The sequence below is a fragment of the Beta vulgaris genome, chromosome 8 (assembly GCF_026745355.1).
Source record: "Beta vulgaris subsp. vulgaris cultivar EL10 chromosome 8, EL10.2, whole genome shotgun sequence".
Lineage (NCBI taxonomy): Eukaryota > Viridiplantae > Streptophyta > Magnoliopsida > Caryophyllales > Amaranthaceae > Beta > Beta vulgaris.
This window is the reverse complement of record NC_079209.1, coordinates 5,458,153-5,530,241: the sequence shown is the minus strand read 5'-3', so window position 1 is coordinate 5,530,241 and position 72,089 is coordinate 5,458,153. Positions and strand designations below refer to the sequence as shown.

At 34.5% G+C, this 72,089-nt stretch overlaps 2 protein-coding genes, 1 long non-coding RNA gene and 2 other non-coding genes across 6 annotated transcripts in view; 4 read left to right on the top strand and 1 right to left on the bottom strand.

Annotated features, from left to right (window-relative positions):
• Positions 1–16,448: 16,448 nt before the first annotated feature.
• On the top strand, positions 16,449–38,530 carry LOC104900772 (helicase-like transcription factor CHR28). Of its 2 annotated transcripts, XM_010688277.4 has the most exons (11): positions 16,449–17,082; positions 25,074–25,164; positions 26,476–27,653; positions 28,237–28,308; positions 29,536–29,613; positions 29,686–30,514; positions 32,246–32,376; positions 33,749–33,970; positions 35,639–36,247; positions 36,530–36,739; positions 38,002–38,530. In XM_010688277.4, the coding sequence occupies exons 1-11, from the start codon at positions 16,864–16,866 to the stop codon at positions 38,104–38,106; spliced, it is 3,744 nt and encodes a 1,247-aa protein (XP_010686579.2). In that variant the 5' UTR covers positions 16,449–16,863; the 3' UTR covers positions 38,107–38,530. The 2 variants fall into 2 exon arrangements, with proteins under 2 accessions (XP_010686579.2, XP_048491130.1); XM_048635173.1 differs by lacking the exon at positions 16,449–17,082 and having other exon boundaries at positions 26,462–27,653.
• Positions 38,531–39,621: 1,091 nt separating this feature from the next.
• Positions 39,622–39,693, top strand: TRNAQ-CUG (transfer RNA glutamine (anticodon CUG)). Its single transcript has one exon. It is a non-coding gene; the product is annotated as a tRNA-Gln (tRNA).
• A 1,756-nt stretch (positions 39,694–41,449) lies between these two features.
• On the top strand, positions 41,450–41,521 carry TRNAQ-CUG (transfer RNA glutamine (anticodon CUG)). Its single transcript has one exon. It is a non-coding gene; the product is annotated as a tRNA-Gln (tRNA).
• Positions 41,522–42,172: 651 nt separating this feature from the next.
• On the bottom strand, positions 42,173–43,555 carry LOC104900771 (caffeoylshikimate esterase). The gene has a single exon (XM_010688276.4). The coding sequence runs from the start codon at positions 43,295–43,297 to the stop codon at positions 42,359–42,361; it is 939 nt and encodes a 312-aa protein (XP_010686578.2). The 5' UTR covers positions 43,298–43,555; the 3' UTR covers positions 42,173–42,358.
• Positions 43,556–69,847: 26,292 nt separating this feature from the next.
• LOC125492547 (uncharacterized) overlaps positions 69,848–72,089 on the top strand; it is a 2,310-nt gene continuing 68 nt past the window's right edge. The window contains exons 1-3 of the long non-coding RNA XR_008967414.1: positions 69,848–70,469; positions 71,123–71,179; positions 71,961–72,089. The exon at positions 71,961–72,089 is cut by the window's right edge and continues 68 nt beyond it. This is a non-coding gene — a long non-coding RNA (uncharacterized LOC125492547). The remainder of the gene's footprint in view (positions 70,470–71,122; positions 71,180–71,960) is intronic.

Here is a 72,089-nt window from a genome sequence, read left to right as displayed (position 1 = left end):
AGAAATTAACGATGTGACGCTCTCAATTTTATAAGTTGTAGACCTATATTGTAAATAGATCTTATTTCAGAGCATATTTTAGCACTATCCAATGGAATGAAAATTTAAATATTTTGAATTACGTAGAAAAAGTTATACACAATTTACATAATATAATAATTTAGGTTGTTCGTGCAAAATCAAACTCTAATTTTATCTTATCTAGAACTTCTTATATATTTAAATCTATGTAAAACTCTTTTTTTGTAAAACAGTTCTCGTTATCCAAAACTCCTTTTATGTATTTTAATATATGTAGGACTCTCTTTTTTAAAATATTTAAATTAACAATTAATGACATGACAATCCTATGTGCCGCTCTCTATTTCATATGTTGGAGATCTATATTGTAAATGTATCTTATTTCGGAGCATATTTTGAGCATTACCTAATGGAACAAAAATTATAACATACAATTTTACCTTGTAGAATTTTATTAAAACTCTAGATGATCCAGACTCGTAACACTGAGATTTCATGTTTAATCATGTAAGTTGAACCTATGATAAATGACTCTAGTCACATACAATACACTATAGTTATAACTATTATTATATATATATCTAAAAGAAAGACTAAATAATGTCTTACTATTCATCTAGTTAAATATATGTTTTGAGTTGTAAAACTATAATGTAAATGGGTCTTATTTTAAAGTATATTTCAAGCACTATCAAATGGTGAAAAATTATAATAATGTTTTGAATAAGGTAGCAAAAATTTTATTCAATTTATATGATATAATAATTTGGGTTGTTTATTCAAAACAAAACTCTAATTTCTCGTTACCACAACTCCATTTATCTATTTAAATATATGTATAACTCTATTTTCTAAAATTTTTAAAATAAAAATTAATGACATATATTCCAAATTACGTAGCAAAAGTTATACACAATTTACATAATATAATAATTGGATTGTTCATGCAAAATAAAACTCTAATTTTAGTTTGTCTAAAACTTCTTATGTGTATTCAAATCTATGTAGAACTCTATTTTCAAAGAAATTTAAAATAAAAATTAATTGCATGACAATCCTACGTGGCGCTCTCAATTTCATAGGTTGTAGAACTATATTGCAAATGAATCTTATTTGAGAGCATATTTTGAGCACTATCCAATTGAACATAAATTTTAATATTTCGAATTACATAGCAAAAGTTATACACAATTTGCATAATATAATAATTTAGGTTGTTCATGCAAAATCCAACTCTGATTTTAGCTTATCTAGAACTTCTTATATTAGAACTCTGTTTTTGTAAAAGAGTTACCGGTGTCCAAAAGTCCTTTTCTCTATTTAAATATATGTAGGACTCTGTTTTTTAAAGTATTTAAAATTAAAATTAATGACATGACAATCCTACATGGCGCTCTCTATTTCATAAGTTGTAGAACTATATTGGAAATGGATCTTATTTCAGAGCATATTTCAAGCATTATCCAATGGAAAAAATTATAATATACAACTCTACCTTGTAGAATTTCATTAAAACTCTAGAGAATCCGGACTCGTAAGTCTGAGGTTTTGAAAGGTAATATATTTAATCATTTAAGTTGAACCTATGTTAAAATACTATAATCACATATAGTATACTATTGTTATAAACTATTATTGTAGATATCTAAAAGAAAGACTAAATAATGCCTTATCATTCATCTAGTTAAATATATTTTTATGAGTTATAAAACTATATTGTAAATGGGTCTTATTTTGAATTATATTTCAAGCACTATCAAACAGTAAAAAATTATAATGATTTTATAGGTAGCAAAAAATATATTAAATATGATATAATGATTTGGGTTGCTTATTCAAAATGAAATTCTAATTTCTCCTTATCTACAACTCATTTTATGTATTTAAATATATGTAAAACTCTATTTTCTAAAATATTTAAAATAAAAATTAATGACATATATTCCAAATTACGTAGCAAAAGTTACACAATTTACATATATAATAATTTAGGTTGTTCATGCAAAATCAAACTGTAATTTTAGCTTAACTAAAACTTCTTATGTGCATTTAGATCCATGTAGAACTCTAATTTTAAAAATATTTAAATAAAAATTAATGATGTGACGCTATCAATTTCATAAGTTGTAGTATTATATTGTAAATGAATCTTATGTTTCGAGCATTATCAAATGGAACAAAAATTATAGTAAACAACTCAACCTTGTAGAATTTTATTAAAACTCTAGAGGATCCCGACTTGTAAGTCTGAGGTTTTTAAAGATAATGTATTTAATCATTGAAGTTGAATCTATGATAAAATGATATAGTCACATACACTACACTATAGTTATAACTATTATTATATATATATCTAAAAGAAAGACTAAATAATGCCTTACCATTCATCTAGTTAAATATCTTTTTATGAGATGTAAAACTATATTGTAAATGGGGTCTAATTTTGAAGTATATATATCCAGCACTATCAAATGATGAAAAATTATAATAATGTTTTGAATTAGATACCAAAATTATATTCAATTTATATGATATAATAATTTGGATCGTTTATTCAAAACGAAACTCTAACTTCTTGTTATCGCAACTCCTTTTATATTTTTAAATATATGTAGAACTCTATGTTCTAAAAAATTTAAAATAAAAATTAATAACATATATTCAAAATTACGTGGCAAAAGTTATACACAATTCACATAATATAATAATTAGGTTGTTCATGCAACCTAATTATTAACTTTTGCTACGTGTCAAATAAAGAATAAAGTAAAAGAGGGAAGATATTTTGAAAACGCACTTAAACGGAAAGAGAGAATGTCTTTAGAAAACGTAGGGAGTATATATCTAAAAGAAAAACTAAATAATGTCTTACTATTCATCTAATTAAATATTTTTTTTGAGTTGTAAAATTATATTGTAAATGGGTCTTATTTTGAAGTATATTTCAAGCATTATTAAATGGTGAAAAATTGTAATGTTTTGAATAAGGTAGCAAAAATTTTATTCAATTTATATGATATAATAATTTGGGTTGTTTATTCAAAATGAAACTCTAGTTCTCGTTACCACAACTCCATTTATCTATTTAAATATATGTAGAACATTATTTTCTAAAATATTTAAAATAACTTTTAAGTAATGAGAATTAATTTATACGGATTGGAACTGATAATTAGTGGTAAAAGCTTATTGTTATTAACCAAAATTGATTGTTGTTGAACACATTTATTTAGTGCAGAAGTTGTAGAACTATATTGTAAATGGATCTTATTCCAGAGCATATTTTAAGCATTATGGAACAAAAATTATAATATACAATTCTACCTTGTAGTATTTTATAAAAACTCTAGAGGATCCAAACTCGTAACACTGAGATTTTATGTTTAATCATGTAAGTTGAACCTATGATAAAAGACTCTAGTCACATACAACACACTACAGTTTTAACTATTATTATATAGTACCTCCGTTTCCTAAAGATCTTCGTTGTTACCATTCTTACAGATACCAAGGAGGATTCATTTGTGTCGAAATATGCTCTCAAATAAGATCCATTTACAATATAGTTCTACAACCTATGAAATTGAGAGCGCCACGTAGGATTGTCATGCAATTAATTTTTTATTTTATATTTATTTAAAAATAGTTATACATAGATTTGAATACACATAAGAAGTTTTAGATAAGCTAAAATTAGAGTATTATTTTGCATGAACAAGCTAATTATTATATTATATATGTAAAATTTGTATAACTTTCGCTACGTAATTTAGAATATATGTCATTAATTTTATTTTAAATATTTTAGAAAATAGATTTCTACATATATTTAAATACATAAAAGGAGTTGTAGATAAGGAGAAATTAGAGTTTCGCTTTAAATAAGCAACCCAAATTATTATATTGTATAAATTTATATATTTTTTGCTACCTATTCAAAAAGACCCATTCACAATATAGTTTTATAACTCATAAAAATATATTTAACTAGATGAATGGTAAGGCATTATTTAGTCTTTCTTTTATATATCTATAATAATAGTTTATAACTATAGTATACTGTATGTGGCTATAGCATTTTATCCTAGGTTCAACTTGCATGATTAAATATATTACCTTTCAAAACCTCAGACTTACGAGTCCGGATCCTCTAGAGTTTTGATAAAATTGTACAAGGTAGAGTTGTCTATTATAATTTTTGTTCCATTGGATAATGCGCGAAATATGCTCCGAAATAAGATTCATTTACAATATAGTTCTACAACTTATGAAATAGAGAGCGCCACGTAGGATGGTCATGTCATTAATTGTTATTTTAAATACTTTAAATAGAGAGTCCTACATATATTTAAATAGATAAAATGACTTCTAGATACCGATAACTCTTTTACAAAGACAGAGTTCTACATAGATTTAAATATATAAGGAGTTCAGATAAGCTAAAATTAGAGTTTGATTTTGCATGAACAACCTAATAATAAGGTATAATCCATTTTGACAGCCCAAAACGTAGTCCATAGTACTCAGCCCAAAATCAACATAAAAACTGACTGTAGCCTTCTACTAACTTATTATTCAAGTTTCCACTATTACTAATCAACCATAGTTAATAAAATTGGCGCTTTTTTTTTATAACCATCCTTCTTCTTACAATAATTACTGACTCTCATTTTGCAAATTCAAATATTTTTAGCTCAACTTTGAAATGGTGAGTTAAAGTATCTCTTCTCAAGTTTCTAGAGTAGTCAGTAAGAGCTCAGAGTATATATAAAAGGAGGGATAATCGGTAACAATGTAACGAGTACATACATTACACAATAATTTCTTTCTTTTGGAGTAAGTCAGTAAGAGTTGAGTTGCGGAGTAAGAGCTAATCGAGGTGCTGATGGAGATGGAGGCTAAGGCTAACCTTGAGGTAAATTCAACTTGTTTATTATGAAATTGCAATTATTATTGTGTAATCTGATGAAAATTTTAGTATGATATGATGAAATTTGATGAAAATTTCAAAGTGTTTAATATGAAATTGCAATTATATATGTGTGATAGAAATTTTAAGTGTTACTTTGATGACGATATTTGTTGCAAATTCAAAGTGTTTAATATGAAATTGCAATTATACATATCAGTGATGAAAACTTTTAGTGTTATTTGGTGCAAAATTCAAAGTGTTTATGAAATTATAGATCGATGATTGCATAGATCGTGAGTTTCTAATATAAGCATAACAATTCCTCCATAAACGAACTCCATTTTGAGGAAGAGAGAGATCTAACTATTGCAAATGAGCAAATTAAGCAACAATCAATGAGAATGAGAATGTAAGTTGGTTGTGTTGAAATTAATTTGATAAATTTGCTCGTGTATGTTACTACAATGCATGAGATTAATTTGAACTTAACAATAAAGATCGATGTTCATGTGGAGCCTGGGAATTGAATGCCCCTTGCATTGCTAAGTGTGATCTTTGTTGTTCAAACGATGGAGATTGTTCCTCATATGCTTATATAGTAATCATCTCATCTGATGTATGTATGTTGTATGTACTGTATGTATGTATACTCGGTCATTCATGAATAATATTATAATCCTCAGGAGAAATTTGAGGAAATAGAGAGCATGGCGAAGGACATCTCAGACTGGAATGTCTATATTTCCGGTAGAAGAGCCTACTTTGAACAGGAGACTCATGGTCATTGAGAGGCTAAGAGCGAGTCGCTGGAATCTTTGACTGTCCCCAAGTACGTGCGCCGTGAGCACAAGGCTGAGGAAGAGTTCAAGAGGGGTTGCATCGGTCCGCTACAGAATGCTTTGGAGGAAAAGCTGAGAAGGCTGAAAGCAATTTTGGTTGGAGACCCATTCTTTGCGTTCAGTGTCCGCAGTAGGGGTGCTTATCGAGCGAGCCGAGCCCGAATAGTACTGAGCTCGGCTCGAGCACGTTTAACTTTTCATGAGCTCGGCTCGTGAGTTCACCAAGCTTGGGGGAGACAAGCTCCGCTCGAGCACGTGATTAGAATTTGCGGCTCGAGCTCAGCTCGTGAGCTCGTTTATGCTCGACTCTTGAGCTTATTTAGGCTCAGGTAGGGGTGTTAATTAGCCGAACTGAGACCGAAACTTAATTTGTAAAATTTAGACTTCGGCCCAACTGTGTAGGCCCACGTCAATACTAAAGCAATACTTAGGCAGTAGGCCCAATTGTATAGGTCAAGTATAAAGTAGGTGAACTTGTTCTCTCACCCATCATATGCTTTTATAACTTGGTTTCCCGCTTAGCGTTGCTAAGATTTCAATGTGGGACTCCATGTTTTGTTTGAGATAAACAAACATATTCTACATATGCTTTTAACTTGGAATCTCTCTTAACATTGCTAAAATTTCAATGTGGAACTCCATATTTTGTTAAAGACAAAAATCATTATACCCATGCTTTTATAACATGGTTTCCCTAGCTAATATTTCAATATAAGACTCCATATTTTGTTTATGAAAACAAACTCATCCTACATATGTTTATATACTTTGGAATCCCTCCTAGCATTGTTAAAATTTCAATGTGGGACTCCATATTTTGTTAAAGAAAAAAGCTCACTTTACATATGCTTTTATAACTTGGTTTTCCTCTTAACTTCACTAAAATTTCAATGTGGGACTTTATGTTTGATAAAAAATAAATTCATATTTGTACTAATAACACTCTAAGTGCATTTAAATAAATAATTATCTAATTGTTTTTCGCAAAAACGCCGTTATAGCACTGTGCCTAACATAGTGTTTTTCACACGTAAATTCTCCGATTGATGTTTTTGAGAAAACTAACTTGTATCAAAATACGAAAGCAATAAAATCAAATAATAAGACATAATAATTTAACGTGGTTCAATCTCACCTCTGAGATCTACGTCCACACAAACTACTCTTTTATTATTTGAATCTTAAAATACCAAACTCTTGATACAATATGATTCCCCCACTACTAACTCTAGTAGTGCTCCCGAACACTTAACTCTAAGTGTTGTTACTCTCTATGATAATGTTGAAAATTATAGAAAGAATAATGACTCCTCAAAGCGTGCTTCTTATTCAAGCAAATAGAGGATCGTTACAATCACTATTTTAGAAACCTACACTGACTAGTACTCTGAGCCACACTCTGTGCTTTGGGAATCAGTTTTCAGCTCTCGAAATCTCCGATATTAAATCTGAAAACGTGAGTTATAAAACTGAGTTTCAATCTCTTTCATAGCTTATATTCTGATCAAAAATCCTTCTCTAAGTTATGATTATCTTTTATTCCTAAGATTAAGGGATAAAACTTTTCCTTTTAAAAATAAACTTTATCGTTTATAAAAGATGGTTTTTCTTTGCAATCCTTATAAGATAAGAATTCTCCAAAGTCAATTAGTAATCACCTTTCATCTAAAAAACATTTTATCAAAAATTAGTTTTCCTTTTGTCTTTTTCTTTATTAAAAATCCTTTTGTTTTCGAAATTCTTTTATAAAATATTTTTCTTTAAATCGGTTTTTACAATGTCCTTTTCAAATTGGTTTTTACTAAATCATTTTTTAAATCGGTTTTTTTTTATAAACTCAATTTTGAAACTAAAATTCCTTTTTTATATCGATACATGAAATTAATATACTTACCTATTTCTTAACTCTAAGAAATAGATAACCATCCTAATTTCACATTTCTAATTTAGCATAAGGTTTACACAAGGTTCCAAGTTTCAATAAGTTAATTACATTGCATAAACATGACTAAGAATATAACTAGACCTAAGCTTCCATATCTTCAAGTTCTTGAGCTTTCACGAACATCGAATCTTGATAGCTTTCTTAGATCACTATTGCAAACATACATGTTATAGCACAAAGTGCTCATCATCATCAAAATAACATTGACTTAGAGTCACAACATATACAGAAGCAACTGATCCCCCTGCCAAGTCGAAATCAGAAGACAGAGCAATTACTTTGCGTTCTCAGGACTTCAATGAAGGAGATTTCGTCGTCTTCAAATCTCGCGAAATCCTCCCTCGTCGTTTCTCCATCATTGTCACATCTCTCGCTGCCTCCCTCGCCTCATCCTCCCCGCTCCTTGTTGCCTCTCTTGCCGCATGCTTGTGTTTATTCTCGATTTTCAAATTTTATGAATTTTTTGGGTTTTTTTTCTTCTAGGTTTTCAAAATTTATGGGTTTTCTAGGTTTTTTTTCTTCTTCTAGGTTTTGAAATTTTATGGGTTTTCATTTGTTGTTTTATGATCATGCTTGTTTTATGATATTTTAAGGAAAACAAGTTTTCTAGTTTTTGAAATTTTATGGGTTCAAAAAATACATGGGTTTTGTTGTTTTATGTTCCTCACTTTTTCTCTCTCCTCCATTTTTTATTTGCTTTTTTTTTCAAGCTTTGGACTGAATCATGGAACTGAATTGAGGTGATTCCTCTTGCGGTTAATTTTGAATTTTTTAAAAAAAATTAGTTGCTCCTATTGTCAGTCTTATTACTATCACTAGGGGGAAAAAAAGAAAGGGCTGCGCAGGAAGGGCTGCGCTTTTAAAAAAAGCGCAACCCTACATAGCAGAAGGGCTGCGCTTTTGAAGAAAAGCGCAGCCCTTCACTTAGTAGGGCTGCGCTTTTAGGAAAAGCGCAGCCCTTCTGTAGGTAAGAAGGGCTGCGCTTTTCCTAAAAGCGCAGCCCTACTAAGTGAAGGACTGTGCTTTTTAAAAAAGCGCAGCCGTTCTGCTATGTAGGGCTGCGCTTTTGAAGAAAAGTGCAGCCCTTCTTAAAAAAAATTGAAATAAAAAAAGTCGCGGGCTTCAAATATTAAGCGGGATTCGTCAAAATATATTATCCCTCATTCTCTCTCCTCTCTCACGTCCCTCCTCACTTTTCCTCCTTCTCTCACGTCCTCCTCCCTTTCCTCCTCCTCTCGTCTCTTCCTTTCTCTCAAAAACTCCCAGAAAAGTTGCGGCAAAAAGCCTGAAATGATTTGCACTAATCATGCCGACGGAGTCCGATTGCCTATTCTGATAGCTTTTCGGAAGCGGAACGGGCCAACGAGTCAAACTCACTGCTATGCTATGATGTTTAGGCTTTTTAAGCCATCCGAGTTCGTTTAACGCTCCAGATAGCCATTTTAAGTTTTTCCGAAATTTTTTTCCTTAATTATGTATTAGGGTTTTGTTTTATGTATTTAATCATTATTAGGTTAATGTTTGGAGGTAGTTCTTGTATTTTCAGATCTATAAATCTTGTATACTTCTCTTTGTTTTGATTAATGTTCCTGTATACTTCTCTTTGTTTTGATTAATGTTCTTGTATTTTCATCTTCGTTTTGTTTAATGTTCTTGTATTTTCATCTTTGTTTTGATTAATGTTCTTGTATTTTCAAATCTATAATTTCTTCTCTTCTGTATATTAGTTTTTGTTCTTTTTTTCATTTTTGTTTCGTTCTTTTTATTGTTTTGGGTTTAGTATTTTCATTTTCGTTTCTCTTCTCTTTTGTATAATTTCAGAAAATGTGAGATTATGAGTAAAAAATGTCAAAAAAAAAAATTATTTTTTTTTGGTAGGAAGGGCTGCGCTTTTTAGGTAAAAGCGCAGCCCTTCTAGCTTAGAAGGTGAAGGGCTGCGCGCAGCCCTACTTAAAAAGTGAAGGGTTGCTATTGAAAGGGCTGCTGTCAAAAAGCGCATCCCTACATGCCTTTTTCAGCGCAACCTTTCTTCATTTTTCCACTAGTGTATGTGGTTTGATTCGTCTGGAATATTAAAAATAATGTGAATTCGGTTTTCGGTTCAACCTTGATGCATATGCACCTTTATGAGGAGGTTCTTCGCTGCAATCGTGATGCCTTTGAGCATGCACTTCCAGGTAAACTTGGTTTGATGGAGCTTATTTCGGTTTTAGGAACATAAAGAATTAACACAAGACAAATGGAGCTTAACTTTTTGATTTATAGATTTGGCGAAGGAGTTGTAGCTGTTTGATTTTCAGTTTCTTTATTTTTTTTAGGATCTCTTTTTTCATTTATTTTCTTAATATATTTTTTTGTTTTATTATATCTTTTGTAACTGTTGTTTCTTTTTTTTTTTGCCTTTTCATTTCAACTTTTCATTTCTTTTTTGATTTTTTTTTATTTTCTTAATAATACTTTTACGCAAATCTCATTTCAAACCTCAAAGAGAGTTACTGACTTGTGTCCCTTAATCCCCTTTGCTCAACTCTTCTTTCTTCCTCCAAAATGCAGAATTTTCGACCTTCATATAATTTCAAGTGTTCATATGAGTTAATTCAACTTACCTCAAGATGTTAAAAACAAAACTTCCTCTTTTCGAAGAAAAATTTAGTTTACCTTCACCTTTGTAGACTAGAGTTTGAGGGTGTTTTTCTACTCCTTGAAAATTTTCTTTGGCTATACACGTCAAGGAAAACAAAAGTGAGTTTGCATATAAGATTGGGTAGAAAAATAAGTGATAAATTGAAGAGAGAATGAATTGTTCAACCTTAATTCTTCCTCTCTCTTTTTTTCTCTTTCCTTCTTTGGCCCTGTTTGGTGATTAGAGTTTAGAGTTTAAAGGTTAGAGTTTAGAGTTTGTGGTTAGATGATTACTTTTTTGTTTAGAGGATTTGACTACTGATTTAAATAATTGTTGTGTAAAGGTGTTTGGTAACACTTAGCTGATTGTTTAGAGTTTTGTACCTTTTAGAGCATGTAAAATGATATTTATGGACATATGTTTTTTTTAAAACAAATTTTAGTATTAATTATATGGACAAAATAGTCATTTGTTTTTTCTCTCTCCAAAACTCTCATGAAAAAGCTCCTCTACCCAACTTTTTCAAAAGAGAGTTTTGATCAGAGTTTTCGGTACAAAACTCTCTTTAATCCTCTCTCTCACCAAACACCCAAATTAGAGTTTTTACTGGTCAAAACTCTAAACTCTCTCCAAACCCTAAACTCTCTCTAAATCTCTCTCCCCCAAACACCCCCTTTCTCTTTCCTTTCTTCTCTTATTTCTTCCTTCTTCTCTCACTTTCTCTCTCCTATTTTTCTGAATTTTGGAGCTTGAGTTTGACGGGGAGTAGGGGTTGAAAGTTGAAGTTTTGTGAGTATTTAAGTTGGGTGAAAGGAGATGTAATTGTAACACCCCGATAATTCTCTCTTTTCAGAAATACCTTTATAATATAAAAGTAGAGAATTACCGAAGTATTATTGCCAGTGTGATAAGGTATCGGCTTATTCAGAATTTTGCAGCGGAAAACATATAACTAAATTTTAAACTCTTATTATAAATAAATAAATAAATAAACAACTATTTAGAAATCAACAATCTAAATGGGTCTTATTCAAACCAACTTAATAATGTATATTCCTACTAATGCAGAAAAAAATAACATATACTAGTTACACCTTCTCTCCATTTCAGATTCCCAATGATGCACATCTGCGGACCTGTAATGTCAATGCTATACAGAGTCTGCTAATCAAAATGGATCATCACAGGATCAATAAGGCAAAGCCATGATCACAAACACAAACAAAGCGCGTAATCAGCAAAGTTGAGTACTACATACTAAAACATAAGCATTCCTAACATGTACTAATAAATAACATGCAGGGATAAATAATAATATAATCATACAATAATCTGCAGACAACTTTTACTGAACTAAACTCTAAACATCTTTTTATTACTTTAATGGAATAGTTACTTGGACCCGAGCTGTCTTATCTACTAATGCCTTCACCTACGAATACGAAATACGGAAGCCACACCGTATTCCAAAATGACCTACGATATCGAGGAACCTTTTTACTAAAATAGGAATGGTGATCAATCCATCCAGAAAAGCCATAACACGCTCACCATGAACCCCAACTCCTAATGTCCAAACTTTAGATGTGCATCAGTCTAAAGTCTATAACTATCCTTGTTACATTTTACGTTATTTACTTGCTATCATTTTTTATGACACACATACAAGCAATCACAGGCATATAAATCAATCATTCACAACTGAACTTCTTTTATCTTAGGATTAAATTGATCACAATTTACAATCCAAGACTACTTTCTTTTAATCTCAAACTTCTTCTTTTGTTGAACCCAGCCAACAATAATCTTACCTTTAAAAAGGCATAACTTATCAACCTACCAAATAAGGCCCATAGTCCTCATAGGATAGTGAAAATAATACTTGTAGGGAATACATGATTAACATGATTCAATCTCTATAACATATATTAATTCTCCCATGTGAATTAATAATAAAATTCCCTTTCACATGCTTGCATCAACAATTCCATACATACATTCAATCTATTACTCATAATAAATCTAAAATCACATGCTTGCACACAGGCATAAAAAATGTAAAAATCCATCATACTTGAAATTACATATGAGCTTAATAAGTTCCTATACATGATACTAAAATTCTTTCTCCTTAAATCACAGTACTAATCACATAGCACACAGGTATGTACGTACCTTGTGTAGTCAAATTGAGAGGCCACTTTTCTACTCTAAAAGTTGCCTAGGGAAAAAAATCTCCGCCTATACTTTTGACACCAAATATACCAATAAATTTACAGCAATAAAACTTCACTTAAAAACGTGTCAAAATCTTTTCTAAATTCTTTTGACACCAAATATTATATATTTCAAACCCTCAATATGGTACTATTAAAATAGGCTTTTAAAACCTCAAAAATCAAGACTTTAATATTTACATCTCATCTTGAACAAAAAATATTAAATCTGAAATTCTTTTGCTTAATAATATGAAACATATAATTTAAAATAATTAAAGATACAATCTTTGAACAATAATTTATCAAAATAATACTTATAAATATTAAATCAATATATATATATATGAAATCAATATATATGAAAACGAGGAAAAGAATCAAAACAAAAAGGAAGAAAAAGATTGAAATACCGAAATCGCGAGTGAAATGTGACAGCAAAATTGCGAAACTTGCAGAAGCATAACTGATAGAATAATAATCGGAATCAAGTGATTCTTGAGCCTAAGTTCAACAACTTTTTGAGATCTACAATTTCTAAGAAGGAAGTTTTGTATAAAAATAAACATAACTATGAGTAATCTGGACAATCAGATTCGGGTGAGAGAGAAAAAACGGGTGAAGGGATGGAAAGAAAACCGTGAGGAGAGAGAGAATAGAGAGGGCCGAAATTCTTGAGTGTGAGGAGATAGAAAATAATGAATAAAATAATTGGGTATTAAAATATTTATACGGAGGCTTCCTTTTGGGCTTAGGAAAAAGGAGATTGGGTTCACTTAAAATTAATGATGAAATAGGATAAACAAATTAGAACTTTTATCATTAACTTGACTCCCTTTTCCTCATCCATTTAGGATTTTGGGTTCCTCAAGTCCATTAGACTTCTTTTCCAATATAAATTAGTATTTAAAACTTTTATCAAAGCATGCTTAATAAAAATATTTTTAACTTTATTATATCCTTAAAATAATTTCATTTGAATTTTAAAATAGTCAACCTTTTTAAATAGTCAGATCATTTAAAAACTAAATTAGGTTTAAATATAAATACTAAAATATATTTTTAAAATTCGTTAAAATTATGGGGGATTACAGTAATTAAGGGTGTTAGTGGGTGTTAACTTGGGTAACTGTTTTTTCTCTTTTATAATATATCATTTAAAAACTAGCCTCTTATGCACATGATGTGTGCAATGATGTTTTAAGATCAATACTGACATTAAAAGGCGCTAGAGGCACTAATATTATTTTATTGTAGTCTAATTTGATCATTCGTAACTTTTTTTTCAACGTGATGAACAAATATGTATCATAATTTACTATAGGTTGATATTATTGGACGATATATGCTATTCTCTTGAATATACACTAGTAGAATAAATGCTACTTGCTGCGGTTAAAAAGTGCCCTATTGCTGCGGATTGGGGCGCGCAGCAATTAAGGGCGCAGCAATAGGTATTAATTATATTGCTGCGGTTTTTTAGGCCAAACCGCAGCAATAGATATTTTTTTAATAATAAAAATACAGGTATATTGCTGCGGTTTCTTCCCCGAAACCGCAGCAATATATGCATGACAGGTAAAAAAATTTTTTTTTTTTCATTACTCAAGGCCCATAAAGATCTTACCCACAAAGATCTGTTAACTCATAGGTAAAAACAGAAGTTTTATCAGCTTATATGAGAGGAAAATACAGAGATATTCAAGAGAAAGTTTATGAATATTTTAACTCACGCAAAATTTTACAATTACTGAATTACAGATCTAAAAACAAATACAATTATTGAATTACAGATAATTAAAAAAAAAAAAAACAAAAAGAAAAGTGTGAACGACTTTGATGCAAACCAAGCTTCTCAACCCAAGCCATCTGATAAAACTGAACAGCATGAACTTTGCTTCTCATCCATGGTGGTGGCGCGCTTCACGAGCGACAAAGGCCGGCGAAATCCAGCGAGCCACGAACGACGAAGGCCGACGACCACGAGCCACGAACGACGCTCGCTCGCCCAGCACTCGAACACGATGCTCGCCTTCACACCCTCGCTCGCACGCACCACCTTCGTCGGTCTGCTTCGAACGACCACGCACATATAGAGAGGAGAGAAGACGGTTTAAGCGACGAGAGAGAAGACACGCACCTTCGTCGGTCTGCTTCGAACGAACACGATGCTTCGAACCCAGAACTCGGGGAAGAATTATACAGCAAAAACAAGAATGGACCGATAGTTGCTTCGAAGGCGACGAGAGAGAACGATAGAGAGGAGAGAAGACGGTTTAAGGAGTCAGAGGGCGAAAGCAGCGCCGAAGAGGAGAGAGAGGGCGACCGAAGAGAGAGAGGAGAGAGGGCGAAAACCCTAGTGAGGAGAAAGAGGGGGAGAATGAGGAGAAACGGCTGAGGACAGGTAATGAGAGGGAGAGAGGGAAACAAACCCTAACTGGGCCGAAATATGTTTAAAACAACATATACAGCTAATAATGCTGCGGTTGCCACGTTGGAACCGCAACAATATATTAAAAAAATAGTTTTTTAATATATTGCTGCGGTCTTACGTGGAAACCGCAGCAATATTAGCTGTTATGGGCCCCACATGTTTTTCAAAATTTATCCGTTGAACAATATTGCTACGGTTTTTGGCGGGAACCGCAACAATATTGTCATTTTCTATTTTTTATTATTTTTTACGTGTTATATTGCTGCGTATAGGTAAAACCGCAGCAATATCAGTGCAGCAAATAGCATTTATTCTACTAGTGATATGTGTAACTTATTGCGTAATATTACATTGAGAAATTGGATGGTATAAGCCTATTTTCTTTAATATATTTGAATTACGAACATATTTTTATATAATATATATTTAATAATCATAACATATTTCTAACATAAAAATAAAATGATGAGATGGATTATCCCAACTGACACAAACGATTAGTACGATCCTTTAAATAAATAAAATGCTAAATTATCCTAATCGACACATAAGATAATTATAAAAGCCAAAACATAAAAAGGTGAGATTATCCTAGGTTTATGGATTGTTAGTGTATGTTCTTTGAAATTGTGTGCAATTAAAATTTATGTAGAAAGAAACTTTCTAAGTTCTTCTTTTGTAATTGTTTTGAATTGCTTTAGCTATATCAGTTTAATTTTCAATCGAAAATTAATCTTTTTAAGCTTAATTTTTTTGGGAAAGGTTTCATGCGTACATTACATCTTACTATAAGTTAGACAATCTTAACTTTTCCTTATTACACATAATTGTGGATCAAAAAGGAATTGAATATTTAAAATAAGCATTTTTTTGATAAGTGAAGGGCATAAAATTAATTTTACAAAGGGATACCATTAAAATAAGAATAAAACTTTACTCTATCTCTTCAAAATTAGCACTCTCTCATTAGGTGCAAGTTCAAACTTAATCTCTATTATATAAGGCAACACATGAGGGACATCAAAAAATAGAAAAAGGAAAAAAAAGAAAAAGAAATAGAGAATAACTAACTGTTTCATTTGAATGAAAAAAAGGAGAAGTAGGACATTTAAACTGAATATAAATTTTTGAGAAAATAAAATATAAAGACAGTTTCTATCCAATTAATTTTATTTTCTACTTCATTTGTCATCACACATTATCGCACACATTGCGTGCATGTAATACTAGTATTCTCTAGAAGCATGGGCAAATGGGCTTTTCAAACACTTTAAAACTCTTCTAAACCGACACCCACTTGGTTTACACACGGGTCAAACACTCATACATACCTTCCCCCACACACTACCCAAATTACAATAAAAATAAAAACACCGAAGAAAAGTTCACGTGAAATCTTTATCCTTTTTCCAATATAGTGTGTGTATGTACATGACAAAACAATGCCAAAATCTAAAAAAAGACGACTATTGACTGGCAATCACTTCACATCACTTGCAGTCAGAGACAGTACATAATTTCTCCGATTAAACGTAGAAAAAACTCCTGCCAAAACCAAACAGTCCTCTTATTCGCCTTCTAATTCCTTAACTTACGCTCCTTTTTCTCTCTCCTCACATTTTTAAATCTCTTTTCTTCTTTTTTTCCCACTTACCGCAAATAAAAAAAAAGTTAAAGCAAAGAAAAAGTCTATCTTTCTCTCTCTCTCTCATCTCTTCAAATTTCTCGAAACCCCTACGAAATTTCCCCCTTTTTTCCCCTAATTTTCTCTATCCTACCATAAGGATCTTTCACTACGCGTCATATTTTATGGAGGAAAATCTTAATTTGTGGTTTTTCGATTACAATTGATTTTGAATTTGAATATGTGTGTATGTGTGTTTTTTCTCCGATGATGATGGCGGCGGAGCAGGAGGGTTTTAATTTTGGTATGATGATGAATAATCATGATGATGTTGATGGTGGTGGTGGTATGTTTCGTGATGGTTATGATGATGCTGTTGTTGATTATGATGATGATGGATTTGGGATTGATGCTGATGATTTCTACAGTATTCTTAATGAAGATGTTACCGATCAACCTGAATTGCCGGTATGATTGTGTTTTTTTTGTAATTCAATTGTAGTGTTTAGTAGTGTAGAGAACTTAAAGCTTGTAAAATGTTTGAGTCTTTTTGGTTGAAATTGAGAAAATTGTTTGTTTTTTTGATTTATTATTGTTGAACAACTTGTAATTTGACTATTTACTGCTGTTTGGGGTTTAGTTATGAGTTTGTTGGTTGGAGTATTTGCAATTTGGGGATGGGGGTTAAGGCTGTACTCGTCTGTGTTGCTCTGACTCGTCATTTAATGGCAACAACGATGTCGATTTTGGCTGAGAATGCTTTAGAAGCAGAGTTGTTGCATACTTGCATTGGCTTCATTACATGTGAATTTGAGTTGATCGAATTGGCGCGGTAGGAATTTAATCAATTGCCTACGGAGACTGGTTGTGTGATGAGTAATTGTGAGTTGTTGGGAATGTGATTGGTGGAAATGCAAATTTTTTGGAGTGGTTTTGAAGTATTTGGGATTGCAAGTTCTTTTTCTTTATATTAAGGGTTTATATGATTTAGAGAGGAGAAATAAAGCTACACAAGGGTATAATAGCTGCTAGAGTTTCGAGTGGAAAGCCCATGGTTATACTTTTTTAGTAGATCAATTGAAATGACTTGGTGGTCTTATACCAGTTAGGGTTTAGTCTTAAGAGAAGATTTTCTAGTTCGTCAGTGTATCTGACATTCCAAAAAAAGAAAAAAGATTAAGTTGTCAAGGTGGCCTGTTGGGAATCTTGTAAAGAGCTGACTGAATGCATTAATTCACAGTTATATTAATAGGTTCAGGGGTTAGCTTTAACTGATATTGTGATGTTATATGCGTGATTGAATCACTCAGTGCAAATTTGTGGTATATGTACCTCTTCATAGCTGGAATTGATTTCAAGTAAAGCAGGTTTTGCACCTTGGCTGCTGTTAAGAATCAGGGACCCTTCACTTCTGAAATTAGATTAGAGATGGTATGCAGAGTTTGGGAGAATGTTACTGAAAATATTGCCGAGATATATGGAATATTATAGCCTAGGATGTACCATTTCTGAAGGATGATGAAGACAATATATATTCTAGATTCAATAATTTAGGCATTTGGTAACCATTTGTTCTTTGGGATTATTATTACTAATATTATTATTTTTGATGTTGGAGATCAGCTCATTTGCAAGCGTTGATAATATAAGTGCATTGGAGGGAGTGAAATAGTGAAACATGATTTATGGAGTTGAACCCCCGGTCTTGTGTTTCCTTAACAATGTTGGTTGATAGAGTTAGCTAATGAGAATACAAAATAGGTAAAACAGCGGGGAAAACTTATTATTGGAATGAAACCCTTTTTTTTACAACTTAAAAGATAATTAAGCATGCCATGGTGTTGTTAAGATCTCATATATGTCCAATAAACGGGCCTTTATGAGCTCCTAAAATATCTTTTAGACCATGGCAAATGCCTTAGTTCGTTCTACACATGTGACCAGCTATCAGGGCAAGGTTCGCAAAAATTGAAAATTAATTACTCTGATTCCGAAGTAATTGCCATATTTTCCCCATATCCTTGTTGGCAATCTTTTGCTTTCTGTGTTTTCTCTGTAGTTGGCCCTACATTTATCCACATCTTCTTTTGCTCTACCTTTATACTTTTCTAATATAATTGTGCCAAAAGTGGTTCGTAGCAAATAGCAATTAATTTAGACAGAGTGATAGCAGCGGTAGAGGGGTGACCATTTTGTGGCCTTAAACGAGCTTGCTGATTTGGTGATATCAAGTAGGTTTTGGCTATTTCTGGCTTCACCACAAGGTGTGCTTCAAACGTATTATAATTAATGTTATGTCCCTTTTCTTTGGTGTGTTGTATATGGTATAAAAATCTCTTATTCATATTATACATTACTTTTTTTTTTGTTCAGGATTCTTCTGGTTTTGAGTATATTCCTCGTCTTTTCCTACTAAATATATATCCACCTTTGCTTTAGTCTTATTTTAATTTATCACATCAGTGATACCATGTAGATAAGGGTTAGAAGGTAGGTTGAAAACTATGTTCTTTAGACTTGATTATTACTAGGATCGGACATTGGGAATTTGTCCAAGTGTCAGATTTGGCAATTTTAGACATTTTGCATATTTTTTTTGCCTTATAATGAAGTGTTTAATGTATGTATCCATCTCTGGGGTATCGAGTATCTGATTTGGGTACTATATCATTCATCCCTATGCAAACGTCTTAAATTTGTGACTTGGTACATGATAAATGGTACTCTTTTGGACTAATTTTTTACCATATTTGGTAGTGAATTGCGTTTCCATACCAGGGTTACCTAATTCGCGGATCGCCTTGGATCGCGGAACGGGAACGGGAACGCGATTCGCTAGTCGAAAGAATTTGGATCGCGATGGGATTTTTTTTCGGAACAGATTTTAGGAACATAATTCGATGGAACATAATACGCACTAATAATGATAAAAAATAGGCACTCATTTTGACTATAGTTTTTTTTATAATATTCAGTCGTTAAAAAAAAAGAAGTTTGAGAATCAATTACAATGCCACAATAAACAAATGATAATTAACCCAAAACCTGGCTCTTTAATTATGGGGAAAGGAAGAAAGGTTGAAACTTGAAATAGTAAGTTATTGTTCTTATTTTTCCCATGTACCCTAATTCTCTAAAAAAAAATCTTAATACAGTGAATGGTGAGAAAAATGAATGGTGAGTATATAGTAACATTCTCTAGACTAATCCTCACCCTTCATTTTCCTCACTCATTCATTTCCACTTTCTCTAATATCAAGAACCACCAAGTCTCTATCAACCAAAACACTCATTGCATTGCCTAATAAAAGTTCATGAAGATGAACATCCATCTTTAACCTCTTGCCTACCCGTAAAAAAAAAACAAAAACACCTCAAGGCGCCCACAACCACCGCAGCCACCAGATGAGGAGAAGACAGCCGGAGGAAAATAGGTAACCCTAAACACTTCAATCAACTCGATTTTAAATTCCTATCAAAAGCCCCATAATTAAAGCACAAATTTTGTTATGTTTCCCCTTCAATTAACAAAATTAGGGTTTATTCAAACCCTAAATCTCGAAATCTCTACCCACCATTTGGAACGCCAATTTTAACGATCTAAGTCGCGTTCCCTACCGATTTGGTGCGCGAACGAATGGCGTTTCGGAACGGACGAATCGAAACATGATTCGCGGGGGGTAGGGGCGAATTAGGTAACCCTGTTCCATACCCATTTCCATATTGAAGCACTAGTTTTATATGCACGCTATGTGTGTGAAAGTTAAATTGCATAATCACATCTATTTTAAAGGATTTTCTTAAATTTAGTGAAAATGGATTTGATTGTTTTTCGAGGCGGCTTATATTTTTTAAAAAGCACCGGCTAAAGTAATAGGTTTTAAGGAAAGTGAAGGGAGTACATAGCTATAACTTAGTGCCATTTGAGATGTTTTTGTGTTGGGCTGAGTTTGAGAGCTGAGATATATAGAGTGTGTTGGTACTCTGTATTAAGAAGAGGCTGTTTTTTTATGTCTAATAGAGTGCTATATAGAGGCTGTTTTTTTATGTCTAATACAGTCCTCTGTATTCAAAAATTGTTTATGATCTAATCCGCTGGAATCAATAGAAAAGGCAAATCCCTTATGATACACCACATCCGGCTCGGTTATTGATAGAGTGAATAGTTCCGCCATTTCTTGAAATTTCTCTTCGGATTCAAAATCGTGGTGTAATGTGTATCCCCCCCGTTTCGATCATGGAATAGATGAAATAAGTAAAAAAATTCAAGAATTGCAAACCCTTAAGGCTGTGTTTGGGAAAATAAGCTGGAATAGAGCTGAAACTGATAGGTAGCTGAAAGGAGTTGAAGTGATAAGGTAGTTGAGAATTTCAGCACCTTAAATTGAGATGCTATATTTGATAGCAACTCAATTTCAGTTAATTTTTGAGCTTAAATTTTATTTAAGCTCTTATCCCGAACACGACTATTTATTTTAGGTGACTTAAACTTTTAGCACCTACTCATTTAAGGTGACTTAAATGTGTTGCCAAACAGAGCCTTAGGCTGCGTCTGGCAACACATTTTTGGCACCTTAAAACAAAATTTCTAGTTATGTTTTGCAAGCAGCAGCGGTATTATTATTTAAGGTGATTAACGTGACTTAAGTTGAGATGTAAAAATAGAAGCATTTGAATCTAAATCGACTAATTTTTAATTTTGTCTTATCCCCAACTTCTAACCCAACTCTACTCGTCATATCACTATGCTTTATATAGTTTTTGTTTCCCTAATCAAAGTTTATTTGTTATGTTTATTGTTGCATGTGCTGCCATTCTTCTTACCAACACAATACTTCAACTACTAATATTGCTAATTCTCTACATATAAAAATTATAAAAAGTTGACATGTGGAAAGTATATATCGAGACAAATCTAACAAGATCTCACATGACTATATTTTTCCATATGAAAAAATCACAAAACATGGTGAAATGAAAGTGCGTGAATAGCGGAAAAGTCAAGAAGTGTAATGCATTTTGAAACGGAGGAAGTACTCTACAAAACAAATGCCCTCTTTTCTTAGGTATTCAGCGGGAAAAATTGTCTAAGATGGGTGTTTGCACACAATTAAAGTACTCTTTTATTCATAGAAATCTTTAAATGAGGAAATATATAGATTATTAACTGCAATTGAAAAAGTCTGGCTACCTTATCTGGTTCAGCTAAATTATCAGTTTTAACTCCATTTATGGCTTTTCAGCTAGTGTTGCCAAACATAGCTTGTAGTAAGTTTCTGGTCTCATATAGTTATTGCAGGAGAGTCACATGACTAGGCTGTATGAGGTTACTTTGACGTTACTTTTGAGATTTGGGCATTTTTTATATGAGCCCATTTCAGATATGGCAATCTGCCATCGAGATTTTTTTCCAATTGGGGACGTGCTCTGGTAACGTATCCTATGTAAAGACCAACTTTAGCCTAGAGGGTGGTTCCCATCAAATAACTTAGTACACAAATTTATAGGTGGAAGTTGTTTTTCCTTTCTCTGTCACCCTCACTTGGTCAATTGGTGCATCTGGCTGATGAAGGTGAGGATTTGATAAAGTTTAGTATGTATTATGAAATTAGTTATGTGGTTGTCTGTTTTGGGATGATTGAAACACAGGTTTATAGTCCCTTCAGACTTGTGGTATTTAGATTTTGTGTCATGCCATTTTTGTGCATATTGTGCATAAATGTTTGTTGTAAATGTGATTTGAACTTAACGAGCTATACTAGAATATCTAATTTGCACATATACGCTGCCTTGATTTTTTCTTTGTTGTGGTTAGGTAATTGGTATGAAATAGATAGAGAAGAAAATGATTTTGTTTTTTTTGGCTTATTTAACCTTCGATTAATCCGGATACTTTAGATCTGCATATGAAATTTTGTGGGGCTTCCTTTCAGATGGAAACGACAGATCTATCCTAGATTAACCGTCTATTAATAGTTTTCTTTGATGCTTGTTTTAATGCTTTATGGTCTGATAATGATGTCTTAATGTTGCTTTAACTTTTGTGAATGCATGGATGAATATTTTAATGGATTGACTATATGGGGTTTTTTTTTTGTGAGAATATCTATAGCCATTAAATTTGTAACAAAAAAGACACCAGTGTCTCTTTATGTTTGTTATCATAATTACTTTTGTAAAATAATGTTTCCGTTTTTTGTTGTTGTTTCCTTTACTTGAGCCACCAAATGAAAACATAACTCCACTAGGGGTATTAAAATCGAATCGCAAAGGATTCAGAAGGCAGAACCACCATAGTCCATAGCAACCACCTCTGCAAAAACCCCAGCTAAACCACCACTCAGAAAAATTGCTTTCTTAAACTAGATCAAGTGAGCTCAGTAGAAGTAAGGGGGGGGGGGGGAGAGTCATCTGAATCCTGAAGGAACGTTAATTCTTAAGTTATGTTCTGGAGTTATCTGGTAAGTAGATTGGCCACATCAAGGAACTGCACTGACACAACTGTGTTTGATCTGGCCACTAGTGCTCAACCTGTCCACCCATGGCTATGTCATCTGGAATAATCTGATACCTATGCGGCAGTGTGTGTTGTTTTGTGGCGAAGGAAAAGGCATGTTAATGTTTGGATGGGGGGAGGGAAGGGAAAGAATGATGATGGTATTAGAATGGGGTGAGAGGTGTGATGGTTAAAAAGTTTAGTGAGTCAAATATGTTAATAAAATAAACGCAATTTGTAAAATTAATTCCATTCTTCTATCTAATTCTGTTCCATTTGATTTTCCTTTTCACGACGAACCAGACATACCTTCAAACTTTCACTTTCGGTCACATATGTCCTGTTTTAGCTGAAAGTAAATGAGTGAAGGAAGTTTCATCATGTTTAGCTTGCCTTTGCCTTTGATAGAACTGCTGATAAGAACTGTAGTTGTATTCTCCTGCTCTAGTGAGCAGATTAATTTCCCTGTTTTTAATTATACTTGATTACAGCTTCGATGAATTGTGGTGGCATGTATATATAGTAGGTATTTCAGGCACTTAGCTTATTTACCCATCTGTAGGGCTAATATTGAGATATCCTTCCAAAAGAAAAAAGAATTAGAGCGTAAGGGAACTTTAGCTTGGCTACACTAGAAATAGCCCATAGCTGAGCTTGAGCGGTTGTTGCGCTTGGGAATTATGGGTTGAGTATGGGTTATAACTCAACTCAAGCTTGAGTATGTCCAGCCAAGCAATACTTTATTAAGGTTACGTCATTGATCATTATAATTGCTAACTTTTGTTGATACATAGATATGCTTATAAGTCTGAGATTTATGCTATTGCTCATTAGTTGTGACTGATTTATTCTTTTCATATCATTAACGCATCACAAATTGCAACAGTTTATTAGAAAATTGTCATGTTGAATTATCAATTAATAATGATATTCGAGGGGCTCACAACTTCACATGCTTTGCAACCCAATCTCAAGCTGGCTCAGCTTGACTTGTCAATGTTTTGAATTGAGCTTGAGCTCACTGTATTGTGGTTTGTCTGAGCCTGTGAGCCAAGCTTGAGTACCTAGTGAGCAGATTCGGTTTGCTATACTGATGAAGTTGATGTAATATTTTAGTTCTGTCGCCTGTCGGTTTTGAATTCTTTATCTGGGTTTGTACTATTTTCTGTTAGTGCCTCTTTTTGTTGGTAGTTTTTTTGGTGAAAGTTAATCGGTTTTGCTACCTTTGAAGTTAGAACCTTTTGAACAGGATCTTTACTTTGTCCCTATAATTGAAAGGACATTTGGTTCTTTATGCTGACACTTATTCTGTCTTATCAAGTTTCGTTTTTAATTGAGTGAAATCCCTCTGCATCAAGCGAACTTTTACTCAAATGATTTTATGAAATGACCTTGTAATTAGTCCTATTAGATTTACTTGAGTAAGAGTTGTAAATTTTAGATTCAAGTTTCTTCAAGTGAACTAACAATTAAAAGCTTAATGTAGTCATAAATAGCTCTGATGTGGCGTTGCTATCTAACAACTTCCTCTATTCAGATTTGTGTTCATTATTTCAATTTGTTATGGTTCTCAAGGACACACTTTGACTGTTAATAATTCTTATAGTATAGTTAAGAATTATAACGACACTATTTGTTGAAATAACTTTTCATGAGGTATTCAGGAAGTACATTTGCATGTTTGACATTCAAATTTGATTTGAATTATCAAGGTTCAAACTCTTAATTTTTTTCTTCTGGAGAATCGAAAGATTAAAAGCAAATCAATTGGAAAACTTCCAAGAACCTAATTAGTTTTTGCTGAAGTTTTCGTAAATATCTTTTTCCAAGTTATCTTGTTTGACATTGTTATCAAGGTTAAGTGGCAGTTATTATTCTCCTATCCTCTTGAGCATCCACTTCTCCGTTTTATTATGATTTTTATAATGATAGTTCCTTAATTAAATCTTGAGCTGCTATGCAGGTCAATTCATTTTATCCACCAAGTGACAATACCCAGGAGAGCAGGTCAGCAATACATATTGACAATCATATGGATGCACACTTTCTAACAGGTAAGCTGCTCAACTTGTAAGCTCCAAAATATGATCAAGATGAGTGCACGTGTAATTCAAATTTGGTGCAAATTAGTTTGTAAGTGAGACAACTTTTCGATGTGTTTGAGTGTGCTTTTAAGCATTCTGTGGTTTATGAGCTTTTCAATTGAGAAGAAGCTAGGCAGTGGCCACTTTTATATAAGCAACACCTGGTCAGTATAGCAATTTGTGCAAATGTCAGCTGGTGGAAGTTCTGATGAGCTTTGAAACAAAATTTTACTTGGTGTTTGTTTGAGCATTGATGTTTTTGTTGTTTGCCTTATTCTACTAAACCAATATTTCATGAATTTTTGTAAAAGCATCCTTAATTATGATTTTTTTTGGATCTTCTTCATGCTCTCGTGAACAACATAAAAGATCATTGGATGATAGAGATTTTTTCTTTTTCTTCTCATTATTTCTGTGCTTCATGACCTGCCTTTTTTCTTTTCAAGAAAAATGGAGGAGATCATGATTGGTTATTACGGGCTTGGCCTGTTTTTTTTGAATGCAGAACTTGTCATTCAGGGGTGATGTTGTATAAAGATTTGCAAACTCTAGTATTGTTTTACATCTTTATTTTGTTTCAGATTGATACTCAGGTTGCTTTACCTTTGTTATGGTAATTGGTGGGGAAGTAAGTGTGATATAGTTTACCAAAAAAGTTATATGTGATATTAGCTGCTTTTTGTCACAGTTGTCCCTCTGTTTCTTTTTAGTTTACTTACTTCACTTTCGGGGAGGATCAAGGAGAAAGTACAAAAGTATGAGAGAAACTGAAAAGGTGGAGAGAAACTGAAAATCGAGAGAGAGAGAAATTGATAACTGGGTTAAAATATCAAAAAGTGGATGACATGGGTGGAACGAGAGGACGGAGTAGATGGGGCATGTTACCATGAATAGAAAAATAACAGTGTGTAGATTGAAAAAAAACATACGAAAAAGGTAAGTGCATAGATTAAAAAAACTAGAGGGAGTATATAGTGAGCCCCATAGTAGTCTTAGTAAAATTTGGGAGAAAACTACATTACTCATATTGCAAAGAGCCATCTGGTGTATGCGTGTGAGTGTGTGTGTATCCATATTCCATTCATGTATAGACATGCACACACCCGTGCTTATGCTGACAGACATCCGTTTATGCCGTTCTTAACACTTCTTAACCTTTTTTCGGTGAATATTTGTTTAAATTGCTTAAAATACCAACTGGTTCTATGTCTTTTACCCCTTTCATAGTTGTGGATTTCTCGTTGACAAATTATATCAATATATCAAGTTCGAATTCTGTAGATTATGGGGCTGCAAGTGAAAATAGTGCTGAGACAGTGGAGGCTCGGGTGCAGAATCCTAATATGTCTCCTCCAGATATGACTCTAAGTGGAGCTGAAGACACATCATTTAGAATGAGTAATGGTGCAGCTAATATATGTCCATTGCCCAACTTTTCTGAGACAGAATGCTTTCCATTAACACAGGATTGGATGAGCATATATAAATTGTCTTCGAGACCTGATCAAAATTTCCTTGATGGTGTAAACTGTGACATGGTGTCAACAAATGAAGGAATGAGGGGTAACATGAAGAGTGATATAGATAATTATCAATCGTCTCAGCAATATTTGGATACCAAGAGAGCTTCAGAAGCTCAAGTACGAGCAGCTGATGTCCCAGCTTCAGAAGTTCGTATGTATGATTTTTTTGATGGCAAGGGGACTGAATCAATTTTCTACAGTAATCATCTTGTTCAACACGCTGACACCATAAATACTTTCGACAATAGTAGTAGTAGTACGACGACAGATGAGACTTCAGCTGAGCCATATTATTGGAGACCGAAGAGCGAGTCATGTCTGAAGCAAACACTTGATCCCAATGATATAGAGAAGAACAGAATGCTTTTACTTAATGGCTTTGAGTACAAGTCTTCTGAAGCAAACAAAGAAGGTTGTTTAGGTGGATTTTCTTTTGGTTCTGGTGCTGGGAAGTTCCTCAGTTCTGCTGAAGTTCAGTATGCTGGCCGTGTAGCTGGTGGTCCTGCTTTATATTGCCATAGTCCTGCTAGTGACAGAAAATATTCAAATGAGCAGCTCTTGGATGATCAACTATCTCCTGCAGATCTATTTGTCAAATTTGACAGCTCATATTACAATTCTGAAGAAGAATATGCCAAGTCTCAACCTGCCACTGTAAAGCCTAATTTACTGGAAGGTACTCTAGAGGCAAGCCAGACTTGTCTGTCAGATGGCCGGAGTGATATTGATGACAGCAATGATTTGTGCATAATTGAAACTATGAGTGGACCTGCACGAATTTGCCCTTTCCCTGCTCATGGAAAGCCTGTTACCCTACAGCGCACACCATTTATTCCAGAGTGTTCGACCTCCATCAAACCTCTTCATCTAATGGGCGCTAATGGAGCAAAATCGAAAGCAACTGATGAACGTTTAATTTTTCAATCTCTAGTGCAGGTAATATTTGCCTGTTTGAGACTTGCTTTTGTTTTGTATGAGACTAATTTATAGCCATTGCCTATTAGAATTTGATATCACTATTGATGCATTGTGGATAGAAAGATGTGCCCTTTTTTGTTGTTGATATTTGGACTCCCCTTTGGGCCTCTTGATGATTATTTGCTTTAGGTTACCTTATGCTGTTGATTTTGCTTGTTGATACTTGAATTTGGAAGTTGGAATCATTATCTTAATTGTCTCGGTTTGTGTAAACTCTTTTTGTTCTTGTAATCCTTTATTTATCTAAGGATTGATATGCATGTTGCTTTGACCACAAAAAAAATTACTGCCTATAAGATTTTTATGTTTTATACATAATTTCTTCTGCAGGTGCTGATAAGATCTGTTTGCTTGTGCACACTTACACAGCAAATGAAATAAAATTGATCACTAAAATATGGATTCTCTTTGTTTTTTTAATTGTCCACATTAAAATTCAGTTAATGTGTTTGGTATGTCGATAGTTTTACAGTTCCTTGATAGGGCAATCTAAAAGACTTGGTCTTTCTCTTCTACCTTTTCTAATTTATGCTTATCACAGGATCTCTCACAACCAAAGTCAGAGGCTACTCCACCAGATGGCACCTTAGCAGTTCCTCTTTTGAGACACCAGGTTAGCGTTTATACCGTGTGTTATTTTTGAAGATTGAGTACTGATGAAAGGGGTTTGTCTGAATACCTGAGAGACGCGTACTCACGTTTGTCTTCCAGTGCCCACTTTCCAGTTCAGTGTGCTCTAAAGCAATTTTTCCAATCAATTCAAATTGTTTTTCTCAATCACATAAACCCGTTTCCATCTCTCCGTTCCAACATTTTCATTTGACATTGATAACACTAAGAGTGAAGATCTTGTAACTTGTGAGTTGCAGTTTTTATATGTATCAAGCCTGATGACTGCAATATGTTGTTTCTATCTCAGTTGCATTTTTATTTGAAAAGGTTACCAAGCCTACTTACTGTCTACTCCATGCGCTTGCCTCTATGTTGACTTTTGATTGTTAATTCCGTTAATTCATTTTTACTTTCCTTGTGTTCTCCTATAGGCAATAGAATTGAAACCACTTTAGGTGAGGGTTAACATGATGGCTCAAATTGAGTTTGGAAGAGGTAGCATACATTTTTGCATTCCAATTATGTTAGTATCATATAGTTGGTGCTACATTGAACTAAATATTATACTTCCATCTTTTTTATGCTTGCATCATCTACGACTGGTAGAATAATTAAGTAAAAGCTTGGAAAGAGATTTCTGGTCCCAACAACTAATCTCTTTATTCTTTAATAATATAGAGGAGAGAGAAGGTGGCCTTAGGTGGGATGGCTATTATTTCCTTAGAATATAAGAATGTTCCACTTAGGGGAATATTGGGAAGTTGAAAGTGTAGAATTTACAATAGTAGGAAATGATGCAAGTAATATGACTTTTCCAATTTAGGAAAATGATGCAAAGTAAAAAAATTCGAGGAAGTGTATTAAATTTGTAGTCAAGTGAATTTTTTCTCTTAACTTATGGTCTTCATTGCTTGTTTTTTAATTTGTATTTTGCAGGCTAAATTTATTGTCTATTTTCATACCCAACATACTTGATTTACTTTTTCTCTCCTTGCATTCTTGCTCGTCTTTTTGTTCTCTTTGGGGAACTAAATCTATTTTTTTGAACTATATTTGGTGGCAGCTAGCAGAGTGTTATAATGGAGTTTCAGAGAAATAGAGATGTTTGTAGTCTCTCTTACGTTAGATTTATCTGCTAGCTGAATAATTTGATTTTGGTCATCCCTTCCTTGTCTAGTATCCTTCCTTTTTCAGTATGGTTGTGATTTTTTGATTGTATACCCTGCAGCGAATCGCTTTGTCCTGGATGGTGCAAAAAGAAACAAACAGCTTGCATTGCTCCGGAGGAATTTTGGCAGATGATCAGGTACTGTTTCTTCGGATGGAAGTTAAAGAAAGTGTATGAGCTGGTTTACTGAAAATTATTTGTTTTAAACAGGGGCTTGGGAAAACAGTGTCGACAATTGCATTGATTTTGACAGAAAGGCGTACTGCTGGAACTTTGATGGAAAAGGAACAAGGGGAGCCTGAAACACTGGATTTGGAAGAGGAGGATGACAAGCAGATAGGAAATAGAGTAACACCTTTTTCAGTAAGGGGTCGGCCTTCTGCTGGGACCCTTGTAGTGTGTCCTACTAGTGTGCTTAGGCAGTGGGCGGAAGAGCTCTGTAATAAGGTCGCTAGTGAGGCTAATCTTTCTGTATGTGTTTATCATGGGAGTAATCGGATAAAGGATCCCTATGAACTGGCCAAATATGATGTGGTGCTTACAACATATTCAATTGTAAGCATGGAGGTCCCAAAGCAGCCTGTGGTTCTTAAAGGTGGTAATGATGGACGAAAATCAGAGGTTGAAGATGTACCGATTCAGTCCACCAAGAAAAGAAAGCACTCTTCAACATCTGATAAAAGACGTTCTAAAAGAGGAATGGACAATATGTTGGTTGATTCTGTTGTTCACCCTCTTGCAAGGGTGGGGTGGTTTAGAGTTGTACTTGATGAGGCCCAGAGCATCAAGAATCACAGGACTCGAGTAGCCCAGGCCTGCTGGGGTCTTCGTGCTAAACGTCGGTGGTGCTTGTCGGGGACGCCTATACAAAATGCAGTAGATGATCTGTATAGTTATTTCCGATTTCTCAAATATGATCCTTATTCTATCTACAATTCTTTCTGTTCCATGGTTAAGAATCAAATCAGTAAAAATCCGTCTAGAGGATACCAGAAGCTACAAGCTGTTTTGAAGAATATCATGTTACGTCGCACGAAAGGTTAGCCGTCATGTGATCATTTCAACTAATTTTCTCCTTTACTTGTATATTGTTTTTTCGCATCAAATTTATTAGAACATAAAAGTCATAATTAACATATTATCAAATCTAGCTTCACATTATTAGAAGGTTTAGATGTCATGTACCTTGTTTACTTAGGCTTTGTCATTTCTTGTAATTTCTCTTCTGTAACATCAATTAATTTCTCATCAAGCAACATATATGTACCAATTTTGCATATTATATTTTGGATTAATATTATCCTCCTTGCTTAGCATCTGTTTACATTTGGCCTTAGGACTAAAATCATTATGCTGGCTCGTATATGCAACTAATAAGACCTTGTGGACTGTATGATAAATTGAATTGACAGTTCCAATCTACAGCTGAGAAATTGCTTGCTATTGTCTATTGCGAAAAGCCACTGTATTAATATGTTTAAGAAAACTATTTTGGGTAGTTATTTACGGATTATATAGAAAGGACAGTAAGACAGCAAAGGGTCTTTACCTGTATACAAGGAGGGCTGGCCAGCTGGGTGTCAAAAAATATGATGCCTCGAATATTTTTACTGCTCTCTTTAATCGTATGACGGATGACCTATAAACAACAAGGAAAGCCTTTGATATATCTAGCTATAAATGGTCTTATTTACAAAGTAACGGGAAGATAACTGATACTCATGCTGAAGTGCTTAATTCCAATCATGCAAGATCTTTAAAAGTTGAACTAAATGCTTGTTGTTACAGGGATTTCTTTTTTGGTGTTCACCACCAATTAAGCTTGAGTAACATGTTTAATACTCTGCAATTTACTTATATTGTAACCTCATCTCTGGAACTATCCCAATTCCCAACATCTGATAAACTCGAGTTCCATAAAAAAAGGCCCTGAAAAGGGCACCAAGGTCTAAAACATAGGAGGTTACTGACTGGCTTGTCATCAAGTTTGCAATGACTATTACTCCAGGCCTAAAATCCTTTTTAGCTTTTTTCTCTAGGGAGTAGGGATGTTCTCCTTTGTGGCTGCTCAAGCAAATATACTTTGCTTTAGGAGTTTTTGACTTCCAAATGATCTAGAAGGGAGGTCAAAGTTGTCAACCCATGCATGTTGCAGAATATTTTTTCTATAGGAATTTACTTCTCATTTCTCTAGTACCACATGCAAGAAATAGGGAATAGGTGTTACGATAAAACAGTAAATAACATGTCAAAATTTTCAAGAGGTTTTTACGGTGCAAATAAAAATGGTGGGAGATAACAGGGTATTATCTTTTCAATGTTCAATTTAGAGATTCGATGGTGATTGTGTGGCAACTCGTTTTGGCTGTATTTATCCTTTCTGCCAGTTTTATATGGACTCTAGACTATAGTTTGTCTTCTATTAGCAGTTATGGCCATTTTCAGCTGATCTTCTGTCAAAATTTCAAGAGGTCTTTACAGCCTGCAAATAAAATAGGTGGGATATAGCAGGGTATTATCTTTTCAAAGTTCAATTTAGAGATTCGATGGTGATTGTGTGGCAATCCGTTTTGGCTGTATCGATCCTTTCTGCCAGCTTTATGTGGACTACTGTAGTTTGTCTTCTATTTGCAGTAATGGCCATTTTCAGCTGATCTTCTGTCAGCTGATGGTGTAAATTTTTTTGGTTGAATTCTGTTATGTATTCATAATATTGCATGCTCCTTTCCCCCCTATTCTCAGCAATTTGAATGTCTTTTATTTCCTCTAGGTACACTTCTGGATGGGAAACCAATCATAAACTTACCACCTAAATCCGTAAAGCTGAAGAAAGTGGATTTTTCAGAGGATGAAAGGGATTTCTACAACAAGCTGGAGACTGATTCTCGTGCACAATTTCAAGTAGGTCTACTTTCAGAGATCTACTTCACTTGTCTGTAACATGTCTTGCTATATGAACATATGCTATATGAACATTCCTTGCACTCCATGTATTTTTGAATCACAACAGTCTCTCCTTCAAAAAGACTTGCCACCAAATGTTTGCATGCTTCTAAGATTGGTTAACGTGACAGTAATTACTTGAGTAAACGCATGGCTACAGCAAATAAAGCTCAAAGTTGCTATTAAATTGCTAGCTGATGCTTTAACTGAGAAGAACTTAATAAGAGATAAGAGGGGTTAGGGTGCACTCCCTTCACATTTAAGATATAAGTTTCAGGAAAATAGCGCAGATAAGTTCCAATATGCTCAGATTAGTTATAATAATTCATAAATAAACTTCAATAAATTCACGTAAGAGAAGTTTAGCAAACTTCAGGTGAAGAGAACACACCTTTAATGAGAAGACAAATTGGTATTACTTCTATTGAAGTTTCTGCTACAAAACGAGCTTTATGAAGAGGCTTGCCTATTCTTTTAAAGTCTAAACTGAATTCCAAACTAAGGTGACAATGTGGCATGACATGGCGGAATGTATTGAGATGACTGGTTCGCAGTTGTTGCTACATTAATTAGTTATCATCATTAAGGTGTTTCGTTTATGTTGTTATTCGTTGAATAACAGCGATGACAGTTTGCTTATGCATTGTAAGATTGTGAGGATTGAATGTCTAGCTATGAGCTCTATTCTGAAGTGCCAGCAAACTTTTACGTTATTTTGATGAACGAGGGATGTATAATCTTGAAGCATTCCTTCTTGTGTACTGTTGTGGTGAGCATGTGCAGAAAATATCTCTTCATCGTGTCAGTGTCATACGTTTTGTGTTAGGCCTCTTCATGTTCTCGATCACATGCTTCGAGGTGTTTCTTGGAACAATATTCATTGTGTTAGTGGCACATGTGTTTGGAAAAGATTTCTTGGACTCCTGGTCCTCCAATGTCACCAGGTTACTTCTTGCAATGATTGTTCTTTTATTTTTTTTACAAAAAAAAAAATCATTTTAAAACAATGTTTCAACATTAATATGCTGATTTTATTCATAGCTCTGTGTAAGGAAATAGGCCTAGAATGCAAGTATTGAAGGATTTTCTTGCCTGGAAGTGTAATACTTCCTCTGTATGAAATAAATGAAACGCCTTCCCTCTTTTATGTGAGAGCTTTTTGAGAGTAGCATTTCATTTATTTTAGAATGGAGGAAGTACAATTGTTAGCGTGTCATTATTAGAAATTGAAGTTGCATCTGATTTAGCCTTTTCATCATGTTTCATGTGTTTTTTTTTTTTTTTATCATATTTCTGATGGTGTATTTTTGTTTTCTTTCCCTCTACCCAGGCTTATGCAGACTCTGGAACTGTTAAACAAAATTATGTTAACATATTATTGATGCTCTTACGACTTCGGCAAGCATGCGATCATCCCTTTCTTGTTCAAGGCTATGATTCTAGTGCTGTTTTCAAGTCTTCCATTCATACAGCAAAGAAGCTACCCCGGGAACAGCTGATCTCTCTTTTGAGTTGTCTGGAAGCTTGTCTGGCAATTTGTGGCATATGCAAGGTAAGTTGTGGAATTTCGTTGCAATTTTTTTATACAATAGTTTACTATGACCATTATTAGATGTTATATTGTGAGGTCATTTGTCTGAAAGAAACAAGTAGGTTTTGTCGCGACTTAAAAGTGTTGATCATTTGCTATATCTCTGTACCCATGTCCAATGTCCTTTTTTGTCCGTAAATTGTTGGCCATGGATCGTCAGACCAGGGAATTAAAACTCTCCCGTTCCGTTACAGAACGGCCGTTCTGTAACGGATTTTGGATTTGCCGTTCCGCGAAATCCCGTTACGGAACGCCATAATAAAATTTACATACTTCTCGCCGCGTTGTCCGTTCCGTTACACGAACTCGCCGCGTTAGAACACTTTTATCTCCATTACATCCGTTCTTTTTGAACATTGGCCAAATTTTTGTAGGATTTAATTATATAGTTGAGGAAACATGATATTATTAGATTTGATTATTTATGTTGTAATAATGCTTTATAAACTAAAAAAATGCAAATAAGGTTAAAACATGTTAATGTGATTTTTTTTAAAAAATTCACCCCCCGTCGGCCGCGAAACGTTCATTTCCCCGTTAAAAGCCGTTCCCGCGACGACGCGACCGTTTCCGCAAACGCGACCGCGACCGTGTTTTTTTTAATTGAGTCAGACACTTCGACAGATATCCGTGCTTGACACTTATGCTCTAGTTCAGGTATCTTAAGGAACCTCTGGTGACCTATATAGCTTTCTCTTCTGGTGTAGATGTGTATTGTTTAGTCTAGGGCATTTTTCATGTTCTTTGCTGGGATGGCTGATGACATGTTTGGTAAGCAGCTTTCCTTGATTCTGTTTTTTAATTTTGAGAGACAATAATCACCTCGGTTTCCTACAGCTCATCATATAGGGGAAGACGCCCAGTTGCTAGAAGCTAAAGATGAAAAAGCTAGAAAGTGAAAATACTATCCGTTTTTACTAAAGTTTCAGGGATTACTTTTCTAGCTGCATAGCTTCATATTGATTTTGTAAAGCTACCATATAATTTCCTTCGAATTGCACTTAGTGTCAGCAGAATATCCTGTCTCGTGATATTTATCCTCCATATGCTAGTTGAACGGGTTATTGTTGACTGTCTGATTACTTACCTTAAAAGATCCAATGTACTGAAATTTTCCATCAATGGCTAATCAAAAAGATAATGATGGGGCGATCTTCTAAGAAATACCTCTTTGAACTCACAGATAATAGCTGGTTAATGCTCCAGAAGCTTAAGGTAGTCTTCCTCTTCTGTTTTACCTTTGCACTCACTATCCGCTGACTGAACATATGGGTCCTGTGCTGTATATTTTTGAATATTGGTCGGAAGTTGGTATAATATGATTATTCATATTCTGAGAGTCAAAGCTTTTTGTTAATGCTATAATGGTATAAATGAATTATTATTTTATTGCTTGATTTATGTGGTTATTAACCAAATTCCTGGTTATTACAATAGTTTAGATATTTAACTATTGCATCTTTTATAAGGTCTATCTTTGTTGCAGGTCCTATGAATGTTTTTCTTGGATAATTCTTTCGACTCTTGATTATAACGAACTAAGTCAATATGGTTTATTTTTAATAGTTGGATCAAGCGTCTAGCATGGATGTTAGTTGTTGATGTCACTAATTACTCATACCTCTGCAGGATCCTCCTGAGGATGCTGTTGTTAGCATCTGTGGTCATGTATTCTGCAATCAGTGCATTTCTGAGCGTCTTACAGGTGATGACAACGTGTGTCCTGCTACAAACTGCAAATCAGAGCTCAATGCATCCTCTGTCTTCTCCAAAGGCACACTGAACAGCTGCATGTCTGATCAGGTTTGTCATGACACCTCTCAATGCTCTGCTGCTGCATCCTCTGACCAAAGAGAGTTGATCGAACCTCGGCCGCCTAGTCGATTTGAGTCGTCTAAAATTAAGGCAGCTCTTGAAGTCCTCCGTTCACTGTCAAAACCTCATATTTCTCTTCCTAATAATGTTTCAATGCTACCGACTGTTACTGATGCCATCTTGGACAAATCTGATCCTTCCCCTTGTGAAGCTGATACTGAAAGCTCTAGTGCCACCAATGGTTTGGGTAATGGAATGTCTGACATTAAGGAGAAAGCAATTGTCTTCTCTCAGTGGACACGGATGTTGGATCTGCTTGAAGATTGTCTGAAGGAGTCTTCTATTCAGTACAGGCGGCTGGATGGTACTATGTCTGTTGCTGCCCGAGATAAAGCAGTGCGAGATTTTAACACTCTTCCAGAGGTTTGCAACTATTTGCATCTTTTTATAATCATATCCCCCCCCCCCCCTCCCCCGCGTTCTATTTTTGAAAATTTGCATACCATTTAACTCTAAAATTGACGATAATCTTCTTTTAGAACTTTCCAGTGAAAAGCAGAGCTTTTCCTCATGATTACATGTGGACTTATCATAACCCATGACTTTTTGTTGTCAATAGGACTGCATTCTTTTCGACTCTTTAGAATCGGGTTTAGTAATCTATCAGGCCAATACTTAATTTATCTATTTGTCCAATCCTTACAGGTAACTGTTATGATAATGTCATTAAAGGCGGCAAGTCTTGGGCTAAATATGGTGGCAGCTTGTCATGTTCTTCTTTTGGATCTTTGGTGGAACCCTACCACTGAGGACCAAGCAATTGACAGGGCACATCGTATTGGACAGACTCGTCCTGTTACTGTAGTGAGACTGACTGTGAAAGATACAGTTGAAGATCGGATCTTAGCTCTTCAGGTATTTAGTTTATTTGATATTCAGCGTCTTTTTGGCGTGGACGCATTTTACAAAGCAACACTTTAGAACTCTTTCCACGAATCAGATTCATTTTTCTGTATTTGCTTCTTATTTGTGTGTTTGACGTTGTTTTCTTGTGTATATCTCTCCCTCCCGTCTTCTCCGTTTCATGTCTGGCATTCCGGTGCTTTTTTTTGGATCTTTTTTTGTTTTTCGCATAAAATGTTATAGTTACCTGCTGGTTATGTTGCTTATATGGAAATTTAGTGTTGTGTAAAACGAGCCTTGTGATGTTTAGGGTGTACATCTTCTTTCATATTTTCTGGAAGATGGATACTGACCTTCGAAATTGGTTTGCTGTTTGTAAGCTGTGTTCTTCAGTAAATCAAGTCACTCATGGCAAATCAATGTATCTGACATAGATCTGCTAACTGGTTTTTCCGCCTAGCCAACTTGCTTTCTCCTGGAATCTTTACTTGCCAGGCTTTTGTTATTGCTTGTGGAGGATCTCTTAAGAGTTGTTTTTATTATCCCCTTTCCTTGCTTCTCTGAGAGCGATGTGTTGGTTATGGTGAGGATACTTGCATGTCCTCCCTATAGGTGAAACTTGAAAAACTAACCTTTATCTATTACATGGTGAATACTGAATAGGAATCATCCTGATCCCTTGTCCATAAAGATGTGTCTTGGTCGTACCCTATAGGAAGAATAGTGCTTACTAAAGAGGCACCTCTGTGCATTGATTGACTAAAGCAGGATGACCTTCTGATGAACGAACTGAAGCTTTACCGTTGTTCAGATCGTTCCTGCAGGCATTTACTTATACTTAGAGAGGCTCTTCTCTTCTTGCTCTTTAACTAATCCACTCCCAATGGTTCTATATAATTTTGTGAAGAGGCTCTAGATCTTTTGCCTTTTTAATATTGGGGGGGGGGGGGGGGGGTTGGTGGGTTGGGTGTGAAGATCTAAGATAATGGCGGTTTAGGGATTGTGACAGAATTCCTAGATTGAACATTAATCTAGTTATCGAAGGCTTAGCGATTGTGATAGAATTCCTAGATTCAACATTGATTGAAATCTATGGTTTGGCTTGTATGTTTTTTTTTGTTTCCCCTCTTTTTCAAGGTAATCTACTATATTGTGAGATTATTTCAGCTTTATAAATTCATGATTTGTGCAAACAATAGTTATATGAAATATTAGACACGCTTAGTGAACAAAAATCAATCTTCTATTAATGCCGTTAACTCTTTGTTGTGCAGCAAAAGAAGAGAGAGCTTGTGGCGTCTGCCTTTGGTGAAGACGAAAAGGGCAGTCGTCAGAGTCGTCTTACAGTGCAGGATTTGACATACCTATTTATGGCATGAGTTCAGTAGTGTCACTTGAATATGATATATTTGTCAACTAACATCAGTGCTTTCTTTCCTTAGTATCAAGAAGAATCCCTGACAATAGATGACATCAATGGACAGAGTAGATAAATTGGCTCCTTGAAGAATATAGGATATAGAGTATAGGATAGAATTGATTCATTTTTCAGTTATTGGTCAAATGACCATGCTTTTGTGAGCATGCGATACTGCCTTGTATAGTTTAGCATGTTTAGTGTCAGACCACAGAAATTTTTTGGAGTTACAATTGAATGAAATTTTTTGGAGTTCAGTCGGTATATATAATATTTCTCTTTTCTGTCAACGTGTATGTAGTGTTTGTTCCGAGTTGTTACATTTGATAGCCAAGGCTTTTTATATTAACTTCTAATTTATGTATTTGCAGACGATTTGTAATGTGCGTAGGAACATTGTTTGTACTGAGAAATTGATCATTTTTTCTTGGGGTAACTTTGGGTTTGATGGAAGTTTGTAATATGTACTCTCCTTTTTTAGAGTTTCAATTCCTTTTTGTTTTAGAAATATCTTCACTTGTCTTATAATCTCAAATTGGGTATGTAACTGAAATATTTACCTTTAGTCGTTGCCGTAACGTAAAACAAAATTATATCAGACCCATTTTCCTAGTTCTAACAACAAATTTAACAAATTGAATTAGCTTGAAACGTTTACAATGTGTAAATCATCCCTCTAACGGATTTTTAAAATCACAAAACAATGGTGGAGAGACTGAAGAAGATGAAAGTATATAATTTTTTCAACATATAACCGAGACATGCCATAGATATTCAAATTTATTTTCTACTTCATTTTATTGGTGCTTATTTATAAGCAAAAGAAAACAACCAATTAATATTTACTTTGTATCAATAAGATAAGACAAGGTAGCCAAAAAAGGTCTCCAATGATACATCATCGTGGAGTACCAGTGTACCACTACAATATGAAATCCAAAGTCCTCTATATTTTCTTTTTTGAAAAATTTGATATCAACAATTCAGCTTTAAAAATTATTGATAGAGACAGGCTAATTTTAATATAAAAGTATACCTAGTTACTAAATGAATTAAAGTAGTCACTGAAAGAAATTATCCTAGTTACTATTGGGCTAATTTTCTTTTTAATATTGGACTAACCATTGCCTAATTTTAATTTAAAAGTAAGCGGTCTCTTACTAGACAAACTCTTCAGCTTTTGCTTATCTTCTCAAGAAGTATCCAACTTTCAATCAGCTAAGTATAATATAAATTTTTAGAAGACATGCAAAAGTTAAGCAAATGTCTCATATATATGAAAAATATCATTCTATTTTTTTTTTAAATTACTCATCGATAATTGAGAAAATTTAAATTTGATATCATTTTTATTTATTAATAAATAAGTAGAATGTGGGTATATTGCTTCATTTACTTGGTGAGGAGATAAATAAGTCTTGTTGCACTGCCCTGTCAGAAGACAAAATAAAAATCGCGTTCATATTAACAACAAGTTGGTCCTATGGTCTAGCGGTTAGGACATTGGACTCTGAATCCAGTAACCCGAGTTCAAATCTCGGTAGGACCTTTTTTTTTTTTTTTTGACAATTTCTGCGTCCTCGATTGATTTGCTTCAAAACCAAACGCCAAGCTTCTCCCCTCGCCAATCAACTTTAAATTATTTAAGCTCAAAGAAACATATGTAAATGTTGAATAATAATAATAATAATAATAATAATAATAAGAAAGAGGGTGGGAAAAGTACATGAGTGTAGAGAAGCAAAGTGGAAGAAAATATATGCCAACGACCAATAATGTTCTATATGTTGTCCTTTTAGTCGAATTATAGTGATAAAATTATCCCCTCAAAAAAATACTGGAGATAAAATTATCACACATAAACTAAGTAGAAAAATCCAGACAAAAGAAAATTGCTTATGTATCACTAGTCTATAGCACATAAGTCATTTTTTAACAAAAAGAATGAGAAGTCATTTTTTAACAAAAAGAAAGAGAAGTCTTTTCCTGTTAAATTTTTATTTGGGGTATCTATAAGGCAAAAGCTAACGGACGCCTCGAAGGCACTAGATAATAAAAATAATTTTCTATTTATTTACTTATATTTATATAAAATAATATAATTGCTTAAGTAGAAAAATACAGACAAAAGAAAATTGCTTATGTATCATTATAGCCTATAGGACAGAAGTCATTTTTTAACAAACAGAAAGAGAAGTCATTTTCTAACAAAAAGAAAGAGAAGTCATTTTTTAACAAAAAGAAAGAGAAGTCTTTTCCTGTTAAGTTTTTATTTGGGGTATAAACTATCGCAAATAAGTACACGCACTCAAGTGTATGTAGAGCGTGGTGCACCCTTTTCTAAACTACGTCGTTTTATAATTTATAAAGTTTAAATTTTAAAAATTATTGTTATTTGCTTCCTTAAATTTTGCAACTAAAGATTCCTTTTTTCAAATTTAAATTTAAAAAGTGTATGTTATTTTACTTAGGTGTAGATGTTCATTTACTATATGTTCTTTTACTTATAACCTTTGTTCTTTTATAAATATAAATTTACACGTTCTTCAATTTAAAGTAGAAAAGTTGTTGAAAAAAGTTCGTGTTCTTTTATACAAATGGTATGTTCTTTTTGGGTGCACAATGAGCATTGTGCACCCTAGTGCATAATCCACGCTTTGATAAACTATAAGGCAAAAGCTAACGGACACCTCGAGGGCTCGAAGGCGCTAGATAATAAATATATTGTTCTATTTATTTACTCATATTTATATAAAATAATATAATTGCTTAAGTAGAAAAATCTAGACAAAAGAAAATTGCTTATGTATCACTATAGCCTATAGGACAAGTGATTTTTTAACAAACAGAAAAAGAAGTCATTTTCTAACAAAAAGAAAGAGAAGTCATTTTTTAACAAAAAGAAAGAGAAGTCTTTTCCTGTTAAGTTTTTATTTGGGGTATAAACTATAAGACAAAAGCTAAGGACGCCTCGGGGACGCTAGATAATAAATATATTGTTCTATTTATTTTCTTATATTTTTATAAAATAATATAATAATGTGTAATTCCAATGCAATGCATTTAAATGCTTTGCATTGGAATTAAAGATTTTTCCCTTTGCTTTTGAAAAACATTTAATGTTTTGCATTGAAATTATATATTACTCTATTATTTTGTATAAATAGAGTAATTAAGTAGAACATGGTATATTTCTTACTTAGCGCCTCGGAGCATCCGTGAGCAGGATCGTATAAGGCAAAAGATGATTACTGATTAATTATGAACTAACACACTTAGATACCGAGCGAACCATTCAACAATCTGGTCCTATGGTCTAGTGGTTAGGACATTGGACTCTGAATCCAGTAACCCGAGTTCAAATCTCGGTAGGACCTTTTTCAACCCTTTTTTTTTTTTGGACATTTCCTGTCATTTATACTTCATTTACAAGATTAGAGCAGCACACTAGCGCTAACAGTTAGGAACTTAGGACTACTTACTAGTTACTGGAGGAGTGAAGGTCTAACCAAAATTGTTATCTACATTCCCCTTATTTTTCCTAAAAAAATTTGGCAGCAGGCAAAACAGAATAATTCATACAAATAACACTATCGAATGGTTTAAAGGACAAAAACAAGCTGTAATGATATATTGATATCAATTGTTACCCTTACCCATCTACCTAAACTAAACATGTGGTTAGCTCTAATACATTAATGACACCAACTGATCTTTTGGATATGTCTACATGATAGCAGTTACAGATGTACATGGAAGAACTTATGAATCACGCCGATTTCTGGATGTACTTGATCTAACTACAATGGCAATGGAGGCTCTCGCGGAAGCTAGAGCTCCAAAAAATTAAAATCAGTTAGCAATGTTGAGAGTTGAGACTAATAGGACTACTTTATATGGTTGGTTTCATGAGGTTAAACTTTGCATATTGTAACTTGTCATAAATCATAATATGATTTAACATACCAAAGCTAATAAGGAACCATGCCAATCACAAAAAAAACTTGCACAAATCAAACATCAATTCCAAATTCTCTTTTTCTTTTCCTTCACATCACAACATTACACAAATCTTTCTTCACCAAGATTAACACATTCTAAATTTCACATTGTTGATTTGATCCCAATGTGACTATAATCGAGTTTCGCTACATAGAACAAACAACAATCCACACACCAACCAAACAAACCATAATCTTTCCAAAATTTCAACCTCATTGAGCTTCTTCTTTGCATCTATCACTCAACCAAGCCAATATATCATTCCTCACTAACTTAATGTTCTCATCCGTCTCGCCAAACAACAAAGAATGCAACATCCCTTCATAAATTTTGATAGTTTTATCCTTGCTCTTAGCCTCCTCATAAAGAGCAATACTCACATTAGGATCAGTAACAACATCAGAACTTCCATGAAGAACAACAAATGGTATAGTAACATCATTAAGTTTACTACTCAAGTAATCAGTTACTCTTAAAAGTTCAATAACAGTCCCTAATCTTGGTTTTCCATTATATCTCAAAGGATTCATAACAGCAATAGCTTTCTTCTCAGCAACTTTAACAGACTTATCCAACAAATCAGGGGAAGGTACAATTGGTAAAGTTGGCATGAATTTTCCAACAAGAGTAAGAATTTCAGGAATTGGCCAACTGGGTTTTACCTTATCAGAGATTTTACACATGGGTGCAATCAAGATTGCACCTTTGAAAAAATTAGGGTTTTTTAAGCTAATCAACAAACAAATTGCTCCACCCATTGATTCACCAAACAAAAAAGTGGGTAATGAATGAAATGGTATGGAATTGAAGAAGGAAATACAAGAATCAACAACTTCATCAACATTTGGAACAAATGCTTTTAGACCATCAGATTGACCATGACCTGGAAGATCAAGGGCAAAACAGGAAAACCCATTTTGGGCAAGAAATATTGGGGTTGATTGGAAGGTCCAACTGATGTCATTGCCATAGCCATGGACCATACAGATGTTGCCACGTGGAGGAGAGAGAGGGATCCATGATCTTGTGAAGAGGGTTTGACCACTGGGTGAAGTGTAGTAGGATTTGGTGGATTTGATGCCTTGTTGAGTGTAGTATTCTTCTTCTGGAGTTGTGCCCCAGAAATGGGTTTCAATCTGTTCTTCTTTCATTGATGTTATTAAAGATGATAGATTACTAGATAAAAAAGAGAGTAAGATTAGGTTTTTTTTTTTTTGGTAAAATTGGGGTGTGATTTGTGAAACTATTGATTTGTGGTATATTTTTTTGGGTTTGATTGGTTGGTTGAATTTGAGATAGGAGAAACAGGGGAGGAAAAATTGATAGAGGGGTTTTGTTTAGGTTTTTTAATGTTTGTGTGTTGTGAGTTTGTGACGTAGAAGAAAGTTGGCCTTTCATTCACGACAACTGTAAACGTAGATTTCTTTTAGAAATTTGTATTTCGACCTACTAGATTGGTCTTGTGCTAATCTAAAAATATGTATTTTCTCCGTATGTCTTCTTTGTTCCACCATTTTAACGTTCGAAACTATTCCCCTTCAAAAAAAAGAATTTTTTTTTTTGACACTATCGGCAAATTCTACTCTAATTATTTTGTATTATTTATACAAATGAAAAATCATAGTCACTTGGGATTTTGTTGGTTTCTTTTATATATACTATTTTTTTATTTTCAATTTTTTATAATTTTAACATATAATTAATTGAAGATAAAATTATTACAGTTGTGCATTGACAAACGTGTCAAAAAAATTGGTAAAATTAAAAAAAAAGTGAGTATTATGTTAGGACAAGTGTAGAAAACTTTTGTTATAGATGAAATTCTAGTATAATAACATTGATTTACTTTGTCCAATATAATATGTATATATACATGACAAATTTTGTTTTATTACCGTTTCAACCTAATGTTAATGGACACAATTTTTTTCTTTTGTTCTTAGTTATATGGATATTCATATAAAAGTTTGTTAATCTAATTATACAAATAAAATTTATAGTATTCTCGTAAACAAAAATATAAAATAAAATCCTAGTCAAGTAGAGAATATGTTATTTTTTTTTAAATAGGTAAGTTAAAATTTCTTGCAATGAGGGAACAAATTAAAAATGCTTCTTATTTACAAGGGGTGAGATTCAATCCCATAAAAAATACATTTGACCACATATATAAGGACACACGTGCACAACATCTCATATTGCAACATATATCTTCATAGGTTAGAGGTTGATCCTCTTTCATTACCCGTCAATGTCGGTTCTCTTTACATCACTTAACCCCGCAACAATTTGGATTTCAACTTCTTCCCTTCTCATTAATCTTTCGAATTCCCCAAGTTCCTTAATCATTATAGGCTTTCGTATTGATAGTTTCTTAACTCAATCTCAAATTACTAATTAACTCAATTGTACTTTCAAGATCAAGAAATGTTATGTTAATTTGGTCCTTTGTTTTTTCCCTTCACGGTAGACATTTTGCAATGGATGCATTCTCATCTTAATTAGAGTATGCTTCCTTCTTTTCCATTGCTAGATGATGTGATTGACAATCTTATTGCTACTAAGGAAAATTCTAATCCTTTAGATATGGTTCATGTTGGAAATTTTAGACAGAAGTAGTTAGTGAGCTTGATGTATGAGTAATAATATTGATCAAGAGATGATATTGCTTATGGATGTATGGATTGAGGGAGAGTAGTTTTTGTGAAATGGTTGACTTTTATTACTAGCTTGGTAAGGCTTTTGTATGTGTTACATTGCTCAAGGAGAATACATCATGCATATATATAGGTTGTTAATGTCGGTGAATATGTTAACCGACTTTGTGGCTTCAAGCACTAGAATTTTCTAGGTAGTTTAGTAAAGTTAGTAGCCTAGATTTTTCTAGGATATTTTTTACTAGATCTTTCTTAAGCTAATTCTAGATGCATAGATATTTACATGGCTTAGATTTTTCTAGAAAAAATTTCACTACATAATTTCAATTATTGTCTAGATTAATATCTAATACTAAATTCTTGAGCACCAAGTTGTCTTCTAAGTTGTATGAAATTTTCTGTTGGAATTGCCTTTGTGAATATATCTGCAAGTTGCTCTCATGTTTTGCACGAATAAAGTGGTGTCGTATCTCGATATGCTTTGATCTGCTGTGGAAGACCGGATTTTTTGTCATTGCTATAACGGACATGTTATCACAGAATATGGTTGTTGAATCTTCTTGTGTTTATTGTAGATCGACCAATATCCTTCTAAGCCATACTGCTTCACATGTTGAACTTGTTGCTGCAATATACCCTGCTTCGGCGGATGATAGGCTATTGTCGATTGTTTCTTTAATGACCATGAGATCACCTTCGATTCTAGTTGAAATACATACCCGCTTGTGCTCTTCCTATCATCCACACTTCCGGCCCAATCGCTGTCTGTGTATCCTGTAAGCCTGTAGTCTTCTTCTTTTTCATATAGGATTCCACAGCTCTTTGTTCCCTTTATGTACCTGAGAATCCTTTTTGCTGCTGCTAACTGAGCTTTACTTGGCGCACTCTTGAATCTGGATACTACGCTAACAGCATGTACTATGTCGGGCGTAGTATGTGTGAGATAGATGAGGGAGCCGACTAAACTTCTATATATTGATGCATCGACCTTATCTTAGCCATCATTCTTTGATAGTTTCTCGCTTAGGGCCATTGGTGTAGCTAATGGCTTGCATTCAATCATGTTAAACTTCTTGAGTAGGTCTTCTACATACATCTCTTGTGATAGAAATATCCTTCCCGGGCTTGGCTTGACTTGTATGCCTAGGAAGTATTTCATTGCTCCAATGTCGGTCATTTCATACTCCTTCGTCATTGTCTTCTTGAAGTTTTCGATAATCTTTGAATCTGTGCCCATATAGATTAGATCATCTACATAGAGGCATAAGATGAGAAAATCTTTCCCTTGAGTCTTGATATAGAGTGATGGCTCACTTGGGATTTTTGTAAACCCATTTTGAAGCAGGTAGCCATCTATTTTGCTATTTCAGGCCCTGGGGGCTTGCTTTAGCCCATAAAGGGCTTTACGAAGGCGATATACTTTATCTTCTTTGCCTTCGATGAGATATCCTTGCGGTTGCTCAACGTATACTTCTTCTTCGAGCTCCCCATTTAGAAATGCTGACTTAACATCTAATTGAAAGACTGGTAATTTAAGTTGAGTAGCAAGAGCAAGGACTAACCTGATAGTCTCCATGCGGACAACGGGGACATATGTCTCGTTGAAGTCAATCCCTGGTTGTTGGGAGTAACCTTTTGCGACGAGACAAGCCTTGTATTTCTGGATGGAGCCATCTTCGTTATGTTTGACTTTGTAGACCCCTTTGAGACCAATGACTTCTTTGTCTTCAGGTTTCTCCACAAGCTCCCATGTGTTGTTTTTCTCAATCATCTTTATTTCTTCATTCATAGCCTCGATCCATTTGTCTTCTCAAGCGGCTTCTTAAAAACTTTGTGGTTCGCTTGTAAAGAGAGCCATCATTGTATGATTGCATTCATAGTCTTGTAAGTAGATTGGTGCATGCCGGTCTCGATATGATCGACGAACTTCCTGAGTTGGTCTTCATTTTCGTGTTAAACTTATGCTTGAGCTTGATATTGATCTTGGGCTCCTTGACGATGATGGACTTGGGGATGATTCTGTTGATGGCTGATGTGGGCCTTCTCCTTGATCTGGTCTTGGTGGAGGAATATCCCCTTCTAGGGGTTGAGATTCATCCTCCATCCATATCCACTGTGCTCCTTTATCAAAGATGACGTCTCTTGATATGATTAATTTCATAGGTTCGGGCTTGTATAGGTGATATCCTTTGGACTCACACTATATCCAATAAAGATACATTTCTCGCCTTTGCCGTCGAGCTTTTCCCGGTTTTCCTTTGGCACGTGGGCATATGCAATGCACCCGAAAACTTTGAGGTGCTATACTCTTGGCTTTCTCTTATGCCAAGCTTCATAGGGCGTCGTACTCTTGACGAATTTCGTGGGAGATCGATTGAGAATGTAGATAGCTGTATGTACGGCTTCGACCCAAAAACATTTGGGCAAGTTTTTGCCTTGCATCATACTTCGGGCCATCTCAGCAATGGTTCGATTTTTTCTCTCTGCGACACCATTTTGCTGAGGTGTGCGTCTGACAGTTAATTCTCTTTTGATCTCATGCTCCTTACAGAAGCTGTTGAATTCTTTACTTGTAAATTCTCCCCCACGATCTGTTCTTAGAATTTTTATTGAATGCCCACTTTGTTTTTCTGTGAGGGCTTTAAATTGCATGAAGTGGGAAAATGCTTTGATTTTTGCTCCAAGATATAAACCCACATCATGCGAGTGAAATCATCGACAAATAATAGAAAATATCTTTTTCCGCCAAGAGACGGATTTCTGGTAGGGCCCATATATCTGCATGAACAAGCTCTAATGGAGCTCTGGCCCTCCAGGATGAAGTAGGGAATGGCAATCTATGCATTTTGCCATATATACAACCCTCACATATTTTCTTTCATTAGTTATAGGTGGAAGCCCAATCACCATTTCTTTTTGTTTTAACAGTTTTAAACTGTTAAAATTTAGATGCCCGAATCTAAATGCCACAATGTGGACTCATCCACCATAGAACTTAGGGCAACATTATGCTCCAATTGCATTCAATGGAAATATTTTATTAGGAGCCATTTGAGTAGTAGTAATTAATTCCCTTTTTTCTTATCAAATATAGGCATTTATTAGCATCAAATTTCACCATATAGCCTCTTTGAATTAGTTGGCCTCACTTAATAAATTTTGTGCAAGCCCGGGGACATAGAAAACATCATAAATAAATTTAGAGAGCCGTTTTTTTTCTAAGGCTATTGTCCCCTTGCCAGCAACCTCTTGGTTGCTTCCATCACCAAGAGTAATTTGTGTTTTTATTTTTCGTAGACTAACAAATGAATTTTTATTGCCAGTCATGTGGTTAGAACAACCACTATCGATAATACCATATATAATTTGACTCTTGGTGAGCATTTAAACATGTATAAAATAATTGATCATTCGACTATTTGTTTTCCGTAAAGTTGGCATCTTCCTTTTGTCGGTACGAACAATCTTTTTCAAAATGATATGTCTTTTGCACTCTTTACATTTATACCGCAATCTTGTGTATTATGGCCATTATTCTTACATAAATTACAGCGTGAGCCATTTTGATTATTTTTCCGGCTCACATTATTTTTATAATTTCCTCTCCCCCTGCCACGGTTATATGAAGTACCTCCTTTAATGTAGCCATTTTTAATTTTATTTTCTCCATTATTAGAAAATTTTAATTTGGCTTAAAAAGCTTGTTCTAGTGGCTGTCGAGAATCTACGCATTCTATCTTCGTGTGCTAGAAGAGATCCCATTAATTCATTTAGACTTACTTTAGTCAAGTCTTTGTTGGACTCTTCTATAGCAGCCACTATATTATCATAATTTTTGGGGAGACTTCTTAATATTTTCCGAACAACTTGGATATCTTCAATTTTATCTCCATTAGTTCAGATTTGATTTATAACATTTGAAACCCGACTAAAAAAATGCTTGAATAGTTTCATTATCTGACATTAATAAATTATCAAAGTTTCTCCATAGAGATTGATGTTTAAAGAAAATTACCTTTTCGGATCCTCTATATTTTGTTTCCAAAATACTCCAAGCCTCCATGGCTGTTGTGGCAGCCATAATTGTGGGAAGTATTGTTTAATCTACTCCCTGGTAAATAATGGATAGGGCATAGTGATCCCTTCTTTTATTTTGTTTATACAAATTTCTTTTGTTTTCATCCCAAGAAGCCTCTTCATTGGCTTCTTTGGGTTTTTCATATCCATCTTGGACAATATCCTAGAGGTCTTTGGTGATAAATATTGATCTCATTTGGATACTCCAATGTTCATATTACTCCCCTTTAAATGTTGGTACCCAATTGATTTGGGGATTGAAAGAGTTGGTATTTGGGGTAGTCATTTTTATTTTGTAGTGTTAGATTTTGGTTAAAGGGAGTAAAAGATGTGGTGTGTAAAATTGAGGGGTGAATAAGTTTAATTGTTGAAGGCTTGGATTATTTGGCTCTTGATACCAATTGTTGGAAATTTTAGGCGGAAGTAGTTAGTGAGCTTGATGTATGAGTAATAATATTGATCAAGAGATGATATTGCTTATTGATGTATGAATTGAGGGAGAGTAGTTTTTGTGAAATGGTTGACTTTTATTAATAGCTTGGTAAGACTTCTGTGTTACATTGCTCAAGGAGAATACATCATGCATATATATAGTTTGTTGATGTCGGTAAATATGTTAACCGACTTTGTGGCTTCAAGCACTAGAATTTTCTAGGTAGTTTAGTAAAGTTAGCAACCCAGATTTTTCTAGGATATTTTTTAGTAGATCTTTCTTAAGCTAATTCTAGATGCATAGATATTTATATGGCTTATATTTTTCTAGGATAAATTTCACTACATAATTTCAAGAATTTTCTAGATTAATATCTAATAGTTTATTTTAGTGTAGTGTGGTGGTTAACCTAGTTTACCAGAAATAAAGTTACTTTTTCGAAAGATCAATCTTCGCCTATTAGCACAACAAATTCTATCAATATGTTTTTTTTAAGGAACTGGATCAAATATGAAAGGCCGATGATAATATAGATCCTTCTCCTTTGATTGGTAGGCTTCCTTTTCCCAAGGCTCAGTTGGTATCCTGGTTCTCCCCTCCCCAGAATTGTTGTAAGTTAAACTTTGGTGGGCCAAAACTTGAGAATGGTAAAGTTTCATTCGGTTTTACAAACCGAAATAATCTTGGTCACCTTTGTCTCGTTAGGGCCAATGCTCTCTCAGTTGTTTGCTTAATTCTCAAAGCTGAAGCATGGGGTTTGCGGGAAGGTATCAATCAAAGCAACGTTGTTTCTCAAAATCAAATATCTTATTATTAAAGGTGATCAACTCTCTTTAATAGTTGGAAGCAAGGTCCCGCGGGAGATTAACTTGATGAGTATAGATACTTGGCAAGATATGAAGCGTCTGCAAGAGATCCGATGTCCACTGTTTCAGGGAGGCCAATCAAGCTCCGAATTTATGTCTCATAGAGGTCATGATGCAACCTCTCTCCATGCTTATTGATTTTCCTCTTTTAATGTTTTATTTTCTTCCATCACATGTATGTTGCTGGCTGGTCTTATTCTCAATGCCAGACCTAGTGTTTTTTTTTCTTATAAAAAAATTTGATCCTTTGTTTTCAATTTTTACCCTAACTAAGAATACTCAAGATGGTTAGCATGTCACTCCATATTTTATGAGATATGACAAGCTTTATTTTTTTGGGGGTGCATATGACTTATTATGAGTTTGCTTTAATATAAGCTATTTATTGTAGAATGACATTATAGTTTAGTTTAGTTTACTTAATTTATTTGATTTAAATAAAGAAGCACTTGGCTGCTCTTTTTTTTCTCCGCTATATCTCTTCTTTCACTCTTTGACAGAATTTTTTTTTGGGGGGCTTGCAAGCTCCTCCCGCTCTTGTCAGGCGTGATGGACAGGTTCTCTATGGATGGTCTGATATGTTTTTGGTTTTTGATTTATAATATGACTTTCAATAATTGTCCATCCGTTGTGATGGTTGTAGTCCCCATGTATGGGGTTAGTTTTGTCCCATTGGTGGGATTTTGTTCCTCCATATGCTTATCATGGGAGATTTAATTGTTAGGTATGCTTGTGTGTCTGTGTTTAGATATGAGTTCCAGAGTCTCAAGTTGAAGGTTGTTTTCTTTATCGGAATTTATGTAAGGCTGCAACAGCTGCCATTACTTTGGTTACAATCAATTGAACTAAATCCAGTTCTACGATAAGAACTATATTAGATCGTTAGTTTCCTTCGCAGAAGCTTGCAACAGACAATTTATAAGTCCAGGGTTTCAATTCACTTTAAAACATTTATTTAATTTGTATGACTTTGAATATTATTAGTAGTCTCCTATAGGTTATGCCTGTTGTTGTAACCTGAAAATCAACGGCTACCCTTATGACACGTGGCACTATCTCAGCCCTACATGTGGCATTCGCTTATGCAAAGAAAAGTACAAAGGCCTGTAGGTTCTTTGGGCTAAAGTACACTTCTCTGAAGAAGAGGTGTACTGAAAAGCTCCCTTGTGGCCCTGAAATTGTACTTAGGCCCAATAAAGTAAAGCCTGATTCAGCTAAAAGGTAAAATGTGTTGGCCAATCAGCACTTGCCACGTGTCCTGATATTATTGCTCAGCCAATCAGATGCTCCCAAAGTAGGGTGACATCAAGGTACATCAGTCATTTCAAACAGTATAAATAGTCCTTGAAATCAGGGGAAATGTACGTTTTTTAGAGCATAGAACTGTTATTCTGCCATAAATTCTTCTCTCTCTACTTTCTCTCTCTAAAAGTTCCTTCATATCCCTGATATCTGACTTAAGCATCGGAGGGGGAAATACCACCCAAACCTCCAGGGTGGGTCCCTTTTTGCAGGTTGCTGATCGGAGTTCAGAATCGGGAATTGAGCCCAATCATTGTTGCACAAGTCTCCAAATTAAGAACCTGAAGTTGGGAGTTGTTGTTTTGCATTACTAGTTTCGTACTACGTAACACCTGTGTTAACCATGGTTTTTTTTATAAATTTTTTTTACCAAGTCCACAAGTCCCCTTATTTTACTACGTAGCTAAAATGTGAGAAATTAAACTGAAGTTTGTTGTTTTATATCTCATGACTATTAGATTGTAATATTATATTATATGTTGTGCGTGGTGTTTGGATATGAATATATATACTAGATTTTTTTTGCACACAATGCGTGTTTGAATTTTTTTCGAAACAGAAACTTGATTTTCTTCGGCATAAGAGTCAAAATTTGAACATTAGACATACGAAGTATAATTGTTTTTAGTTGCAAAATTTGATTGGTTTAGTTTCTGTCACTTAAGTCTCTCACCAATCTTTTTTTTTTTTTTTTTTTTTTTACTTTTCAAAGTTAAATTCTATGAACAAAATAGAAATTTTATTGAATTTATTTATAATATCTAATATTATAATTTATTAGTTGATTTTTGATGTAAGTACAGTACTTCATAAATTGTAAAGAAAGTGGACACTTTGGTTTCAAGTCAATTTTTTCATAGATTGTAGTTTGTAAGTGAATTTTTAAGTTTTTGTAAAGTTTTCTCATTTTAGTGATTTGCATAACGTAAATTATGCAATTTTTTAAGTTGACTTGTGAGTGATTGTTATAATTATATTTTTTGTATTTTTGTTTGAAGCCCCCTTTGATTTGTAAGTGAATTTGTAATTTAGAATGGGAAGGGGGTAACATAGTCTCTTCATTCGGGGACACCATAGCTCCCCCTTCCCTTATATAATAGAGATATGTTGTACTTTAATTCTTGAATGATATTTTACATAAACCTTTTTACCTTGATAATTAATCGCTATTATATAATAGAAAAAGATAGGTCCAAATGTATGTAAAGGTTTCATTATATATATGGAGCACTATAAAAAAGTAAATATTTTTTTTCCTTGTCTAACTTCTAAATTTCAATTTCACTACAAATACACCTCTATTTTTTTTTATCATGACCCACCATTAATTGTGAATGGTTCTTGAGAATAATGATTTGTAAGTAAAATTTTTGTAAATGTTTTTGTATGTATTGACGTTCTAGGTTATTAGTTTTAGTTCGTATGCTAATTTTAAGTTTTAATAAAGTTTCCTGATTATTTGAGTAGTTTGCTTATTCTTAACGTGATTTTCTCAATTGTATGAGTGATTTGTAAAGTTTCTTCTTTTAAGTGATTTGTGAGTGAGGTTGTAAATTAATTTTCGGTTGTTTTTTTTTGAGTGCCGATTATGATTTTGACATTCCTTTTGTAATTTAGGAAGGAAGGGGGGCAAAATAGGCATTTCAAAAGAGGACACTATTGCTTCCTCTTCCCTTATATAATAGAGATTAATAGAGAGATTAGTTTTTAGTTGCAAAATGATATGAAAAAAGAAATGTTTGGAACACTTGACAAACCCGTTGAAGTAATGATTTGATTTCAGTCGGAGTACATTGCAACATGTGCTGGGTTAGGTCATTCATCAATGTTATACTCCCATTCCACCACTCTTGTCAGCAACAATGAGTCGAAGCATTCATCTGTTAAGGGGAAAACCAATAACATTTATAAATCTTTGTAATATATTTAGATAATGTTGTAAAGTTCATACCTTGGAATAGTTGCATCATTTGTTACATTGCACCGTACACATCTAGGGATCGTTTGAGTGATAACTACTTTTCTTAGACAACTGTTACATGCTTCGTAAATTATGTCATTAGCTTGTGATTCAATACGCCTCACATGAGCGACTAATCGATGATAATGAACCTATCATAGAAAACAACAAATATACGTTATTTGTTTTTTATAGTTCCACTAATAAACAAATTGAAAAGGTTTGTAGTTATTTATACTCTTTATAGTTTAAATATGTTATAGTTTAAATATGTTATAGTTTAAATATGTTGTACTTTAATTCTTGAATGATATTTTACATAAACCTTTTTACCTTGATAAATAATCGCTCTTATATAATAGAAAGAGATAAGTCCAAATATATGTAAAAGTTTCATTATATATAGGTTTCACTACAAAAAAGCAAATTTTTTTTTTCCTTGTCAAACTTCTAAATTCTAATTTCACAAATTGATACTCATTCCGTCCCAGAGTACTCTTTACACTTTCATTTTCATCTGTTCGAGAATACTATTTATATTTCTATTTTTTATCATGACCCACCATTATTTTAATTGTTCTACCTTGTCAATATGGTATATTTAAATATGTTGTACTTTAATTCTTGAATGATATTTTACATAAACTTTTTTACCTTGATAATTAAAAAATTATGTACCTTTTTGGAAGTTCGCAAGTTGCCGATGGATGAATGCGTGATATCGCCGTCAAAATCTTATGTTTTTCTCAGATTTGTGTTTATAGGTTACTTTTGTGAGTATGTAATTGTGAATGGTTCTTGAGAATAGTGATTTGTAAGTAAATTTTTGTAAATATTTTTGTATGTATTGACGTTCTAGGTTATTAGTTTTAGTTTGTATGTCAATTTTAAGTTTTAATAAAGTTTCCCGATTATTTGCGTGATTTGTCAATTGTATGAGTGATTTGTAAAGTTTCTTCTTTTAAGTGATTTGTGAGTGAGTTGTTGTAAATTAATTTTCGATAGTTTTCTTTGAGTGCCGATTTTGATTTTGACATTCCTTTTGTAATTTAGAAAGGGGAGGGGGGCGAAATAGGCATTTCAAAAGAGGACACCATTACTCCCCCTTCCCTTATATAATAAATATGTAATGTGTGGCAATATGGTCATTTAGAACGGGTTCTTTTTAGGTATGTCTTGCATTCAATTTGGTTTACTTTATATTTTCGAGTGAGGTTCAAGTCTGGTCCACTTGAGTTTAGATGAGATTTAGGTATTTTTGTAACTTCAAGTTTATGTTATTTTGATGATGATAAATACATGTTATGATGATGATAAATAATTTGTGCTATAACTTGTATGAGTGTAACAGTGATCTAAGAAAGCCTTGAAGACTGGATATTTGTGAAAAATTGAAGAACTTGAAGATATGGAAGCTTATATTTTGTTTTACTCTTTAATTATGTAATGTGAAGTATTGAAACCTTGTGTTAAACTTTGTGCTAAAATTAGAATTGTGAAATTAGAATGGTTATTTATCTTCTTAGAGCTAAGAAAATAGGTAAGCATATTAATTTCATATTTCTATATAAAAAGGGAATCTTAGTTTCGAAATTAAGATTTTATAAAAACCGATTTAAAAAAGATTTTATAAAAAACCGATTCAAAAAAGATTTTATAAAAAAACGATTTGAAAAAGGAAAGGGATTTTGTAAAAAATCGATTAAAGGAAAACGTTTAATAAAAGAATTTCGAAAATAAAGGAGTGTGAGTAAAGATAAAAAGGAAACTAAATTGGTTGTCAAAGTTTGGATAAACATTGATTTGAGAAAAACTTATCTTCTTAGAGTTAAAGATAAAGATGAAGAAGATAAATATTGTTTTCTAAAAGGAAAGGTTTTATCCCTTAATGTTAGGAGTAAAAGAAAATTCTATCCTTGAGAAGGATTTTCGGTTAGTCCATAAGATATAAAAGGGATTAAAACTCAGTTTCATAACTCACGTTTTCAGATTTAATTTGGAGATTTTGAGAGCTGAAAACTGATTCCCTAAGCACAGAGAGTGGCACAGAGTTCAATCAGTCTAAGTTTCTAACCAACGTTTGTAATTGTCCTCTAATTTACTTGAATAAGAAACACGCTTTTGAGGATCTTTTCTTTCTATAATTTCATTATTATAGAGAGTAGCAACACTTAGAGTTAAGTGTTGGGGAGCACTACTAGGGTTACTAGTGCGGGAATCTTATTATATCAAGAGTTTGATATTTTAGGATTCAAATAATAAAAGAGTTTGGTTTGTGTGGACGTAGATCTCAGAGGTGAGATTGAACCACGTTATATCTGGTGTTTGATCATTGAATTCATATTGTGTTACGTTTTAGTTTTCGCAAAAATACAAATTGGAGAATTACGAGCGAATAGCACAGTGCTAGGCATAGTGCCATAACAGAGTTTTTGCGAAAAGCGATTAAATTTAGTCACTCAATTTTCCCTTCCCTTCCCTTCTTGAGTGTCACCTTGTACTCCAAAAGGTATGCAATTCTCGTGCCAAATCGAGTTTCGGTAAGGGTAAATTTTCGTATGAGTCAATATTAAGTTAAAAATTAGAAATAAAATATACTAGATTAAAATATTCAAGAAACTAAAGGAACTGTAAATTGAATATTACATCATAAATCATACAGTGAAATAATGGGTCAAAAATTAGTTACAAATGAAAGATAATATAAACTTGAAACTTTTTAATAAAAGCATGCCATAATATATAGATATATATAATCATTGAAAATTAATTATTCTGTACAGTTTTGGTTTTTTTTTTTTTTTGTGTCGTTAGTATTTGGGTTAATTGGTTAATTCAATATTGGGTTGAGTTCATTCAATTTATGTGCTTCAAACTCAAGTAGTTAGTTCCTATTGTTTAGGAACGTGAGTTAGGACGTGTTCGGCAACAATAGCTATGGTGGTACGTAGCTTTTAGTTGTTATGCTGTACTGGTAGCTGTTAGTGGTTGGTGTGTAGCTGTTAGCTGTTAACTGTCTAAGTAGCGGTATAAGATATTGATGTTCGGTAAAAGAAGCTGTCAAAGTAGTTGTTTACAAGTAATTAATTAAAAACTCAAACAAAACTGTAATATATAATTTATGCACCACTAAACGCTACCCCAAAAGCTACAAATCGTAGTTTTTCACAAATACTACTAAAACTCTACTCGTAACACTAAAAGCTACTTACACCACCAACTTACCAAACACTACTATTTTTCTTAATTAGTATTTTGACCTAATCAAGACACTAAATCCTACTTAAAAAGCTTGTGCCGAACACGCCCTTAATAGTCTAAGTGCATAATATGCTAGGATTAATAAAGCTAGTGGTGGTGTTGCCGTTGTTAGGAAATAGGATGTTGTAGTTTGATTAATGCGGAACAGAAAATCAATGAAATAATAAAGGTGAGAGAATAATAAAGAGGAACAAACAAAGAACACAAGGATTTACGTGGTTCAGTCAAATTTGACCTACACCCACAGGAGGGGGATTAGAGCTTCTTCACTATAATGAGAAAATCAGAGAGAATAATACAAGGAGTCCTAAATTCTAGAGGCTAAAAGTGTTTCATAAGTTGTGTCAATAATAACGAACACTAGGAAGTCCTTTTATAACATAAGGAACCCCGTACAAACCCTAAAAGATAACTTAAAAATGAAAAATACCGAAAACGCGTGTAGCGCACAAACCGGCGCACCGCACGACCGGGTCGGGTGAAATCCGCCCGATCGGGCCCGAGACGAAACAGTTTCGTCAGTTCTTCGTAAAACGGTCATAACTTTCTCGTTTATTAGCGGAATTTGGCATATGACCTATCGTTGGAGAGCTCTTTGAACAATCTATCACCTCCACTTTGAATCACATCAAAATCATTTATGAATTGAGAGATATGTGCATTCAAAGTAAGCTTTATGCCATTCGCAAGATCTCAAGTCATGAATAACAGCCGTGTTGGTGGTACAAATAGTTGGAATATAGTTTCTTAGTTTTAGCAAAGTAGTTATTGGCCTTTTCAATAATAGCCGGTTGTATTGGTTGATTTCAATAAGTGAAATAGATATTAGTTTTCTTCCTTTTGTCCACTTATAAGGATCTACAAGTTTTCGATCCTAAAAGTAGGACGAGTTACTGTTGTATATGATGCAAAATCCTTAGTTTCCTCCTACTCTTGACCTTATTCCTCACTCCCATAATGGACTGATTTTATCTAGAACATTAGATTATGTTCGTACTCTCCATTATATGATACAATGAATGTATTAGCCATGTGTTTCAATTCGGATTACTTAAATCAAAACGGAGATATAATAATGAGCCTTTTAGAGCCTCTAGAAGTAACATGATTAACACAAAATTTTGCTTTTACCGACTCCATAATCCTCTAACCTACTTTATAGTTCTAGCTTCTTTTGTTTCTCTTATAGCGGATTGATATATGTCATCTGTAAGATAAGATCATACTTACACCTTCATTATCCAAGAAATGGGTCGGATACATATTTCATTGTCAATTGTTTTCCTTACATCCAAATCAAACATGGATTGACATAACAAATATGATGGTGGATGTCATCGAATTTAATTGCTAAAATCTTATTGAGATGTTTCTAAAACTTGAAATTGATTTTTCTTGGTCGCTCATTTACAAAAAAAAGAAACGAGATGATACTCTGGTAGAAAAAGAAGGAACCATTCAAACAACTTATAAAACTACTACTCAAAATGATTCATGAAAATACTTTTCTACTCTCTAATAAATTGCTTATTAGTAATATGTTGTCAAAGTTCAATTTGCATTTTTTATGTTGCCAAAGTTTTAGAACCTTGATGAGTAGTAAAATCTTATCAATTTGAAGATTAAAATTAAATAATGTTGAATCTTGTAGATTTTGCTTCAAATATAGTTTTGAAAAATTTATTTTTGTATAAACGATACTAATGATTAATATAATAAATTATGAGTGTATACTATAAATAGGGATGGCAGACGGTAGAGTTTGAGTAGGATAAGGCTATATCCTTAACATATCCTAATTTTTGAATGCAGACCCATACCTTACCCATTTTCATAGGATAAATTTTTTAGGACGCTTACACGTACCTGTAGGGTTCGATATAGGGTCTAGGGTTCTCTAGGGTCTAATACGATTTTTTTCCGCTTATATTTTCATGTTTATATATAATTGTTAAACACAATTCAACATATAAAGCCATTAGCACATAAAATATCATATTACATAGAAATACATAATTTTTCCACATTTCAAGAGTCTCATGCATTCAAATATGAATAAAAAATTAGTTTAGAGCGAGAGAGTGAGATACTAGTAAGATGAGATTGTGAGAGTGCGGCTAGGGTAACGAATTGAGGGTTTTATTTTGACTGGAAGGGTTTCTTATATCTGTAAGTGTGTGTATATATATATTTATTTATTTTAAATTTAAAAATATATATTTTAGCTTGGGTGGGTCTATGTGTAGGGTCTGGAGGAATTTGAGAAGTAGACTCTTACCCTATCCTTATCCGATAATATCGTGACCCATATCCTATATATCCTTATCCATTAGGTCTAATAAATTAAGACCTATACCCTGCCACTAGGAATTAGGATAGGGTGTGACCAGGGCCGTCTTGAAGATTTTGGGGCCCCGGTTCTAATATGAAAATTGGGACCCTAAATTCATAGAAAATAAAAATGGAAGGTTAGAGTTCTAAAGATGGAAAGTTGAAAACCTAAAGATAAATCATTGACAAATTTATTAACGGTGGGAAATAAGGGTGATTTCATAAAATATGAAGTAAAATTTTCAAAATAATATATTTTGGGGCCTTTATAATTTTGGGGGCCCTGTGCTGTTGGGCTCCTTGCACACCCTCAGCTACCCCTCTGGGTGTGACTTGTGAGCGGGTCCGTCTAGGATCCTAGACCCATTTCCATCTCTAACTACAGATATTCGATGTAGCCAATAGATAAGTTAGATAGAAACTAACGAGTTCAAGACAAAAGAAAGCCGATTAGTTAACCATAGGTGACTTGGCCCATTGTTGTGTTTACAAAGCTTCTTGCCATTAGCTCTTAATTGGGGACAAAATTATGCGTTCCACTTTAGTGACTTGCTCAGTTGCTCTTTATATATTTGGACTCATTCGAGAGAGACATGATCAAGCTAATCTCGGAAGTTTGGAAGGGCTTACAATGTCTGTTAATCATCGCGATAATTTTAACAATATTGCCGCGTCACTTTTTGATCTCATATCTTTTTATATACTAAGGGCCTGTTCTCCCCACCTTATTTTCAGTCCAGTTCAGTTCAGTTCAGATCAGTTCAGTTCAGTTCAGCTCCAATCATTTCAGTTCAGTTCAGTTTAGTTCAGATCAGTTCAGTTCAGTTCAGTTCAGCTCCATTCTTTTATAACCATTTTGTTAAATATTATTATTATGTTGGTATAATTTATTTTACTAATTATTATTATTATTATTGTTATTATTATTATTATTATTATTATTATTCTTATTATTATTATTATTATTATTATTATTGTTGTTGTTGTTGTTGTTTCTATATATTATTTTGTTTATTATAGCTTTACTCATTATTATTACTATTATTATTAGGAGGAACATGATTTACGTCAAAGCACAAATAAATCCAATTTTTTTAGTCCATAAACCAATCAAATCGCGTCAAGACGGTTTATGATGTAATTTTTGCGGTCCAACCCAATCATTATTTTTATTACTAAATATTTTTTTATTATTAAATCTAATTATTAAAATAGTAATATTAATTTACTTCTTAGATATTATTGTTATTATATATCATCATCAAGTATTAATATATTAATACAAATAATATAAAATATTAATTATTAATTATCATTATTATCATTAATTATTATTATTATTAATATTATTTATTTATAACTATCATTTGAAAATATCCAAAATACTATTATTATTATTATTCATTATTATTACTTATCATTATAATTATTATTTAATATTCATATTATTCTTGTTTAAAATATTATTTATATATTTATTACATTCAGTTTATTTCAATTTAATTTAATTCAATTCAATTCAATTCAATTCAATTCAATTCAATTCAGTTCAGTTCAGTTCAGTTTAGTTCAGTTCAGTTCAGTTCAGCTCTGATAAGTTCAGTTCAGTTCAGCTCCAATAAGTTCAGTTCAGTTCAGTTCAGCTGTTTTATGCCGAAAAGAACATGCCCTAAGGGCCTGTTCTCTTCGGCATAAAACAGCTGAACTGAACTGAACTGAACTGAATTGAACTGAACTGAACTGAATTGAACTGAACTGAATTGAACTGAACTGAACTGAACTGATCTGAATTGAACTGATCTGAACTGAACTGAACTGAATTGAACTGAACTGAACTGAAATGAATAGTGATATGTGAGAGTAAAAGTATTGTCAAGAGCTGAACTGAACTGAACTGGTCTGAACTGAACTGAACTGATCTGAATTGAACTGAATTGAACTGAACTGAACTGAATTGAACTGAACTGAACTGAATTGAACTGAACTGAACTGAACTGAACTGAAAATAAGCTGGGGAGAATAGGCCCTAAGTCCTATTTCTTAAATTGAATTTGGTTGAATTTTATATAACTGAGCAAAATAGAAGATGAGTCATCCAAAAGAACATGGTCTAAATCTACTTATGATATCTTTAGATAATACATGCAAAGCATGTGTTTCCTTACATACCTTACATCATTTAAATGACAGTTGTTGACGCTTGTCATACACTAGTAGAATAATTGTCATACGCTAGTAGAATAATCGTAATATTGTCGCGATTAAATTGTTGCAGTTTTAGCTATACGTAGGAATAGACCGTGTGCGGAAAAAAGGTCCAAAATATCATATTACTGAAATTTTTAGAAAAAACCACAGCCATACATTAAATATTATTTTTTATTACTCTATTATTGCGGTTTTCAATAAGAACCACAACAATAGGTCGTTGGTGAGTATTAAATGCTACTAGGGTTATAACCCCCTATCTCTCACCTTAGGTACCTTTTCTAACTTCTATTTTCATCACACCCCCTCTCTGCATGTATCTCACGCCTCACACCTCCTCAACTCTTATATTCGCACTCTTCTCCTCTCTCCCTCACTTTTCTCCTCAATTGATGATGAAGAACAAACATCGGGCCGGGTGCTTTCTCCTCTCTTCCTCACTCTTTTCCTCAAGTTTCGGACACCTTCAACAACGGATCTTTTCTCTCCTCTGAATCAGCCACCACTCATGACTCAAGAGTGTATTATTGAGTGCTATGCTTCAAAAGTCAATGCATAGTTGAATAGTTGATGTAGTGATGGCACCCTCTTAAGAGAAGGATTCTTGTTTGTTTTTTTTGTTAGTAAGAACAATAATTATCCTATTGAATCCAAAATTTATACGGATTAACCTGACTTAACTATACAGACAAGATCTTTTAAGAGCAGGAGAGTTGCAAAAGATAATTTGCGAGTTCAAAGCACAATTAGTAAAGTTCAATCCAATAATCTCAATTTTTTTTTGATAATCTCACAATCTCAAATTTTTTAGATAATCTCACAATCTCATCACTATGAGATACGTGTAAAATCTACCACTAAACTAAGCAAGACTTGCTATGAAAAATCCTTGGCCTTACACAAAATTTCTGGCAACATACAATGAGAGAGGGGGTATTCTGTATGGTTGGTTAATTGTGGGCGATGTAATGGGCTTCTTTTAAGTACATTCTCACCCACAAGTTTGAACTTAACTAATTTAATTTTATACAAGTACCTTGGACCTAGGCTAAAAACATCTCGTCCACATAGTATGAAGTCATGCATATCATCTTTATGTGCAGTTCTGCTAATATCATACGTATAGCCAAAGATGAAAGATCATGCACTGAAAGTTCATAGTCAGCCTCTCAATGATGTACTGCATTATATTGGTGTCTCGTCAAGTAGGCACAAATGCACAATATCAACCGAGCATAGGAATTGAAGGTCGATAGGAAGACAATTTTTAGGATTTTGGACGAGTCACATTCTATATCCCCCTTAATTTGTCAGCTACAACAATGCATCAATCCTTTTGCATATTATATGCCGTGTATGTTTTTGATTTCAGATTATTTGACCATCCGAGATCTAATTAAAGAGGATTTAGACTTGATTTACCAATGCTTCTACATTATAATTTATATTTATTTAAATTAAAAGGAGAATAATAATTCCTTTCGTGTTTTAATTTAAAGTCAACTTTTACTTATGAATCTATCTTCATACCAAACTAAAATCACCAAATAATGAAACTATGACTAGGATTATTCAGGATTTGAAGTTTAGGGAAATTCATTTTTCTCCAAACATTATTTAGACTGGTCTTATAAAATGTTTCAATCATATTCAATTGTCCGACCTAAATTAAGATCGTACACCAAAATTATATGATTTGAAGTTTTGAACCAATATTATATAAACCTGGAATCAACTTGAAAAATTATGAGATAAAATAAATTTAATTAGTTATTAATCATCGATCTAGCTAATTTATTGATCGATCTAGTGATTGAGATAGTTAAATTTGTATCAAACTCAAATCGAATTAACCTAAACAAAATGTCTCATTCGCCGAACACGACTTTTGTCAAATTTACTCATTTGAACTGATTTGAAACATTTGGTTTTCACCCTGAATTAAGAAAAATTAAATAAGCTAAGCCAATCGAGTGCTCATATTGTAACCACAACAAGAATGTTAGCCTTTAGCGTCCGCAAAAATCGGACACTAAAAACGCGGGGTCGGACGCTAATATAATTAGCGTCCGCCAACGGACGCTAAAGGGCTGATGCAAAACCCCTGGTCGCTAATAGCTGCATTAGCGTCCGACAGGCGGACGCTACACTTTAGCGACCGCTTTTTCAAAAGTACTGTCTGCTCGCCTTGCCAGACGCCAATTACCGTCCGCTTAGGTGTCAGACACTAGTTAGCGTCCGGTTAACCGGACGTTAGTTAGCGTTTGACACCTAGGCGGACGGTAATTGGCGTCTGGCAAAGCGGTCGCTACTTCTCGACTTCTTGCAAGGCTCAAATTGTTTTGAACGGACATTAACTTCATAGGCGGACGCTAATTCCTTTTTTTTATTTATAATAATGCTAATTGCATTTAAATAGTTTTTAACCTGTTTCATTTTCCAACAAAATATACTCAAGCTGTCCGCTAATGCGCCGAATTCAGCACTGATGACCTGTTTGCATTAATTAGAAATTCATACATATACTAACATAAATTCATACATACATAAACGTAAGTTAACGGTCTTAACTAAATAATATGTTCTCACGTCCCGAAATATATAGAAGATAGATAGTGTAAGAAATCGTAGGAGCCTAAGTCGCACACGCATCACCACCGCCGGTGGGGGGGTCTTGAGGCCCGGTAAAGGGGAAGGAACCACCACACTGGCTCATCATCTGGCTGTAGGTCTCCATAGTCGCCCTCATCTGCGCTAGGTACTCATCATGCACCCTGCGATCCTCCTATCTCTCCTTTTGCCTGGCGATGCGTTCCTCTTCTCTATCCTTCTGCATCCGCTCACGTTCTCTTTGCAATTCAGGTCTCCCTTCCTCGAACCTCGCAGACAACTGAGAAAACATGGAAGGAGTGCAACTGGAGGACGAACTACCTCCCCCTCCCCCCCTCGAAGACCTCTCAAAATAGAGGTCTGCACTTGTCCCCAAACCAGGAACCCACCCTTTCTTTCTGTTGTAGAAAGTTCTTCCCATGTTGTTGTTCTGGGGTATCACCTCATTCAATAAACTAAGAAACCCATCAACACACCTGTGTGGTAGGTTATACTCACACTTTAAACTTATAATTCTAGAAGCCATCTCCAGCACGGACATCTTGCTCCCTTCATACAAGGGATTCTCGGCTGCCTTGAGAAGGTCGAAAAACTTCTTTGCTTCACCATTCGGTTCTTCTTCAACTGAATTTGAACCGGCAAGCATGGCATGATCTTCAGTATTCCCTAAAGCATCTACAACGATATCCATATATGGATTTGACTGAGCGGAAGATGAGGAGGACCCTGTAGCACGTTCACCATGACATAACCAGTCAAAGTGATTCGGTTTAAAACCCTTACTGTACAAATGTACTTAGACCGTGTCCACATCCAAGTAACGCAAGTTATTACACCTCATGCATGGACATTTTTTCTTATCACCGTAATTTAAATGAGGATGTTGTAAACAAAACTCAATGAACTTATCAACCCCTTTCACAAACTCAGTTCTAAGGGAACTCCCATCAAGTCTGTTATACATCCAGCTACGTTCCTTCCTTTTCATAATTTAAAACTCTACATACAACTAGAAAGTATCAATTCACTATATTCATTACTTGTTAATAGAAGTAAGTAAGATATGTAGTTAATAAATATTAAACAATTTATAAAAATAATAAGAATTACTAACAAATCCAAAAGATTAACAACACTACATAATAAATACATTCACAAATATATAGTGAACATATACTAAATATACACTAAGTCTATTATACTAAACAATCAACTCAATTCGTTAGAACTAAATATACGTGTAATAAATTAATCACTCAATTTATCTAAAGCATGTAACATTAACAACATCACTTCACTAATTATCATGAATAAATTAAACAAGTTGATGAACAACACCAATACTAAACATATTCTTTTATCAACAACACTTAACATATTCAATTATCAACAACAACACTTAACATATTTAATTATCAACAACAACAATACTTAACATGTTCAATTATCAACAACAAATTCACTTAACAACAACAACAAATTCACTAAACAACAACAACAATACAATTAAAAAAAACAACAACAACAATCATCACACACAACAACAATGAACAAAAACAATACATCAAAAATACCAAAAACCCCAATTAACAACAAGGAATTCAAGCCAAAAATCAACAAAACTAAGGTGTAAATTCATACCTCAAACAACTGTAGAAGAGAGAGAAAAGGCGGCGGCCGCGCACAGCGGTGGGGAGCCGGCGAGGGTCTTCAACGCGGTGGGTGGCGCAAGTTGGCGTCTTTAGAACGCCACGTGAAGGGAGCCGCGAGACCGACGATGTAAGATCTGAAGGCGGCGCGAGTCCGGCAGCGACGCGAGTCTGGCGGGAGTGTCCGACGACAAGGAGGGTAGCGGTTTGCCGGCGAAATTGGGGAGGTTAAGTTTTTCGTAAATGATATTGGGTGAAAGTGTCGTCCAAATATTCTGGGAAGGGTCGAAGTTTTTTGTGCTATATCTGTGCAATTACCGTCCGCCTTCAGACTTTACCGTCCGCCAGGCGGACGCTAAATAATCAGCGTCCGTTTGACAGACGCAAAAGTCTTCAAGCGGACGCTAATTTGCGTCTGTCTTGGACTCGGACGCTAAAGTGGACGCTATTTATCGTCTACTTAAAACGCGGACGTTATTTCGACATGTACCGTCTGTTTTGTGTGACGGACGCTAATGTCAGACGCTAAATAGGCGGATTCTTGTTGTGAACCCATGCTACAACCTACAAATGTCAATACCAAATGTTTCAAATACCGGCAACCGTGAGTTTATTTTGGTCTTCTCAACATTTGCTTTGAGGTCTGACTTGCAACCTAAAACGATCACCAATCACCACATAATTGATTTGTTGTGCCTTCATTTTGTGGATCTATGGATTGCCTAAAATCACATTGTAGGTCGAATGACAGTCGAGGATGTTGAACTTGGTTTGAAGGTTGACACCTTTTGCAAAGGTGGGCAGGATGATCTCTCTAAGAGTTTATTGCGTCTCGCCGCTGAAACCGACCAATATCGTTGATTTCTTCGTCAAGTCTTTTTCATCTATCCCCATGCCTTCTAGAGCACTCCAATATGTCGGCAGGGCTGCCATCGTTGACAAGCATGCGGTTTCAGAAGACAGTTGTTGATGGTCAATGAGATGACTAGGCCGTCATAGTGTTTGTCTTCGCATACATCGTCGCCATCGAAAGAGATGGATATTGCATTCAATTTTCTTTCATCATTAGACCTGCAATCTTTGTGAACATTTGTCGAGGGAGATCCTTATCTAGCTAGCCTCTTGGCTACTGGATATGGTAGTCGAGAAACATCTTATCCAACAAAAATGACATTGCTTATATGTGACGGTGACACATGGGTTTTTTCTTTGGAGGGTTCTTGTCGAACAACGACTTCCCTTTATGGCTTGGGAGGTCTTTCAGGTATCCCTTGTTTAGCATGGACACAACTTCTCTTGTGAAGGCGATGCAATCTCCGGTCCTATGCCCATGGTCATGATAATGGAATTAACACCATTCACTTGATCCTTTTGGGAGTCTGGACGATCGCTCTTCAGTGGCCACCAAACTGGGGCTCCGATTTTTGCCAGGGTAGGAGTGCGAGTCTATTTTGACATCGTTACCTGCACTTTCCTGCACATCATTGACGTTATGTACCTGATTTGGACGACTGTAGGGGTGGTTTCTCCAATTGTTCCATTATGGGACGAATGCCTTGCGATTGTGGCCACTTGTTCTCTTCGATATATGACAGGTAGAGATGTATTGAGGATATCATCGTCTTCCTCAAGTCGCATCTGTGCCGAGGCTTTGGATTTTACTTCTTAATTTGAAGGTTGCGGACATATATTTCGTCAAGCGATTATACAACTTAAACCGAAGGACGAGACCTTTCCTGAAACATTCAATATCAGTTTTAGTATCTACACTAGTACAAAATCAACGATTTGCGTCTGCCTATTTGCGTCGCATGCACGAAGAAGTGACGCAAGTAGTCAGGATCAGACGATTTGTGTCGCATTATAAAAGTTCGATGCAAATGATTTGAGGATTTGCGTGGAACTTGCCTATTGTATGATGCAAATGCTTGTATCATGTGACTTGCATCACACATGGAAGCTCATCCGACACTAATGAGTGAAGTAGTTGGTTTTTGGATCCAGGAATTTGCGTCGAACATCAATACCATGCGATGCAAATGGGTTTAAGGCCCTTGTAGTTGGGATTGATTTGCGTCGGATCATAGAGGCCCATCCGACGCAAAATGGACCAGGCCCGCCTCCCTTTTTTAAAACCCTATAGCACTTCCTCACACCAACATTTATAGCGCTTCTCTCTCACACTTCATTCACTCACTCCCTCACACCAACATTTCTAGCACCTCTCTCTCTCTCTCTCTCTCTCTCTCTCTCTCTCTCTCTCTCTTTCTCTCTCTCTCTCTCTCTCTCTCTGCATCTTCCTCTTCCATCTCATCATTCCTCGTATTAACACCAACATTCACTCACTGTCACTCCCTCACACCAAAATTTCTAGCGCCTTTCTCTCTCCCACTCTCGTCGGAACTGGAAAAGAATATCTCTCACTCTCGCCGGAACTGCAAACGAAGACCTCACTATCTCGCCGGAACTGCAAACGAAGACCTCTCACTCTCGCCGGAATCGCAAACGTAGTTCTCACACACTTGCCGGCAAAGAGCGACTAGAAATTAAGTTGACAGTTCTGTTTATTGCTTTAGATTTTTAGGGTTTTTTTTGTATTAGATCTAATTTTGTTTATTTGGGTATTTTTTTTAATTTCGTTTTCTTCTAAAAATTTGGGTAACTTTGTTGATTTGACTGTGTTTCTCATCGGTTTACGGTGAAGATTGAAGAAAAGATCAAACTCACTCTTGTCGGTGAAGATTGAAGGAGCTCATGGTGTTTTTAGGGATATGTTTTTGAATTTCCCCCCCAAGTGTTAATCGATTCAAATTTATTTTTTTTTGGTTCAATTTTTTCATTTCATTTCGTTTTGTTCTTCTATTTTGCTATTTTATTTTGATTCAATATTCATAGTTTCAGATCTGATTCTTGTAGTTCTTCTATTTCAAATAATTTGTTTTTTCTAATTATTTGATTTGAATTTCAATTTGCCAACTCAATTGTTGGGATGCTGAGACTCGTATTTATGATTTTTTTTTTATATCAAAGGCTCCATTTTGCGTCGCATGTACTAATAGGAGCTAACGCAAAAGCCTCCATTTGCATCTCATGTGGCACAACATGCGACTCAGATGAGTGGTGCTTAGGCTGTTGGGGATCCCATTTGCGTCGCATGCTGAGCCATGTGCGACGCAGAGAGCCAATTAACTGCGTCGTTCCCTAATCCAATGCAAATCTTGTATCGTTCATTTGCGTCGAGACCTGTGCTGTCGGACCCATGTCTGACACAAATGGTGGTCCCAGGTCCGACGCAAATCGTTAATTCTGTACTAGTGTAAATTTTAAATACCAATTATTTCTTTATTAAAGCGATTATTTTAATCGCGAACGAATTCGCTTGGCTTCTGGACGACAACCTATAAGTCACTTGTTTTCCTAGACTACGAATTCCTTCGAACTTATCGTAGAATTTCTTGACCAAGGTTGAGAAATTATTGATGCTTCTTGGTTTGAGATCCAAGCCATTTTAGAGCCGGTCGGGTTAAAGTAGCTCTGAAAGACTTGCACATACATGCTTCAACCAGATGCCATGGGATAGTCGCTTGCCACATTCTCTATTTATATCGGGCGACATGCTCAGTAGGATCAATGGATCCGCGCGTCATACATGGCAGTCAGGATGGGAAGGTTGAGCTTCTTTCGTAACGATGCTTTCGCGATCTTTTCCAAGAACCCCGGGGCTGCATATCCGTCTTGATGCTCGATGGCACTTGATGTTGGTGCTCCGAGGAGTTGGGATAGGAGTCTCATCAAAGCAATGCACTTTGCTTTGAGGTCGCCTTCGTTTAGTGGAACTTTCTCTGGTGTTCCTGTGTCTTGATCTCCTTGTGCCTCATTGCCAAAAAAATTTCATCATCTTCTATTTCTGTGCTTTCTGAGTCGGACAAGGGATACACGGTAGGAATGTATTTGGTGCTGAATCGACGTCGTTATTTGGTGCTTTCGTCAATGCTAATTATTCTTGCAACTTTCTCTCTTCTGACGAGGTAAAGTCTGGGAATAGTCGTTCGTTGGACTTTTTCAATTCAGCCATATAACTTTGCCTTCATCTGATCATAGAAGCTTTTCCACCTCGTTAGTGTTCATTGATTTGAACATGTAGATGGTACTGGAAGAGAATTGATGATCTAGCTCTCGGCCTCACAGTGGGTGTGTAATACTCCGTATTTTTAATACTAATTTCGTACTAATTAAGAAAATATAAAAGAATTAATAAAAAGGTATTTTAATTTATTTACAAGTTAATAGGAATAAATTATTAGTAATATGAAGTTGTTAGGAATTTCCGGAATTTTTTTAAAGAGTAACCTAATCGACCTAGGGTTACTACCTTTTGGAAGGGAGTATAAAAAGAAAAGAAGATGGAATTTCAGAAAAAAACCCTAAACCCTTTCTTCTCCCTCTCTCCCAGCCGACTTTTCTCTCTCCTCACTCTCTCCTCAGCCGATTTCTCCCTTCTTCTCTCTCTCTCGAATTTTTCAGCCTCTCTCCCTCAGATTTTCTTTCTTCCTCTCTCGGATTCCCTCTCAGTCGGTGTTTGAGGGTCGCGCGGCGTAGTCTCGAGTGGTGCGAACTCGCGCTGCGAGCGACGAGGGTGTGCCGAGGTTGCGAGCGACGAGGGTGTGCCGAGGTTGCGAGCGACGAAGGCTGCGCGAGGTTTGGTTCGAGCGGTGCGCAGGCGTGTCGAGTTGTGCGCGACGGTGTTCGAAAGGCTGCGAGAAATCGTCGCAGGTTGGTGCGTGGTTTGTGCGAGTTCTGTCGCACGAGGGTTTCGGTTGTTGCGCGGGGATTGTGCGAACCAGCAAGGCTGGTGTGGGTGTCCGTGGGCGACGAGCGAAACCGGGCGAGGCTACTGTGCACTCGTGTGGTGTGGTGTTTCGATTCCGGAGGTCGGTCGCCGGAGTTCTTTTGCCGGCGAGATTTAGCGGTATAACTTATGCACCTAAATTATTATATCAGTTTTATTATTTAGATTTACTGTTTTCGTAATTAAGTAAGGTTTGTAATTAATAATTAGTAATTTAGAGTTTTAGTAAATTATTAGATTGTTTAACAGTTAAGTTATTGTTCTGTTTTAAGTAAAATTCTGGTTAGGTTTGTAATTGGAATAAGATTAAAGAGGAGAGTGTGTATTATTATTAGTTACATTATTATGTTTCATGAGTAACCTGTTTCATGAAATCTGACTTTGGGACTATGATTACCCTTTGGACATGGAACTTACTTTTGGACATGGAACTTACCTTTTGGACTATGACTTACTCTTGGACATATGACTTACCTTTTGGACATATGACTTACCTTTTGGACATATGACTTGACTTTTGGACATAAGACAGGCTGGACTTATGACATTTTGGATTGGTAAAATAGTGGACTAATGTTACTAAATAACTTAGTTATTCACTAATTCTGACTTCTAAAAGACGTTAAATTCACTAGATTAGAATTATAACGAAAGTTCTGAATAAGGTTTTAACTATTGCGTAATTCGAATCATTAGATCGTTATGGTCTTAGTACGTAGTAGTTGTTAGTGTTATCAAGGACGTAACACTAAAGCTTTGTTTTAACGATTTAGGTCCCAATTTCATAAGCGGCTCGTTCTATTAAGTCAGCGAAAATTCTCCGTTACAAGGTACGTACGCGTACCAGTTTACTTTCAAAGCTTAGTATCATGTTTAGGTTGCAGTTCATGTTATTGGAACCTAGTACCATGATAGGGAACTTTGATTGTGATTGTTTGGTTAGACGTTTATAACGTGAAATCAATATGATGCATTGAAATATGTTGCATTGAAATGCGAAGTTCTATCGTAGTGTAACATCAGCATTATTAATCTGATCTATAGAGTAACAAGAGTGTTACTAGGGATAAGATTGAGTTTGGTAATTAAGAGAGTATGTAAATGACTCCTTAAAGTTATAAAAGAATGATTGGTAATAAAAGAAGATTATGGCGATACTTGTAGTTGGACTCCCTACAAGTATAGAACAATGGGGGGAGTGTAGGACTTGTCCTACACTCCTACGCAGGCCTACTGTGACGACAGTAGTGTCCTTATATTTTGATAACTCAAGTAGGCGGAAGGTTCCGTTCGATCTTGGGGGTATGCATACTAAGGTGATGGGTGTGAGACGGAACAAAACCGTATTTGCATTTCATCTAATAGACCAAGTTGTCTATTAAGGATTCAGTAGCCCGTATGATTCTAGTAAGATGACGGTGCCCGTTCGATGCCAAATAATGAAAGATTAAAGGATGTGAGATAACGTAGGTTCATATAACAGTTGTAATGTATGCATCATTTATGTTCATATAGTTTCAATGGTTCATTACGTACTCAGCATAGCTGACCTGTGTGTTATTATGTGTTTGTTGTCCTGTGATGAACTATTGATACTTCAATGGGGAGCAGACTAGGTGAGCTGGTGCTGCTGCATGACATCAAGCATATGGGGGCTAGACTGTAGTTTGAAGTTAACTTTTGGTTTGATCATTAATGAATTTTATAGAACATTATTACATGGTTTGAGTTTGAATAAAG

Bases quoted from the DNA above. Each gene is read 5' to 3' on its own strand.
- LOC104900772 (XM_010688277.4), top strand. From the start codon at position 16,864: ATGTGTGTTTTTTCTCCGATGATGATGGCGGCGGAGCAGGAGGGTTTT. The intron at 28,309-29,535 runs GTTAGCGTTTAT...TATACCCTGCAG, and splicing joins TTCCTCTTTTGAGACACCAG to CGAATCGCTTTGTCCTGGAT. The intron at 36,248-36,529 runs GTTTGCAACTAT...CAATCCTTACAG, and splicing joins ATTTTAACACTCTTCCAGAG to GTAACTGTTATGATAATGTC.
- LOC104900771 (XM_010688276.4), bottom strand. From the start codon at position 43,297: ATGAAAGAAGAACAGATTGAAACCCATTTCTGGGGCACAACTCCAGAA.